This window comes from Notolepis coatsorum (assembly GCF_963971535.1).
Source record: "Notolepis coatsorum genome assembly, chromosome: 15".
In the NCBI taxonomy this organism is placed as follows: domain Eukaryota; kingdom Metazoa; phylum Chordata; class Actinopteri; order Aulopiformes; family Paralepididae; genus Notolepis; species Notolepis coatsorum.
In genome coordinates this window covers 82,358,279-82,430,367 of record NC_140179.1, presented here as the reverse complement: position 1 = coordinate 82,430,367, position 72,089 = coordinate 82,358,279, and the positions used below count along the sequence as shown (strand labels likewise).

The following is a 72,089-nucleotide window of genomic DNA, read 5'->3' as shown; positions in this document are numbered from 1 at the left end:
GCACAATTCTGATGTATTTTAAACACAGCTCACAGGAATTGAGTGACCTCAGTTCCTTTGGTTCGTTACCTGTGAAATGTCTGGTCTTTGTGAAACCGGTCTTATTTGACATGCCCCGAGTAGGAGTGGAACCCCGGTCTCCCGCGCTGCGGGCGACATCGCAGACCACTAGGGGTGGAACGGTTCACAAAATCGACGGTTCGGTTTGTATCACGGTTTTAGGCTAGCGGTTTTCGGTTCGGTTCGATATACGTTGTTTTTTTATTTATTTTTTAACACTTTAACACTTTAACTGCCGAAGGTTAAATTCATGATATACCATCCCTTGCCAGCTCTATTTGTCTATGGAGAAGTTCCCCTTCTTTGCAGGGCTATAACTTTTTAAATTCTATTGCTAGATTGCCATTATTAGGGCCCATTCAATGTCCTATATGTATTGTTCAGGGTGTATGAACGTTAAACTTTTTCATTCACATATTCATACTAAAATATGATCTAAAGTATAAGTATGTTTTCATCTCTTTCTGCAGCTTTCTCCAGAACGTGATTTATAGCCCCAAATGCATTATATTGATGATCAAATACAGTTTGGTAGCGATCGGTGCCAGATGAAAAATTTCAAATGGACGTGCTTCTAGAAGTTTCTACGTATCATCTGATGATGACCGGATGGGCGGGGGATCGTTTATAATTCCGTGGGCAACGTTATACCATTCATCTAATGTGGGTCAAATGTTCATCATAGCAGTTAGTGTCGAACACGGTAATACTACACGCTAAAACTCACCCCAGTCTCCGCGGGCCGTTGGGCGATCAGCGTGGGGTAGACAGTTTTCCATTATGGGATGTCGAAATACCCGGTCCATTTCCAGGTTGTATAATAGTATATAAGTCCAAATAACGTTGTTTATTACATGGCGTTTTCACATTCGCCGAAATGCTTGCTTGTGATTGGTCAATAGCGCTCCGTTACCCCTAGCAGCGGTCAATTATCACACAATAATGACCGCTGTGCGCAGCTGTTCGCAATCAAGCCCACAATAATGACCGCTGTGCGCAGCTGTTCGCAATCAAGCCCACTGACATCAGTGCTGCCGGCGATGACAGGGGGCGGAGCGACGAGCGGAGCCAGAAGCCCAGAACCAGTGTTGCGAGTCGATGTAAAATGAATTAGGTATATTGTTAGTAAGTTAGCCATGTAATAAGCGGGATAATGTATAGCTATACTCGATCATTGTCGCAAAATAATTGACCTTCACTGACGTTTAAAACACCTCGGCGAGGCGCCTCGGTATTTTAAACTCTGTGTCGGTCAATTATTTTGCGACAATGACCTCGTAGCTATACATTATCCCTTACTTATTGAGTTAGGGCGAGCAATCTATTATCGAGTGTTTCAAGATGGAGTCGCGGGAGCTATAGAGAGTGGCCGGAAGTAATATGGGTGATCAGCACTTCATCCACATGACTTCCTGTTTGGCGCTTCTGCCGATCGGCCACCAGATGGCGCTCTTGAACCGCTAGAGGGTTGAGAGGAGGCCAGCACTGTGTCTCAGGGCTGCGGAGGAAAAATATGATTTCGATCACAGATTTTTGAAATATTGATATTAAAGACGAGTTAGGGCGTCCTCTGCAACTTTAGCATGGCTAGGAAAGACGCCTAAACACGTTTTCGGCACTTAAAGTGTTAATCGCCATGGGTTAAATTCATAATTTACCATCCCTCGCCAGCTCTATTTGTCTATGGAGAAGTTCCCCTTCTTTGCAGGGCTATAACTTTTTAAATTCTATTGCTAAATTGCCATTATTATGGCCCATTCAATGTCCTATATGTATTGTTCAGGGTGTAGCAACGTTAAACGTTTTCATTCACATATTCATACTAAAATATGGTCTAAAGTATAAGTATGTTTTTATTGTTTTCTGCAGCTTTCTTCAGAACGTGATTTATAGCCCTAAATGCATTATATTGATGATCAAATACAGTTTGGTAGGAATCTGTGCGAGATAAAAAATTTCAACTGGATGTGCTTCTAGAAGTTTCTACGTATCATCTGATAATGACCGGATGGGCGAGGGATTGTTTATAATTCCGTGGGCAGAATTAGAATATAACGCGAGTTAAGACGTCATTCCTAGCCATGCTCATTCTGCCGAAGACGCCGTAACTCGTCTTTGATGTCAATATTTCAAAAATCTGTGATCGAAATCATATTTCCCCTCCGGAGCCCTGAGACACACTGCAAAGCTCCACTCAACTCTCTAGCGGTTCAAAAGCGCCATCTGGTGGCCGATCGGCAGATCGCCAACCGGAAATGAGCCTTTGAACCGGTAGTGCTCATCCATATGTGGTCCGGGCACTCGCTATCGTTAGAGAGACTCTGTCTTGATACAGTGAACATCGATCGGTGCAAATAACTCGAAAAAACAACATGATTTGGACGTATATACTATTATACAACCTGGAAATGGATCGGGCATTTCTCCACCCCATAATAGAAAAAATTCTGTTCCACGCTCATCTGCCAGCGGCGCGAGGAAGCCACGGTTATATTCTAACGTGTTCCATATAAACTGCTATGATGAACATATGACCCACTCTGGATGAATCATCTAACGCTGCCCACGGAATTATAAACGATCCCCCGCCCATCCGGTCATCATCAGATGATATGTAGTAACTTCTAGAACCACGTCCAGTTGAAATTTTTTATCTCGCACAGATTCCTACCAAACTGTATTTGATCATCAATATAATGCATTTAGGGCTATAAATCACGTTCTGAAGAAAGCTGCAGAAAACGATAAAAACACTTATTTATACTTTAGACCATATTTTAGTATGAATATGTGAATGAAAAAGTTTAACGTTGCTACACCCTGAACAGTACATATAGGACATTGAATGGGCCATAATAATGGCAATTTAGCAATAGAATTAAAAAAGTTATAGCCCTGCAAAGAAGGGGAACTTCTACATAGACAAATAGAGATGGCGAGGGATGGTAAATTATGAATTTAACCCATGGCGATCAAAGTGTTAATGGAAAGATTAGTTTTCCGCTTGAAATTAAAGTGCAGTATTTGAAATACAATGAAAGGAATATGGCTGGATTTCTTATCAAAAGGAAAAGTGTCACTGTTATTTAAAATAAATAAATAAACTAACACACACACACTGTACTGTTTCAAAACAACACTGGTCTGTTCATTCTATTTAAAAAATATGTACATTATCTGTCTACATATATTTAGACTAACATTATTTAAATATTGAGTGCAACTGTGGTGGATTAACGTAATTCGGTGAGTTGGAACTATCTATGGGTTGGGGGACCGCACAGACATTTTAGCTTCACGGACCTTCTCGACTCTAACATTACCGGAGTTGAATCAAGTTGATAACATGCAGTGGAAAAGCGGCAATAGTCCCGGTTGGAGTTAGTAAACACAGTTGTATGTTAGCCCTCTTGGATGTTGAATAAACGCCTATCATTGTCTTTCAACACCCCGCCTCTCAGATTCCATTTTTTCTCCTCTGCTAGCTAGTAGCTAGTAGCTACGGTAACATTTCATTCAGCTGTATTAGGGCTGGCGGGCTACCATAGTTAAAGTGCGTTGTACAAACCGTGCTAAGTGCTAACGTTATGGCATGATGTGTGTAGGCCTATGTAATGTTAATGGCTATTTTTTAAAGTCGTAATGAAGATTGATTTATAATATATTGCGCTTGCAATTTCCACACTAGCACCTGCTGTTGCTGCCAGCTGAGCAGCCAGCGCGTCGCCTCTCCCGGCTCCGTGCCAAATAAAGATTTTTTTTTGCTCATCTCATGAACCGAACAATACACACACGCCCCGAACGGTTCGAATACGTACCGTTCCACCCCTACAGACCACTATACCAAGAGGTGAATTCACTTCTTGGTAATGTGTCTGTATGGCTTTTAACACATTGACGACCACGGCTTGCAGTGTAATATATGGCTGGAGGACAACGCTTTGTCAACAAACCGATGTACTTTCTAACAGCTATATATATACTTTATAGTATTGCTATCTGTCCATTCTCATTGTCACTTGAGTGCATAAACCGTGCTTTAATAATGGCTTAAAGAAAATAAAAATCCACTTGTCATTTTATAGCGCCGTGAATATAAGGTTTATCGCAGTTTTCGCCTAGTCTTTTTTCTGGGGAGCTAGATAATAGGCTAAAGGCTAGTCACGTTATATCAAACGCCATTTCTGCTGTATATATACGAATGAAACAAAACAAACTGCGTAGCATCCGGACTATTACAGAGCATCTATGGATGAAATGGGGGCGGCGGGGGACGCCGATTACTATTATTGATTAGCAATACAGTGTGCGTTCAAGTAGCTATTTTCACTGATCGATCACGTTGCGTTTTAAAACAATGTCCAATCCAGCTGTAATTTGGGGGAATAGTATCCTACCGTCAGCCCATGTGATCGCCGGCAGCATTTCGTCATTAGTCATCGGAATCTGGTAGATCGATATGTCCATTGGTTGATCATAAATCCCATTATTCCAGGCTGAAATCTGCGTTCGGTAACGGGATCAAAGATGGAGAATGTTCGGCTGGGATCGAGGCTCATATGAAACGCCCACAGACAGTAAACATTTTTTTTTTCAATCGCCCTCAATAATACTGCAGTGGAGCGATGGCTCCCCTAAGCGGATCTGGCCGGTATTGCATGTTTCGAAAATCAAATATGCGGGTAGGTCCTGCAAGTCGATCGGGGACGTTAATAGCATTATTAATATGGAATAAAACAATAACAACTTGCCACGAGTTAACTCGTGGCTCTGGTCCACAACGCATGGCACCGAAACACGAGTTAACTCGTGGCTGGTCCCTATTAAGGGGGAGTGAGTTTACTTGCAGTACCGCTACGTGCCACAGTCACTTCACAACACTTGAAGTCCATCGTGACTGTGGATATACTCACGGACCTCCGTTACATTTGGACCTCCGTTACATTTGGTTCCTGTAGAACCTTACCTGTGAAAAACTTGGCACTGGAAGGAACTCCTCCAGTCTGGAGAGGAACTCCCACACGAGGATTTGTAATGTTGTGTCAAAACAGGCACCATACTGGACTGGGAACACATCCTTCATAGAAAAAAAACAAAACATATACTGTATATTATTATTAACAATAATAATGATTACTGTACTTATTATTATTATTATTATTATTATTATTATTATGATAATATAGTTTGTCTTCTTCTGGGGCAACAGTGGCTCAGGAGGTAGAGCGGCCGTCTGGTAGAAGATTCCCTGTTCGATTCCCGCTCCTCCCAGGCAGCGTGTCAAAGTGTCCTTGAGCAGGACACTTAACCCTTAACTGGTCCTGATGAGCAGGTTGGCACCTTGCATGGTTGCCTCTGTCATCGGTGTGTGAATGTGTGAGTGAATGGGTGAATGTGAGTAACAATTTTTTTTAAAGCGCTATATAAATGCACCATTTACCATTTGACCCAGAATATACAATCGTGGATAGTGGGAATACTTTGGAGTAAATCTTACCTCAAAAAAGTGCTTCCTCTCAGACGAGTCAGAAAGCAGTGTTTGGACCAAATCCAGAAACTTCATCTTAGAAACTTCAACATCCTCTCCACCCTAGTAACGACACAGAAGAACATTCATATTTTTTTTTATCCACTTTTTCTCCTCCTTTTTCTATTTTTCTCCCATCCCAATTTAGCCGTGCCAATTCTCCCCTCCCCTGTCTTGATCGTTGCTCGCATGTGCCCCCCACTGCCCGGTTGTAGGGAGGATAGAAGCCCATTACATGTCCCCTCCGATACATGTGGAGGCAGCCAGTCACATCTTTTCACCTGCCAGCGAGGACTCTCATTGGCGAGGAGTAACGTGTAGGAGGCTCACACTGCCCCCGCCATTTTCCTGACTTTGCTGTGCAGGCGCCCCAACCGACCTGTAGGAGTCGCTGTTCACAACGACCAGACTACCACCCATCGACTTCCCTCCCGCTAACTCTGCCAATTGAGTCAGTATGGCGGCCGGCCCAAGCCGGAGGCAACGCTGACAGCCGGATTCGATACCGGTGTCTCTTGCGTTGGTGACGAGCGCAATGTCCGCTGCGTATCCCAGCCGCCTAGAAGAACATTCATATTGAAACCTCCACCTCTTCCTCTCCACCCTGATGACACAGAAAAACATTACTATCATGCACTTTGCCACTAAATAATCTTCCCTGCCTATATTACTACCTACTATGCTAATTATGTCTTCACTACTATGCACTCAAGACTGTAGCACCAAAGTTTCAACACTGTTTGATAAACATCGTTACTCAGCTGAAAGAGTTGTACCCTTCCTGCTGACCTGACCTGTGTACATAACTTGTAAGTCTGGAGTAAAGCATCAGCTAAATGACAAAATGTAAATGTAAATGAAAAAAACAACAGAAGATTCTCTTGTTTCCAAAATAGAAAAAAGTGGGGAAAAGTTAAATATGTACGATATTTCATATCTACATTTTGCTACATTTAGTACAATTTATACAGGCTGTCCAACAGATATAGAATGTATGAATGAATGGCAGCAAGACAGACAGACGCTGTAATCTACAGATGTTAAACTACCTCTTCTTGCATGCAGTTTGTTGTCCACTGACGGAGAGTGTTTATGTTGTCCTGGATGGCCTGAGGGTCAAATGTCTCCACTCTCTGCAACAACTCCAGGGTGAGCTGAGGAACACAAACCATTAGATGAACCATTCGCTTTTGGCTAGTTATTATCCTTCACTGAACACTTATCACAATGTGTGTGTGGGTGTGGGTGTGTGTGTGTTGGGGAGTAGATTTAGTTAAACTACGATCCAACTACTGCAAGTATTGCAACATGGCAGCAGCTAGTAAGGGAGTAAACATCCCTATAATATCATGGAACTACACGTATATAACCAATATACACCCCTAGTCTAAAACCAGGTGGGTCTAAAGTTCAGACGTTTAGACGCCAAACGTCCCCTCTGTTGTCTTACCCGTGCTCTCAGTCCCAGGATGAGCTGAGCTCTCTGCCTGAAACTCAGAAGCTCTGGAACCATCTCTGTCACCAAACTGATGAACTCTGCCAGTTTTCCATACTGGTCTACACAGCGCTGCCAGGCCACCTGCCACATATATGCAGACTTCAGGCGTACTGGTGCAACCAGGAGACGCATGGACGACAGCAGGAGATTAAGGTCTGCAAATAAACAGAGACTGCAGTCAAAATCAATCCAAAGACTAATTAAACTGGAATAGTAGACTGTGGTTCAAGAATGAGATTTGTAGCTAAGTGATCTCATGTCCAGACCGGACGACTTTAATCTAACAGAGATGACTAGGAGGGCTCAGGGGTGGAATCAACTGCACTTGAACACACATATAGTAGACGTTGTGGCTGTCCTGGGCTCCAGTTTCACCATAGAAGAAATTAATCAAGCTATACAATCATTCCCAAGTGGAAAGACCTCCTGTGAAACACCATGACATCAAATAGGCATCTTGGTTCATGTATAGTCTGTGTAACTGAGGGGTACAATTCCCTGACTGTATTGATAAGTATGGTATCATTAAACCACTACCGCTTTATGTACTTTAATTACTGGCCATACAGTACACGATATATGAATATGATGAACACTTCCCACAATGAAATCGGTTCCACACAAAGGTATAATCAAGTATTTAATGGAGCAAAAGGTACATAATATACTTTACATTATTCTTTGAATGCACTTGTAAGGCAAAGGAATGTGCGTAGGCAAATCAACAATGAATGTCCATTCTCTGGTTACGCAGGAGGTAATTATACAACCTGAATCTTAGGGAATTATATCTATGGTACACTAGTAATATAGCGGGAGATACTGGAAGGGTCCCCCTGGTTGTAAGCCAGCAGGGGTAGAAGATCTGTCGGTAGTAGAGAGTCTGGTCAACGATGACTAAGGAGACTCCAGGTACAGGAGCCGGTGCAATAGCCTCTTGATCCACAGACGAATACAGCTGTTCTCCGTAGACTGTAGCTCCACAGTGAAGAAAGCTAGTCGGCCTCAGGCTCTCTGAGGCGCCGACTCGACTTGACTCCTCGCGGGGTAAATCCAACACGTGCAGGCGTCGGCGATTATCCGCTCCATAAATCACAGGACCAAAGCAAATATATTCCAGCCGCAAAGGGCTATGTAGTCGTCGGGTAGATTAATCCAGTGTACATGTCCATACGGTTCTCGTCTAGGTCTCCTCGGGTGAAAGCGCCATGTGGTCAGCCCAGCCTGGATAAGAACTCTAGCTAATACGAGGAAGCGTTGGAGATGCTGGTCACTGTAGAACTTTAACCGCACGATACACTATACACAAATAGACTATTATTGACTTAATAGAAATATGTCGCACTCGACGGTATAGCGCCAAACTCTGACAATTCAGTTATTAATTCGCACGCGGTCTCAATGCTCTATTCTGGGGCCAAACAGGCCATACTTCACCGCACGTTGTATCGTGGGTGAGGCTTCAACTTATTGGGTAACATACTAAGGGGCTAAGGGGCTTCTGTATTCACCTGCGCCGTATTTATACGCACGGTGAACAAACTAGTGCCAATCTCATTTCTGTCGCGTATCCCTGGGCAAGGCCGGGCATGTCCAGACACGTCTTGACGGTGACTTTGAACCTGACTCCGGAGGCCGGTCCCTGGCGCCGGTGGACCGCTGTCCAATAGGAGAATGAAATATTATGGTCTGGGCTAAAGGGATATTCCGTGTATATGTACAAGGAATATACAAGGGATATCAAACGATATACAAATACTATGCAATATATATCAATAAATAAATATATATATTCGGTTTAATCTGATCCTTTGTAACAGCCGCCCCCTAATTAGTCCCACCTAGGCCTGCCACGATAACACATTTTGCTGGGCGATTAATTGCCCCCGAAAATATCGCGATAAGCGATATTATTGCGACCGGTTAGAGAATTTTTTTTTTGGAGAAATTTATTTCCCAAAACTTTTATTTTGAAGCCCACCGCTCCGTCTTTTCCGGTGTTTTAGACTTTTATTTTGAAGCCCACCGACCGGACCGGAAGTATTGTTGTGATTATCAGGTACTTTGGGTACCAGAAAAGTCACGTGAAACACTGCAGACCACTGATTGGTCAGAATAGAGACGCGTCTCTAGGATTTCATAATCATTATGTTTGCAGCAGGCACAAGTGCAATAAACAAAGGATACAGTCACTGTGTATTCTGCCTCATTTATTGATTAAACAAAACCGACATCAACACAATTTGCCACCGAGCGGAGAGTTTAGTCTCGCAAAAAGATCGCTGACTTGTTAAGGCTTGTTGTTAGGTTAGGTGCTAATGTTGTGCTAGCGTTTTAGCATGGCTATCGTACATAGCGTGATCAATATAACTCGCTGTTGATTGTTTGTATGAGTAACGTTAATGCTAGTAGAATAGACACAACGTGAGGTAATCACCATCCATTTTAAACCGGTTATTACCTAATGCTAACGTTAGCAAATAGACGCGACTGGTAACGTTACAGCTTGTTAGCCTAATGCTAACGTTAACGTTAGCATAGACAGCCTAGCTAACGTTAACGCTTGTAGAATACACAATGAGAGGTAACGTTAGCGTTAGCAGAATAGACACAACGAGGGTCTCGTTAATGTTGTTATTGATTGATTGATTGAAAACTGTGTTTACTCTGTTTGTATGAGTAACGTTAATGCTAGTAGAATAGACACAATGAGGGGTAACGTTAGCCCCACGGAGCTCCTGTGCTGTGCTCTGTAGTAAAGCCAGCGGCCCGCCTCCCAACACGGACAGTGACTGACAAGGGGCACTGGGTCCGCCTCATTAAAACAAACGCGCAAATAGCAATTAATCGCGCCCGTCAAAATCATTGCATTCATTTTAATTATCGCGGCAATTAATCGATTTATTGCTTATCGCGGCAGGCCTAGTCCCACCTAATTAGCTAAGCAGAGACAGATTAACCGCACTGTCCACTACTCAATGTCTGTTGTGAGGGGTCGGTCAGTTCACAAAGTCATGGGGTCATGGTCGTCATCGATAGTATCGGGGAGCCTTGGCAGTTCTATTAGCCTCGCCACGGGTCGGGTGTAGATCCGCCCTTGGACGAGCACTTCGGCTGCTCGGACCTTTCCGTCGGCACCGGTGATCACTTTGCTTACGCGGCCAGCCGGCCACATAGCTCGGGGTAGTGACTGGTCGATAATCATGACGACTGTTCCTTCTGTCAAATTGTCTCTCTCTCTTTCACCCATTTCTGGCGGGTCTGTAGAGACGGTAGATAGTGGAGTAGGAAGCTGTTCCAAAACTTGTCAGCCAATACTTGACTGTACCTCCACATTCTTCGGCCGTTCGCTTCTTCAGGCCTGTACATTGTCTGTGGTAGCGCGGGGTCCAGCCGCACCATCAAGAGGGTGTTGGGGGTGACTGGGTCGACATCTGCTACATCACTTGAGACGTAACCGAGGGGCTTTGAGTTCAATACTCCCTCGATCTCCGTGAGGACTGTCATTAGGACTTCTTCCGCCACGGTCTGGGCCCCAAGCACGGCGTACAGGGCTGTCTTTATTGAACGTACTTCTCGTTCCCAAGTTCCACCGAAGTGAGGTGCGTTCGGGGGATTAAACTGGAAGTCAATCTGGTATGGAGCGAGGTGGGTCTTAAGTTCTGGGCCCATAGCTTGGAAGCTCTCTCTCCGCTCTCTTTCTCCGCCTTTGAAGTTTGTCCCGTGATCAGACAATAATATAGACGGTTTGCCTTTCCGCGATGTGAATCTTCGGAAGGCCATAAGGAATGAGTCTGTGCTCATGGTTGGAAGGAGTTCTATATGCATCGCTCGGGTGGTCATGCATTTGAATACAATACCCCACCGCTTCTCGGTTCCTCCTCCTTTCCTTACACACAGCGGGCCGAAACAGTCCATACCGGTGGAGTGAAAAGGCTTGTCGCCGAGTCGGAGGCGACAGGGAGGTAGGTCAGCCATCCGGGGTATACTGGGCTGCGCTCGCCACTTACGACAGTCTAGACAGGTTCGCTGGAAGCGCCGCACTGCTTCTCTCCCTTGCAGTATCCAATAACGACGTCTGATCTCCGCGAAGACTCTCTCTGCCCCGGCGTGATGCACATCCTCGTCGTATTTCTTTATGATCAGCTCTGTGACCTTGTGTCGGCTGTTTAAGACTATCGGGTACTTGACGTCATCCGGTAAGTCTGGAGCTCTCCGCAGACGACCACCCACTCTGATGAGACCATGGGCGTCGCTCTCGGGGGCTAGGTGGAGCAGTCTGCTGTCTGATGGGACGGGCTTTGCTCCCTGTAGACAGTCTAGCTCATTGGGGAACGAGTCTCTCTGGGCTCGTTGTAGTAGAAGAAGTTCTGCTTCTTCGTAGTCAGCTGCAGTAATGTCAGTAGTGAGCTGAACCTCTGGGTGGTGCCACAGGAATGTCTTTAGCTGCGCACTCTCTAGGGTGAGGCAATCGTCTATGTCGGGGTCTGTGGAGACGAGTGTGTTCAATCCACAGAACATAGATTTCTTGTTTTCTGCCTCCTCTTTACTCGCTTCCCGTGGGGTGGGTGTAGGCCACTCTCCTTCCGGGAGCTTGAGGAACTCTGGCCCGTCACTGTATAGGTTGTGACGGGTGAGGTCATCCAGAGACATTCCCCGGGTGATGACGTCGGCTGGGTTGTGTTTTGTGTCCACATACCTCCAGCTTGCTACTTCTGTTAAATCTTGAATCTCTGTGACTCTGACTCCCACGAAGACCTTGTATCTGCACGAATCAGACCGGATCCATGTGAGTACTGTCGTGGAGTCTGACCACAAGATTGTTCTTTGCACCGGAATGGTGAGTTCACGTTGGATTAACGTGGCGAGTTGCGCTCCTGCTAGGGCTGCGCAGAGCTCTAGACGCGGGATAGATTGTTGCTTTCGTGGGGCTATTCTTGAGCGGGCCAGGATGAAAGCAGTATGTATTTCTCCTCCCTCCTCTCGGGCACGCAAGTAGGCCACCGAACCGTAGGCTACTTCGGAGGCGTCGCTGAAGACGTGCAGGTCCATCTGGCACGTCTCCGGCCTCACTGTGGGTGGGAAGTAGCTGCGGCGTATGTTGACACCTGGGAGTGAGCTGAGTTCCGTCTCCCACTCTCTCCATGTGGATGCAAGGTGTTCGGGTATGGGGTCGTCCCAGCCCTGGTCCTTGTCCCATAACGCTCTTACAATCATCTTTGCCCTGGTGGTGTAAGGTAGAATACATCCCAACGGGTCATATTGTCTGGCGAGTGTTCTGTATACACTCCGTCTGGTGGTCGGTAGTGCAGTCGACCTTCCCTGCTCCTTGGTCAGGGGTGTGTGTTTATAATGGAGCGAGTCTGTTTTGAAGCGCCAGACTAGTCCTAATGTCATTTCTTGGGCTTCTCCTGGGATGGTCGCCATCCAGGTCTCGCTGCTTGCTGCCTTGTCCTCGGGGGAGAGGCTGCGCAATACTTGCGGGTCGCTGCTGGCCCACTGCCTGAGATCAAAGCCGCCTTTGATCAGGGAGGCGCGGAGCTTGAGTAGAAGGGCCTCGGCTTCTTCTGGCGTCGAGACGCTTTGCAGACAGTTGTCCACGTAGAAACTATTTCCTACACTTTGTCGGACCTCTTCATCAGCTGCTGGGTCCTCTGCGACGTGTTTTTGCAGTGCAAACGTAGCACAGCATGGGCTGCATGTGGTTCCGAAAGGGAGGACTTCCCATTGATAGATGGCTGGTTGCTCATCCCCGATCCTCTCTCTCCATAGGAACCGCAGCAGGGGCTTGTCCTCTGGGGGGAGGCTGCGCAATACTGGGGGGGTCGCTGCTGGCCCGCTGCCGGAGATCAAAGCCGTCTTTGATCAGGGAGGCGCGGAGCAGCGCACGACGTCGCCAGTCAATTTTCTTTATGTGTCCCGCTGTGATTCGCTTGTTAATCTCAGCGCGGTACACAGTCTCTTGAGCGGGGTCTCTGGCTAGGCGCCGCTCTGTGTTCAATAGATACCGCTCCGTCGCTTCTTTTGGGGCGTGGAAGGTATGCATACCCTCTCGCCTCAGGAGTGGAGTTGCGTATCTCATCACTCCGTTGACTTTGACTCTCTTTGTCCCTTGCTCGAGGAGGGCTATAGCGTAAATGTCCTCCTTGGAACGAATGTCTTTCTTTTCGTTCTTAAAGGGCATTGTCTCTAGTGTCCATAGCCTCTCGACATGCTGTAGGAGGGTGGTGTCTTCTTCTGTCACTCTGGAGTGGAGGCAGCTAGTGGCTGCTGTTCGGTTAAGAGACTTAGCGAGGGGGCCTTGTAATGTCCATCCTAGGCGGGTCTCGACTGCTGCAGGACAGCCTCTGGGCCCTGTGTGGACCCGGTCTATCGGGACTATGAGGTCTGCATGGTCGGAGCCTATCAGCAGGGTCGGGGTGGCACCGTCTATGAGCGGGATAGGTAGTTGACGCAGGTGCACATATTTATCCATCAGCTTGGCGATGGGGTAGGTGTACTGCGACAGGCCTATTTCTTGGCTGGTGAAAGCATTAGTAATCCTATACCGTCTCTCTGGCTGCCCGCTTGCTGCGATAGTGAAGGAGACATTCTCGCCCTTTATCGTCTTTAGATCTCTTCTTATTGTCCGAATCGTCATCTGGTTTTCGCTCCCCCGCAGCCCCAGCTGGGCCGCAGCGGACGCGAGGAGAAGGGTCTTCTCTGACCCGTCGTCAAGGACGGCGTAAGTGTCCATGACCTTGTCTTGGTAACTCAGTGTTACGCGGACCACCTTTAAGAGCACTCGGGCGCCCCCGCTGCTGGCGGGTCAATGTACATAACACTTGCCTTTGTGCTGCTTGAGGGTGCAGGCTTTCTTCTGTTACTGTCGTGTAGGACATCTAGGTGGGCTCCGTCACACCGACTACACCTCTTCTTTAAGCGGCAATCGGCTGCCATGTGACTGCGCGCACATCGGTAACAGCATCGGTTGGACTTTATCCATTGACTCACCTCGTCGGCGGTCATCTTCTTGAACGTGTCACATTGTGACAACCAGTGTTCCTTTTCGCAGTACGGGCACACCATCTTCCACTTCTCTTTCATCGAGGGGGTACTGTGGTTCTTGCTGCTCGGTACTGATTCTGATTGGTGCATGACGGTCACCAATCTTCGGCCATCGTTTACTCTCCTAGGTCCCTCTCTGGAGCTTGGGGTGCTCCGCATGAACGTATCCAACCGTAGGCTGTTGACTTCTCTCGCCAGGAAGTCGGCTAGGTCTAGGAGGGATGGCTCGGGACCGTTAGGATCACGGTGGTCTCTTTGCCGCCTGAAGCGCTCTTGTCGGGCGGGCGGAAGCTTCTCTAAAATCCTCTCGACATTAGAGTTTGCGTACAGTTCGTGCATACCCTTTTCTCTTTGCGCCCCCAGCATCCCTACCAGGGATTGTACCTTGATAGACAGGTCATCTAGTGAGCGATTGTCTGTGGCTGGGGGTAGGCGGTCAATATGCCTTATCTCTTGTATTACGTAGTCCCATATGCGTCCATATCTTTGGTCGAGTGCTGCTAGAGCCGCTGTGTATGGGGTAGTAGAGGTGGCATAGGCCAGCGCTATATTGTGCGCTCGGGACACCTTGAGGTGCTTCAGTAGGATAGCATACTTGTACGGTTCATCAGCTACATCGGACATCATTGTCTCTAAGCACATTCGTAGCTCCGTGTACTGTGCTCTGTTCTCGTGGGTGAAGTCCGGAAACGTCGGTGTGCCAATGTATGATGCCATGGATGGCTGGCACATCGGTGAGCGTTGGAAGAGAGGCCTCCTAGGCGAGTCTCCTCTTACGCCTCTTGGTGGGCTGGTACCTGCTGGGTACCATGGCCCGCGTATCCAGGTGCTATTCCTCTGGGCTGGTCGTGCGTCAAGCTCACCCGTGAATTGAGTCGGGGGTCTGTAGCGCAGAGCCGCGGGGGTAGAGCCTGGGCTGTACTGGACCTCCTGGTCCTGTGGAGTACTGTGCTGCTGTCGGGCTTGACTCTCCTCCTCTCCCTCTTCTTCTTCCTCTGGCAGGTCCTCTAGATCCTGTAGTCGTCTATTTAGCCTCTCCGCGGTGTAGACCGTTTCTTCCTTGTAGCTAGTCCTCGCGTGGACCGGTCGGGGAAGGAGTTCGGAGGGGGGTATAGGCTCTCTCTGGTGGTCGGGCTCAGGGTCGCTTGATCGGGTAGGGGAGGGTGCCCTTGACCCTTGTCTTGACGAGGCCCTGGAACCCCGTGCGGAGGGAGGGGATGTTGCCCTGGCGATCAGCTGCTCCATTATCTGCGCTTGTAATCGGTCGCGCTCGGCTTCGCGCTTGGTGAGAGCGAGGTCGCGCTCCGCTTCTCTTTGGGCACCGGCAGCGGCGCGCTGGGCTTCGGCGGCGGCGCGCTCTGCTTCGGCCCGGTCTCTTACCATATTCTCTTCCGTCTGAAGGCGTCTAATCTCTAGACGTATACGATCTTCGTCGCTCCGTTGCTGCGCTTGAAGGCGTTCTCTTTCCATGGAAGAATGTTCGCGCTCACTAAGCGTCTGTGCTTGGAGTCGATCGCGCTCTGTTGAGGCTGCTAGGCTGGCGAGGAATGCCTGTGCCAGCATCTTGTCCGCCTCGCTGGGGGAAGACGCTGGTTGAGGTGATCCGCTCCTGGCAGTACTCGTTGGAGATCTGTTCTCCTGTGGCGAGTCCTGGAGATCCATCTCCGGGGTGCTCTCCTCTTCTTGTAGCGGGTAGAGTTCCATCCCTGGAGAGCTGTCTTTATCCTGGAGCTCTCCGGGGACTACTTCTTCGGTCTTGGCGGGGGGTAAAGTCGTGTCAGGTCCCTCCTGGTCCCTACCGTGAGCTTGGTCAGTTACGTTAGAACCCACTAGGGCCTCTATTGGCGGGGTAGCCTGGGCGATAGGGTCGGACATAATTTTACTATCTACTTTTTCCGCGTTTACCGTCTGTAGAAGGCTAGGTAGTATATTGGCAACGTAATCCTCTAAGTACTGAGGTGTCTGCCGTCTACGCTGCGGGCGATCTACTTTAGGAGAACCGTTTTGTGGAGTGTTCATCATAGGCCATGTCAATATTAATACCACTATATTAATATTACACTAGTTACCCTCCGGCTCGATGGACCAATTGTAACTGAGGGGTACAATTCCCTGACTGTATTGATAAGTATGGTATCATTAAACCACTACCGCTTTATGTACTTTAATTACTGGCCATACAGTACACGATATATGAATATGATGAACACTTCCCACAATGAAATCGGTTCCACACAAAGGTATAATCAAGTATTTAATGGAGCAAAAGGTACATAATATACTTTACATTATTCTTTGAATGCACTTGGTTGTAAGGCAAAGGAATGTGCGTAGGCAAATCAACAATGAATGTCCATTCTCTGGTTACGCAGGAGGTAATTATACAACCTGAATCTTAGGGAATTATATCTATGGTACACTAGTAATATAGCGGGAGATACTGGAAGGGTCCCCCTGGTTGTAAGCCAGCAGGGGTAGAAGATCTGTCGGTAGTAGAGAGTCTGGTCAACGATGACTAAGGAGACTCCAGGTACAGGAGCCGGTGCAATAGCCTCTTGATCCACAGACGAATACAGCTGTTCTCCGTAGACTGTAGCTCCACAGTGAAGAAAGCTAGTTGGCCTCAGGCTCTCTGAGGCGCCGACTCGACTTGACTCCTCGCGGGGTAAATCCAACACGTGCAGGCGTCGGCGATTATCCGCTCCATAAATCACAGGACCAAAGCAAATATATTCCAGCCGCAAAGGGCTATGTAGTCGTCGGGTAGATTAATCCAGTGTACATGTCCATACGGTTCTCGTCTAGGTCTCCTCGGGTGAAAGCGCCATGTGGTCAGCCCAGCCTGGATAAGAACTCTAGCTAATAAGAGGAAGCGTTGGAGATGCTGGTCACTGTAGAACTTTAACCGCACGATACACTATACACAAATAGACTATTATTGACTTAATAGAAATATGTCGCACTCGACGGTATAGCGCCAAACTCTGACAATTCAGTTATTAATTCGCACGCGGTCTCAATGCTCTATTCTGGGGCCAAACAGGCCATACTTCACCGCACGTTGTATCGTGGGTGAGGCTTCAACTTATTGGGTAACATACTAAGGGGCTAAGGGGCTTCTGTATTCACCTGCGCCGTATTTATACGCACGGTGAACAAACTAGTGCCAATCTCATTTCTGTCGCGTATCCCTGGGCAAGGCCGGGCATGTCCAGACACGTCTTGACGGTGACTTTGAACCTGACTCCGGAGGCCGGTCCCTGGCGCCGGTGGACCGCTCTCCAATAGGAGAATGAAATATTATGGTCTGGGCTAAAGGGATATTCCGTGTATATGTACAAGGAATATACAAGGGATATCAAACGATATACAAATACTATGCAATATATATCAATAAATAAATATATATATTCGGTTTAATCTGATCCTTTGTAACAGTCTGACTGAATGTTGCATGATTTAGTTTTCTTTTGTTATTTGAATTACATCGTGTCTTTTCCTTTATTTTTGTTTTTCTTTTGACACATGTCCATAGAGTACAGACACTTATGTTGTGCTCTTTTATGTAATTCTAATTATTCTAATTACTAGTTTTCCAGTACTTTAATTGACTGAATTGTTGAGAATAACTAGTTTCAAAATGATGAGGGATTCTTATTATTAATATTATTACAGTTAGCTATTATTATTATTGTTGTTGTTGTTGTTGTTGCTATAAGCCATTTCTTATGCTGATGTTGGCTAATATTTGGAGAAGTAAATTTTTTTTTTTTTATAAAGTGATTTTGTCCTGGATAACCATGGCAGTGACTGAAGCTTGGAAGTATTCTGGTCAGTCCTACATGTCTGTTTGGGTCTTCCCTGGCTTGTACGACTGTTCTGCCCCTTGGGTGACTGCTCTGGAAGGACGGCTACACAAAGATTAAATATCCGCCAATAAACTGGCCGATGATAAATGTCATTATTCAACCAAATTAGTCGCCTTGAGTTCATTTAGTTGAGAACAGGGGAGGGGGGTCTGTTATATTTGAAATAAAGAGGTTAGATACTTACAGTCTACATATCCTAATAGACCTGTCTCGAAGGAGGGGAGAGGGAGGGGAAAATATGGGGGGAAAAACTCTGTTAATTGAAAACTGTTGTAAAACTAACAAATGCAAATAAAAATATATTGGAATAATTTTTTTAGTTGAGAACAGTTTAATTTTTTTTGCCTGTATCCCATCACCCATGTTACATTTCTGCCCTTTGCATTTACATTTACATACTGTCTGTAATAGTAATATAGCTGACAATTTTATCCAAAGTGACTAACAAATTGTGTACAACAAGTACACAACTTTGGCATTCTACATCAAGAGGTTTAGACCGCCTGCTGTACAGTATATTAGCTATTATTCTCCAACAATACCCTTGGCCTGTGCATTTAGGGCTCCATGATGTAAAACCGTTTGGTGGCATCTGCTATATTAACATGTAATTAATGCCTCCATTGAGCCAGACTGGCAGTGGCAAGTGATTGATTTTTGACATTTGTGACATACAAGATATGTAAATAATATACAGTATAGTAAATATACATACTAGGGGGAGGGAAATGTACATTAAGAGGGGGTGGGATGGTGCCTGATGATGACGTCACAAGTTTGTGTAGCTCTCTAATTTTGAATGGCTTTGAGAGAGAAGCCTGTGTTTACAAATGTGTATAATAGGTCATTGTAAATAACAAACATTATCATAGTGTCCTCCTAGGCCATGGTAACATTTATGCGTATTTGAGTGGTGTTCCCCACAACCCAGGCAGGCACACGCCGCGCGTCACAGACCCCCTCTCTACTGTACAGACAGCGTTTGTATTTGTTGTTGTTATTACTCACCGTTCCTCATCGTGACAGAAAACACATTACAGTCAAAAGCAACACGCCAATCTGCCGTCAGGCATCCAGCTTTTTAGCTCAACTGAAACTCTGCTCTGGATCCTCTAATGTTGTTAAATGTCCCTGTTATTAACTAACAGCAACTTGATCAAATCTAGCAACAATAACTGTAACAATGGCCCGTATCATTTCCCCATGTTGCGTAGCACAATCACTTCCGGATCGTCTTTACAAAATAAAAGTCGCTGTATGCATAAAGTAATACATGATGTGCATACACTGCTATTAGAACAATAATTATAACTGATACCTGACACAAATATCAAGAATGAAATCAATGTCTAGATGAGTTCCCACGTGAAGAACAAGATTAAATAAGCAGCTTTCTCTTGCTATCTTCCTTCTTGGCGCCAAACAATGGTGTCCTTTGAGTTTGATTGATTGATTGATTGAAAAGTTTATTAACAGATTGCAGAATGGGTACAGTACAGTACAGCTCAATACATACAATTGTTAAGGGGATGCAGACCAGAGAAAGACTTTCGTCTTGTTTACATCAGGGTCCCCCATTTTCAATTCATCATAACATATATGACATACATGACATACAGATAGACAGTAGGCTACTGCTACATCTATACATTTATGACATATCAGATTTGCAAATACAGTACTGTTTGTGATACAAAAGTGTCCAGAAAAAGAGTGTATATACATTTGACGTAGAAACTGTACATTGGAGGAGGTTGGGTGGGTGGGTGGGGGCTGTACATTGGAGGTGGGGGGGGGGGGGGGGTTGGGCAGGGGGGACACACATTGTACACTGTACATTGGAATACTGACAAAGCCATACTTGGTCATTTACTGTACAACTAGGTTAGGACATTTGTAGGGGCCAGTTTCGAATTGCAGTCTCCCGTAGGTGTTTTTTGAGTGTTTTTGAAAGTGGGTAGTGATTCACATTCCTTTACAGCTTTGGGTAGGGCGTTCCACATTGATGTGGCATAATTGCGAAACGTGTTTAGTCCCTTGTTTGAGCCGAATCTGGGTTTAACATGATTTGTGGAGCTCCCTCTGGTGTTGTGATCGTGGTATTCACTGACCTTTGGGAAGTATTTTGACATGTACATGGGTACCTTGGTCGCGTAGTGTATCTTGTAGACCAGGCCCATTGCAAGTTGCTGTACTCTGTCGTCTACTCTAAGCCATCCTAGGTTGTCAAAGTGGGCAGGGGTGAGGTGGGTTCTAGGAGTCAGGTCAGGCAGTAGTCTGACTAGCTTGTTTTGAGATGTTTGTAATTTGTTTTTTAGTGCCTTTGAGGTGCTTTGGTACCATGAGGTGCAAGCATAGTCGTAGTACCCTTGAATGAGTGCTCCTGCTAGAGTCTTCAGGGTATTCTTGTTTACCAGAGAGGAGATCCGGTACAAGAATCGAGTTCGTTGGTTGACTTTTTTTATTACATTGGATGCCATTTTGTCACAGGAAAGATTAGCCTCTAGGATGGAACCCAGGTAGGTAATTTCATCTTTCCTTGTGACAATATTGTCACCCACTGTAACCGAGAAGCCGTCGGTCTTGCTGAGTTTGTTATTTGAACCGAAGAGAATGGACTCCGTTTTGCCCATGTGTAATGATAGTTTGTTGTCGGCGAGCCATATGCAGATTTTGCCTAGTTCCGAGCTGAGGGCTTTTCAACCTGTAACTTGTTCTTGTCAGAGACCAGCAGGGACAAGTTGCAGTCACAAGCTGACGACATGTAATTTGCATAAATTAGGAATAGTAGCGGTCCTAGTATGCTTCCTTGTGGAACACCACAGCTCACTAAAAGCAATTGGTTTTGATAGTCTATCAGTGAGCTGGATGCAATCCTACCTTGAGGGGAGGGAACAGATGGTGGAGGTAAACGGTACCCTATCCCCCCCCCTCACAGTGAGCTGTGGTGTTCCACAAGGAAGCATACTAGGACTGCTACTGTTCCTAATTTATGCAAATGACATGTCGTCAGCTTGTGACTGCAACTTGTTCCTGTTTGCGGACGACTCAGCCCTGCTGGTCTCTGACAAGAACAAGTTACAGGTTGAAAAAACCCTCAGCTCGGAACTAGGCAGAATCTGCATATGGCTCGCTGATAACAAACTATCATTACACATGGGCAAAACAGAGTCCATTCTCTTCGGTTCAAATAACAAACTCAGCAAGACCGACGGCTTCTCAGTTACAGTGGGTGACAATATTGTCACAAGGAAAGATGAAATTACCTACCTGGGTTCCATCCTAGAGGCTAATCTCTCCTGTGACAAAATGGCATCCAATGTAATAAAAAAAAGTCAACCAACGAACTCGATTCTTGTACCGGATCTCCTCTCTGGTAAACAAGAATACCCTGAAGACTCTGGCAGGAGCACTCATTCAGGGGTACTACGACTATGCTTGCACCTCATGGTACCAAAGCACCTCAAAGGCGCTAAAAACAAAATTACAAACATCTCAAAACAAACTGGTCAGACTACTGCTTGACCTTACTCCTAGAACCCACCTCACCCCTGCCCACTTTGACAACCTAGGATGGCTTAGAGTAGACGACAGAGTACAGCAACTTGCAATGGGCCTGGTCTACAAGATACACTACACGACCAAGGTACCCATGTACATGTCAAAATACTTCCCAAAGGTCAGTGAATACCACGATCACAACACCAGAGGGAGCTCTACAAATCATGTTAAACCCATATTCGGCTCAAATAAGGGACTAAACACGTTTCGCAATTATGCCACATCAATGTGGAACGCCCTACCCAAAGCTGTAAAGGAATGTGGATCACTACCCACTTTCAAAACCTCTCTCAAGGGACACCTACGGGAGACTGCAATTCAACACTGGCCCCTGTAAATATCCTAACCCAACCCCCTCCAATGTACAGTCATTTACCTAGTATGGTTTTGTCAATAGTCCAATGTACAATTTTGTTTGTTTGTACAGTGTCTCCCCCCCCCCCCCCCTCAATGTACAGTTTTGCTTGTATATACAGTGTGCCCCCCCCCCCCCCCCCCCCCCAACCACCTCCAATGTAGATTACCCAGTATGGTTGTCAATATCCCAGTGTACCCAACCCCCCCCACCCAACCTCCTCCAATGTACAGTTTCTACGTCAAATGTATATACTCCCTTTTCCTGACTCCTTCTGTATCACAAACAGTACTGTATTTGCAAATCTGGTATGTCATAAATGTATAGATGTAGCAGTACTGACTATCTGTATGTCATGTATGTCATATATGTCCTGATGAATTGAAAATGGGGGACCCTGATGTAAACAAGACGAAAGTCTTTCTCTGGTCTGCATCCCCTTAACAATTGTGTGTATTGAGCTGTACTGTATTGTACCCATTCTGCAATCTGTTAATACAGTTTTCAATCAATCAATCAATCAATCACTGTGAGGCGGGGGATAGGGTACCGTTTACCTCCACCATCTGTTCTCTCCCCTCCAGGTAGGATTGTATCCAGCTCACTGATAGACTATCAAAACCAATTGCTTTTAGCTTGTCAATCAGAATGGTGTGATTGACAGTGTCGAAGGCCTTTTGTAGGTCCAGCATGACCATGCCGCAGTATTTGCCAGCGTCCACCTCTTGTTTGATGTGGTCGTTCAAATAGATGTAGCACCCTGAATATTCGACTATTATTCAGAAGTGCTGACTTGCCTTTTATCTCCCCTTTGTGCACAAAGACATACCAGTTTCCCTTGATATTCTCCTGAACAATGACGCGAGTTTCTCCTTCTCTCACCGGCTGGAATATGGATTATAAACACTAAACTGAATCATATTCAATTCACCCAGTTCTTCCTGTGGGGCTAGTTGGCGGTGCCAGCAGGGGGCGGCGGTGGCAGGCGGAGCGCACGAGAGAGGCATGGAGGAGAAGCAAGTCAACTGAAACGGAAGTGGAGAGAACCAGCCTCTTCGACGTTGGACGTGAACCTGAATGGTCGTGTCGTTGGAAGAGCCCCGTAGTGGAACACGCGGGTGAACGTATTGAACTTGAGTATATTACGGGTTATAGTAGAAATATAAGCGTAGTAGCGTGTTGAATATCCCCACGGAATAACCCTAGTGATACAGCGAGTTATCCTAGAAGAAAGCGGTATATCCAAGTGGCTTATGTTAACGTTATCCCCTCCAGCGAGGTGCCCGGCCAGCGTGGCTTGAAGAGAACTGGTGGTTAGAGGCACCGTGCGTTGTTGCATGTTTCGGCTAGCAGGAGGGCTGTCTAGGACCCACAGAGTAGCTTCAGTTAAGGTAGCCCCCAGATTATTAAAGCGCGTCAACCCAGCACCGGCAGCCAGCAGCCTGTCAGCGCCGGCAGTCAACATCTTCTCAGCACCGGCAGTCGGCAGCCTAGCACGGGAGTTCGTCCAGTCCAGCAGAGGTCACCATCACCCAGCACGTGCCTCCAGCCCGCTACTGCCCCCCTGCCTAACACAGCTTGCTAGCTCCTGGGACGAGAGCGTTCGACGCCATCTTACCACCCGGACTAGTGGTGGTGCGGCGAGGCCGCCATCTTGGTTGAGTACACTGGCACTTCGGTGACCAAGATCCTATCGCACAGTACACAGTGTGTCGCGGCCTACGGGCGAAGCTAATGGTTGCTAATTACCGTTCATAGGGGTACCCCATAAACATTACATGCCGGCATTAGTATAGGACTTTTGTTTGGTAAAGTGGGCCCACCTTTTTCATTTTCTTTGAGTGTGATAACGTGTATGTTCTTTAATATTACTTTCCCATCTACTTAACCATTTCCCTCTTGGAGGTAACCGTAATGTTACTATAAAAGTAAAGCCTTAGAGAGGTATTATCACTACTATATAAGTAAAGCCTGAGAGAGGTATTATCACTGGTACTAACTCAGTTAGTTGCTCTTCCTACTGGACAAATGGCGGAGCAAGGCACGTAGACCCGATAAATGTACCCGCTGAGGTCCCCTTCACGACCACCAGAAAGATGGGGAGGGTCCTGGCCCTCACACTCGCCCTAATGAAGAGCGGAGGGATAGAACACAGACTATGCGGAAAAAAGGTGCAGTACCCAAAAAAACGCACAAAGTGAGTAGACAGCGTGAAAAAACCCACGTCTACCTCACCACGCATCCCGCCCGTTACCTAGCAACGGGATGAAGGGGAGGTTCCAGCCCCATGGACCGCACGAGAAACAGGGCTCTCTGTCGGGTCCATGAGCTAGAACCTGACCAAAGGGACCTGGGGGATTCCATAGTGCTCCATCAGGTGCCACAGACTGTTCCTATCTAGACTGTCAAAGGCCTGTTCGAAATCGATGAAGTTGATGTATAAGGAGCTGTTCCATTCCAGGGACTGTTCGATGATGATCCTCAGTGTGGCGATCTGGTCTATGCATGACCTTTCTTTCCGGAATCCTGCTTGATGGTAATGTAAGATTGACCAGAGCTTCTGATCATATAATCTATTTTGCTGCGTTGTGTTTCTATCGCTCTAAGTCATATTACCAACACTGTGTAGTACGGCGGAGAAAAGGAATCAAATGAGAGGTTTCTATTTCCCAGATCTCGTTTATTTTCAAAGTACAAGAATGATCTGGTTCAATCAATGAAAAATGCAATGATATTAATGTAACAAAGCACTATGCCGCCAGTCATTAATATCAGTCTAATAAAAAGTAGTTTAAGAATAACAATCTTCAAGGTCGCACCAGTTGTGGAGTCTCGTTGTCAGGGCGACAACAGTTTCCTTGTTACTCGTGGCAAAAACGTCTTCAGGCAGTCCTCTCTCCGTCCGGCTGGTGCATCCCAGGTTCACGAGCTGCTGCTTTTTGTCTCATTCGATGCAGCCGGTTTTTAAAGGCTAAATCCCGCCCCTGAGCGAACGTCGACCTGATTCGTCAGGGGGCGGGTCTCTAAATTCTGATTGGCTAAAGCTCATAGCGGCCATTTTGAATTGGGGTCGGCGGCCATCTTAGAAGTTACACAACGCCCTATATGGAATAATTTTGAACCTAGAGGCAGTACCTCTCTATTTTTAAGGACAAAGTACTGTTCTGGAGTTTTAGCGTTTAAAGTATACAGTATTTGATTTTACTAACTGAAGAATAAAAGATTAGCTATTAATTGACTAAGACAGTTAGTTCAAGTCCTTTCCTGATTTCTATAGCCTTCCAGGTATCAAATTAGCCCTATTTTCTAGTTTTAACAAGAACAAAGGAATCTATCTTTCTATTTTTCAAGTAAAAGGTTATTTTACTATTCTCTTATGTTTAGTTTATTTCCACCGTTCAGTCTTTACTCCCATTAGGTTATTTGATCTAACATATACTTTAAAGGGTCTAAAATCAGCCTACGTTGTTTTCAACTGACCAGAATTAAAACATCTCTACTTTATTGTTATTTTCCTGTATAGTTCAAATGTCTAATACCATTATAACTACGTTTTAAACCAGAACTAATTTCCTGTCTTTAGCCAGACCAAGAGGAGCCATTTTACAAACGTTTTGCTCTGTGTTTTCAGCCACCAGTAGCTCTTTGAAGCAATGGAGCAGATGGTCTCCTTGGAATGTGTTATCTGCAGTTGGGGGAAGTTACCACTCTAATGTTAGGAGTCTGTGACAGCCCTATTGTTCAACTAACCAAAGGGCCAGAGAATTTCTATAGCTTTGACTGTTAAAAGAGAGCGGGGGAGAGGAGTCAATCAATAGTCTACTGTTTTTACTGTGTACCTTACAAGCCCTTTTCAGGTCCTGCTTAAAGTAAACAAAGCCATCTATTGAAATGTTAACTTTTAGTAGGCTAGATTGGACCCAAGCTCCTATAGGTTTAAATACAGTATCTGGTCTTTTGTGTCTTGCAGACCCGAGTCCTGTTGTATTTACATAGTGTGCCCTCTGGTAACCTCTATCGTTCCCAGAGAAACACCTTTTAGATTTTAGTTCATTCAACTAACTGACTATACCTCATTACCAATAGAATTCCGACCTGTAGCTGAAAATGCTTTTGGGGAATTACATGTTGATTCAGAAATATACCACAATGGTGCATGTGGTATAAATATACCACAGGAGCATGTCAACGGCAGTCTTCATCCTATCTAGAATTATCCGGTTGAAGACTTTGCTGGCGGTTGAAAGTAGCATGATCCCCCGGTAGTTCTTGCATAGTGCAAGGTCCCCTTTCTTTGGTATCTTCACTATGTAGCCTTCTTTCCAATCTTTAGGTATTTTTTCTTCTTGCCAAATTTTCCTCATGAGGGGATGGAGTGCTTTGATGTGATGTCGGTCTTGAATTCTTCACTCGGAATGGTGTCTGGTCCTGCTGCTTTCCCATCACTCAATTGTGATATTGCTTTCCTAGTTTCTTCTTTTGTTGGGGGGGTCATTTTCAGTGGGAGTGTGTCTGTTGCTGCTTGTATATCTGCTGGGATGCTCGCTGGTGCTCTGTTGAGCAGCTCTGTGAAATGTTCTACCCATCTCCTTGTTTGTTCTTCCTTTGTGGATAGTGTGTTTCCTGCCTTGTCTTTTATGGGCTTCTCTGATCTCATCCTTCTCCCCGAGAGCTTCCTGGTGATGTTGTATACCTCTCTCATGTTTCTCTGTCCCGCTGCTTCTTCTGCTTGTGTAGCAAGCTCTTCATAGTAGCATCTCTTGTCCGCCCTGCCCTTTTTCTTTATTTCTTTATGTATCCTGTTGTATTCCTTTGTGTGCTTCTCCTTGGCTGCTCTCGTCCTGGCATTGTTGAGGTGGTCCTTTGCCTTTTTCCTCTCCTCCATGCTGTCCAATGTTCTTTGGGTGATCCACATTTTGTTTTCTTTCTTTCTTGTTCCCAGACTTTCCTCGCAGGTTGTTTGCCACACGTTTTTGATCTTCTCCCAGCTTTCGTCGATTTCTTCTTCCCCACTGCCCATTTCAGCCAGGGCCTGGAACTTGTTCCTCAGTGTGATCTGGAAGTGCTTCTGGTGTAGTTTTTCTTCCAGTTTCTTGGTGTCATACTTTGTTATTCTGTTTCCTGGGGTCCCCCTTTTCAGCTTCAGTTGTACCTTTGCTATGACTAAGTGGTGGTCTGATCCCACATCTGCACCTCTCTTTGTTCGCACATCGAACAGAGATCGTCTGAACTGCTGCCTGATGCATATGTGATCGATTTGGTTGCATGTTTTCTGATCAGGGGACACCCATGTGGTCTTGTGAGTTTCTTTATGTGGGAAAAAGGTTCCGCCAATTACCAGGCTGTTGTCTGCACAGAAGTCACATCTGCCCATTTTCGTTTCTGCAGCCCACTCCTTGCTGTCCCATGACTGGTACGTATCCGTTGTTTTCTTTTCCCACTTTGGCGTTCATGTCGCCCATAAGTAAAACCACCTCCCTTTCCGTTGCTTTGAGTATTGTGTTCTGTAGTTTTCCATAGAACTCCTTCTTTGACTCTTCTGTGGCATCGTTGGTTGGTGCGTATGCCACAATGATCCTGAGTGTGATTCTTGGATGAGACGTTCTGAACTTTGCTGTGATGAGTCTAGAGGAGACTGGTTCCCATCCAATGAGAGCCTTCTCCGCCTGTGTTGAGAGCATGATGCCTACCCCCTGCATGTGGGGCGCCTTCTTCTTCATGTCCAGAGTACAGTGTCTGTTTTCCGGATGCTACTCTGCTCTCTCCTAAACCTATCCATCTTGTTTCATTTAAACCTAGTATGTGTAAGCCGTAACTTTGCATCTCCTTTGCGATGTTGTCAGCTTTCCCTGCTTCGTACATGGTGCGCACATTCCATGTTCCTATCGTTGTAGGTTTCCTGGTTGGGAGGACATTCGATCTCCTAGCTTCCCAGATGCTTTGGCTAGCAGACATAATATTTTCCATTTCGGATCCACCACCGGGAGACCTTGCGCTCAAGTTATCTGTCAGTGTTTTCGTAATCAAAAGGTAACCTCTAAGCGGGGGATTGGCCTACCCAGAGGTGCTTTTTTGTCAGGGTAGTGCTCCCTTAGCCCTTTGCCCTCTCAGGCCCACCGGGCAGTGGTTGAACCATTCTTCGTCTGTTCCCTCACCTGAGACCAGTTTGCCATGGGTGACCCTACCAGGAGCACCAGGCTCCAGACAACATAGCTCTCAGGATCCTAAGGACACGCAAACCTCTCCACCGCGATAAGGTGATGGTTCCAGGAGAAGGTACACCGAAGTACATCAACATCATCAGAGGATCATATGACGGGATGACAAGTAGGGTACTGCACAGAGGGGAGCCCTCAAACCCGTTCGAGATAAAGACCGGAGTGAGACAAGGCTGCCTGCTGTCCCCCTTCTTGTTCCTGCTGGCCATTGATTGGACCATGAAGAAGACAACAGAAGGAGCCAGAAACGGCATCCAGTGGACACTGATGCACCAGCTTGAAGACCTCGATTTTGCAGATGACCTAGCTCTCTTATCACACAGTCACCAGCAAATGCAACAAAAGAACAACAAACTAAAGGAAACAGCCTCAACTCTAGGAATGAAGATCAATAGGGTAAAAACCAAGATTATGAAGATCAACACAAAGTGCCAGCAAAACATTGAACTAGAGGGAGAGGCCATCGAAGAATCTAACTCCTTTACCTACCTTGGGAGCGTAGTAGATACAGCAGGTGGCACAGAAGAAGACATCAGAGTGCGAATCGGAAAAGCAAGAACGGCATACAACCTACTTGGTCGAGTATGGAGGTCTCGCGAAATAAAAACCAACACAAAGCTGAGGATCTTTAACTCCAATGTTAAATCAGTCCTCCTGTATGGCTCGGAGACCTGGAAGACAACCGTAGGGCTGAAGCAGAAAGTACAGTCCTTCATAAATTCCTGCCTCCGCCGCATTCTAAGAGTGAGATGGCCAAATGTCATAAAAAATCTGGACCTGTGGGAGCGCACAAAACAACTACCCCCGCCAGAAGAAATAAAGAAGAGAAAGTGGATGTGGATAGGCCATACCCTGAGAAAGGAAGACACAAACATCACCCGGCAAGCCCTACGATGGAACCCACCTGGAAAGAGGAAACGCGGCAGGCCTCGAAACACCTGGCGCCGTTCTTGGGAAGGGGAAATGAAAGAGGCTGGACTGGGATGGCACAACATCGTTTGGGAGGCCAAAAAACGCGCAACATGGAAAGAAATCGTCAGTGGCCTATGCTCCGCAGGGAGTGCAAAGGCTTAAGTCAAAGTAAGTCAAAGGGACCTGGTGAGGACAACGAAGCCGCGGCATACGTGTCCTCCCCAGGTGTTGTTTATGACACCACCTCCCCTTCGTCAGGACCACCGAGTTCCATATTGCAAGGAATCGTTGACTGGAAGGTGGGGGTTTAGGATGAGTCCCGAGTCTCTGACGCAGCCGCACCTCCATAACGGGTGTACTAGGCGGAGGGGGGGGGTTTGTCCGGTACGCCATGTGACCACTGGCATACCGGGGAGACATTCACGCCTTGCAGAGGATTGCTCCTTTAACCCGGGCTGACAGGTACCTTAACGAGAGCAGGGTTCAACCGTGCCTGGAGGAGACATACTGCTCCTTAGACCATGAGCCACACAAGGGGCACTTAGAGGGGCTGACTGCTTAAAAACAGTACCTCAATGGCCCCCCTGCTGGTTGGGGGGGGGGGGTGAGGTCAGGCCTGCCCTGTTATTTCCTCCCGGAAAAGCACAGGGCCTTCAGGCTGACAGGTTCCTTAGTAAGAGCAGAGCTCGACCGTCGCCTGGCGGTCACAGGGCTAGACTGATCCGGTCCGGCGTGACCAGAATGAGTCCTGGGTCCCCAACGCTGCCGCTCCGCTTTTAAAACCGGTATACCAGGCGGGGGGGTGCACGTTTGACCATAAACCACAGGGGGCGCTACCGGGACTGACTGCTCAAAAGCAGCTCCGCGGTGGCCCACCCCCGGGTGGGAAAGCCCCCTCTGACGTTGGATCTGCCCCGTAATTTCCACCCGGAAATGTAGGGGGCCCTCAAGCTGGCAGATTCCTTAGCAAGAGCAGAGCTCGACTGCCGCCTGGCGGAGACGTACTCCCTCCTGTCTGACCACATAAACGATGTTATGCTGTTCGGACGAGTAGGGTATATCTGCAGAGCCGCAAGCCCAACGTCTGGGCGGGGCTTCGGGGCTTGTACTCTGTTTGAGGTGGGACTTCGGGGCTTGTACTCTGTTTGACTGTGCGTGGGCGGGGCATCGGGGCTTGTACCTTGTCTTGTTTCCTGTAAAACCCGGAAGTAGTCAGTTTGTGCTGTCTATTTTTAACCTTAATACAATTTTCAAACAACCAATCAAACAAAACTGGGAGAGGCAAGCAGTATTATTTCCACATTGACTGCGACGTGAGCACGCCAAGCGGAACATAATACAGGCTGTCCGGTGCTCATGCCTACCGAATTTACGGTGCGATGGGCGACAGACAGTCACAGCCTCAAATGCCGCGTGCCACAGTGCCCGGCCTCACCGCGCGTTGTCACTCTTCAGCAGGAAACACGTGTTGATAATCTCACAACATAATAGAAAATATGGTTAAAATTAAAAGTAGGTTTGTAGAATAGAATAGAATAGAATAGAAATACTTTTATTATCCCGTGGGAAATTTGACACTGCAAATCGCTCAATATTTAAACATTTAGACAGAACAGGTCACGAATAAGAATAATAAAACAAATCAAATCAAGTTGCCTAAGATAAGAGTAGAGTAAAATAGAATACAAATGGAATAAAATATACAGTAAATAAATACAGTAAAAATATACTGAGGTCTACAGTAAGTGTAATATTGCACAGTGCTGTTTCAAAAGTAAGAGTCCAGGAAGATGGTAACTGTCACTCTGTGCTCAGTGATGCAGTGAGGCACAGTGATGCATTGTATAGTCTGATGGCTGTTGGAATGAAGGACTTCCTGTGCCGTTCAGTGCTGCATTTAGGTAGTGTGAGCCTGGCACTGAACCTGCTCCTCCTGTCCGCCAAGTCTGTGTGTAGTGGGTGGGAGGGGTTTTCCCTGATGGCCTGGAGCTTAGCAAGGCTCCTCCTCTCCGCCACCCTCGCTAGGGAGTCCAGCTCCACCCCAACCACGCTACTGGCCTTCCTGACCAGCTTATCCAGCCTGTTTGTGTCCCCTGCTCTCAGTCCGCTGCCCCAGCAGGTCACAGCGTACAAGAAGGCGCCCGCCACCACCGACTCATAGAACATCCTCAACATCCTTGTACAGACATTGAAGGATCTCAGCCTTCTGAGGAAGTAGAGTCGGCTCTGGCCCTTCTTGTACAGTGCCTCTGCATGTTTTGACCTGTTCAGTTTGTTGTCGATGTGCACACCGAGGTATTTGTACTCCTCAACCATGTCCACATCGACTCCCCTGATGGAAACAGGGGTCACAGGTGCACTCCTCCTCCTCCCCAGCTCCACAACCAGTTCCTTGGTCTTCGCCACATTTAGCTGCAGGTGGTTACCAGTTCCCGGTATTCCCTCTCGTCACCGTCCTTTATACATCCCACTATCGCAGAGTCATCAGAAAACTTCTGAAGGTGGCAGGACTCTGACCGATAGTGGAAGTCGTTGGTGTAGAGACGGTGAAGAGGAAGGGAGAGAGGACTGTCCCCTGCGGGGCCCCGGTGTTGCTGACCAGTCTGTCTGACACACAGCTCCGTAGGCGCACGTACTGTGATCTGCCGTCAGATAGTCAACAACCCAGGACACCAGGGGGGCCTCTATCTGCATCGCCTCCAACTTCTCACCCAGCAGCCCAGGCCGTATGGTATCAAAAGCACTGGAGAAGTCAAAGAACATGACTCTCACAGTGCTCGCAGGCTTGTCTAGGTGAGTGTAGGCTCGGTTCAGCAGGTAGATGACAGCATCCTCTACCCCCAGTCGGGGCTGGTAGGCGAACTGGAGTGGGTCTAGGTGGGGTTTGATCACCGGGCGGAGTTGCTTCAGGACTAACCTCTCCATGGTCTTCATTATGTGAGAGGTTAGAGCCACCTAGTCCTTGGACGTGCTGGGACGCAGGCACTTAGGGACAGGGACCACACAGGAGGTTTTCCACAGTGTCGGGACTCTCTGCAGCCTCAGGCTCATATTGAATATGAGCTGGAGCACATCACACAGCTGATAGGCATGACAGGCAGTGATGCAGAGGGCCCCTTTAAATATCCAAATTCATATTTGGCAACAGCAACATAAAATAACTTACTAAATGCTTAGCCCAAATGTATATGTATATATGTATTTAAGGGGCACTTTAAAAACAATGATTATTTATTTTTTGGACATTCATTTAGTTTGACAGTGAATGCGAGTAAAGGAGTTTGAATATGACCACCAGTGATGTCATCGCGGACATTGAATTATTGTGTTGTGTTAATTACAGTTCCATGAAATGATAAGGTAGTACTAGTCCCTATAAGACAAGGTATTGCTACTCTTTCATCTACATAATTTCATGGACCTGTAATCAACACAAGACAAGAATTCAACGTCCTCAATGACATCACTGGTGATTGGTAGAAAATTGGCGAGGCATGGTTATAGGTTATTATTATGGTTATATAAGGCATGGGTACTGTAGTAGTTACCATGGAAACAAGTGTTGAGAGAAAAATACTGTTAGGATGTGGCGACGGGGTGGACAAATTGAGTCTGAGGCAGGTTGTCATCACAAGGTGGTTTGTTTTTATGTTCTCGTTTCTTTTGTTCCCCAGTGTATATCTACAAGGAACCAAGTGTGAGCACAGAGACAAAACAGGGTATTTGCTAAACATGTTATTATTCAACAGAATTGATTGATTGATTGATTGAAAACTTTATTAACAGATTGCAGAATGGGTACAATACAGTACAGCTCAATACACACAATTGTTAAGGGGATGCAGACCAGAGAAAGACTTTCGTCTTGTTTACATCAGGGTCCCCCATTTTCAATTCATCAGGACATATATGACATACATGACATACAGATAGACAGTACTGCTACATCTATACATTTATGACATACCAGATTTGCAAATACAGTACTGTTTGTGATACAAAAGGAGTCAAGAAAAGGGAGTATATACATTTGACGTAGAAACTGTACATTGGAGGAGGTTGGGTGGGGGGGGGGGGTTGGGTACATTGGGATATTGACAACCATACTGGGTAATTTACATTGGAGGTGGTTGGGGGGGGGGGGGGGGGGCACACTGTATAAACAAGCAAAACTGTACATTGAGGGGGGGGGGGGGAGGAGACACTGTACAAACAAACAAAATTGTACATTGGACTATTGACAAAACCATACTAGGTAAATGACTACATTGGAGGGGGTTGGGTTAGGATATTTACAGGGGCCAGTGTTGAATTGCAGTCTCCCGTAGGTGTCCCTTGAGAGAGGTTTTGAAAGTGGGTAGTGATCCACATTCCTTTACAGCTTTGGGTAGGGCGTTCCACATTGATGTGGCATAATTGCGAAACGTGTTTAGTTCCTTATTTGAGCCGAATCTGGGTTTAACATGATTTGTGGAGCTCCCTCTGGTGTTGTGATCGTGGTATTCACTGACCTTTGGGAAGTATTTTGACATGTACATGGGTACCTTGGTCGTGTAGTGTATCTTGTAGACCAGGCCCATTGCAATGGCAAGAATGTGTTTGTCTTCTGTGCATGGGTTTTACCGGCATACACGTACGATAGAAAATGATATGCAGGCAAGATGTTATTATAAATAAAAGAGTGGTGTGTATGTATGGCCAATGTGCATCCTACTTATTATAGCACATGGGATAGCCACATGACAAATAAGTTGGGAAGGACAACAGTGCAAGAAGCGCCAACATCAGAGCTCAACACATTTGGGTATATTTATATCCTCTATGATAACAAAGTAGTTATAATAACCACAATAATCCAATATCTACACAAATACTACCAATAATAATTTTTACTAATGGCAAGTAATACTAGTAGTACTCATGTCGGCTTTTATTCTGAAAAGAAAAAAGTAATACGGAAGTAAACCTGTCACCACTATTCGTCTGGGAGGTTGTTGTGATGATGGCTGCAGCTCCCTTCGTCGGATCACACCGTGTGGACGCTGTTGAATATTGAATTAATAATAATACTTATGAAGAAGTGAAGGTTTGGTTATATATAACGGATCCGTGGTTTTGTGTTTGTTATTATGTTAAAACGCGACGGAGATCCGGACGGTTGAGTGTCGAAGAAGAGCTTCATTCTGACAGAGAGCCGTCAAACTACTTCGTTTAACCGCTGGATCTTCTCACAGAATGATGGATGGTACATTTGATTAATATTCTGGAAAGATAAAAAAAAAAAATGTCTCACGCCACACACCGTAACAACAACATGGCAAGATGTGCAGTAATATGGACAAAATGGGCCTGTGACGCTAGAGAGGGCCTGGTTTATCATAATAAACATGTACACGATATTAGATGGTTAGCTATACTTTGATTTTTACTGTCATCTGTATTTTGATTATAGTACGTTTCAAACTCCAAACGTTAAGAAATGGGTCCACGTTGGTTTACTTGTCGCAGGGTTTGCTTAAAATAGCCGACAGGAAATAAAGTTGGACCACAGCCGTTCCCTAGCAACGCAATCCCATTGAAATTAGTCTGAAGAATTGCGTTGCTAGGGCAACAGCTTGGGCCCAACGTATTTCCTGTCACTCAGGAAATAAAATTAGGAGCCCATTTAGAATGTTTCTGTTGTTATGTTTGACAAGGTCTCTTTTTTTGGATTGATAGATACTGCCCTATAAAACGAGTGTAGACTATTTTCACTTGAATACATTGATTTGGACATTATTCTATTGCTCTAATTATGATTATGTATTGCTCAGATATGATTCTGTATAGAACGGTGTGTTTACAAGAGTGGACAGAGTTATGTCTATCAGTATATTGATGCCATATAAATGATGCCAAGTTCTTGTAAATAACAAAATATTCTAAACGGTGCCCTAAACTGCACACCATGAAGGTTGCTAGTGACTCTGTGTTTGCCAGTGACTTGAACAGTTTTTACTGTAGATTTGACACTGTTGATTATGCACAACACGGCATGCTGAGGCACTTGATGAAGTCACAAGTTTGCCAGTTAGTTGACATCAGGATCACCCAGGATGAGGCTAAGGCAAGTTTTTACTTGTTAACAACACTGGCAAATCTCAGGGTCCGGATGGCATCAGCTATAAGGTCTTGCGATTGTGCTGATTCACTTGCATCTCCTTTCCAAAGGCTGTTGCAGCGCTCACTGGACAGTGGACAGGGGCTGATCCCTGACCAGAGGAAACACACTCTGATTGTACCCATGCTCAAAAATAGTAGGCCCAAAGAAATGATTGGCCCTTAACTCGGCACCTATGAGTCGTGCTTTGAGAAGATGGTGTTAACACATCTCCCCGTTGAAGTCTCACTGTTCTTGGATCAGTTTGCTTACCAGTCATAGTGCAGGGGGTTGAGGACACACACTGCTGACAATGACCAACATTATATACAGTATATTGAACACTGTGAACAACCTCACAGTCTTGTGAAGATTGTGTTTGTTGATCTTAGCAGTGCGTTTAACACCCTCCAACCAACCCCACCCACTGGTGGGCAAACTGATGGATCTTGGGGATAATCCAAGGCTCATTCTATTTTCCTGAATCGTACCCAGCAGGTCAGATTCAACACAGCTATTTCCTCCCCTACATCTATAAATACACATGGCTGTGTTTCGTTTCCCATAACTATATACGCTCCGAGTTCCTACAGCCTGACAACTCATCCTGGGGTGGTTTTGAGGAAGATCGAGATGGTGAGTGCCTGAGTTGTGTCATTGGGTGTGACCAGATGTCAGCTCCTCAGTGTAAAGACTGAGTGCATCCTTACTCCTTAGTGACTCTGCTCACCCTCTACACAACAGAGTGCATCCTCAACTACCTTACTCACCCTCTACACAACAACGTCAACGTGCATCCTCAACTACCTTACTCACCCTCTACACAACAACGTGCATCCTCAACTACCTTACCCACCCTCTACACCAGTGGTGCCCAACCAGTCGATCACGATCGACAGGTAGATCGCGGACTGGTTTCAAGTAGATCTCGATTAATAAAATTAGATACAAAAAAAAATGTTTTTTTTTTTTTTTTTTTTGCAAAATCAACTCTGCCTCTCCTTGTTAACTACAACAAGCAATGCCGTTTGTTATTTAAGATGAGGTCGGACTCGGCACTGACAGATTTGTGTTCATTATGCTGCTTTTATAAAGCCTCAAATGACGGCTTACAATATACAATTTTGGCTGGTAGCTCTCGGCTAGGTGGTAAATTAAAAAGTAGATCTCGATTCAAAAAAGGTTGGGGACCCCTGCTCTACACAACAACGTGCATCCTCAACTACCTTACTCACCCTCTACACAACAACGTGCATCCTCAACTACCTTACCCACCCTCTACACAACAACGTGCATCCTCAACTACCTTACTCACCCTCTACACAACAACGTGCATCCTCAACTACCTTACCCACCCTCTACACAACAACGTGCATCCTCAACTACCTTACCCACCCTCTACACAACAACGTGCATCCTCAACTACCTTACCCACCCTCTACACAACAACGTGCATCCTCAACTACCTTACCCACCCTCTACACAACAACGTGCATCCTCAACTACCTTACTCACCCTCTACACAACAACGTGCATCCTCAACTACCTTACTCACCCTCTACACAACAACGTGCATCCTCAACTACCTTACTCACCCTCTACACAACAACGTGCATCCTCAACTACCTTACTCACCCTCTACACAACAACGTGCATCCTCAACTACCTTACCCACCCTCTACACAACAACGTGCATCCTCAACTACCTTACTCACCCTCTACACAACAACGTGCATCCTCAACTACCTTACTCACCCTCTACACAACAGGTTCCAACTAAGCCATCGGGGCAAAGGAAGGACTCTGCAAAGGAAAATAAGAAGGGGCAGGTTTAACCCCTTCTGAACCACCGTCTTCTATCCTTGTGCTCCAGAGTGCAGTTTGATCATTTGTCATCGAGTTGATTTCAACTGCAGTCTGTGTTTATCTGTAGGTCTTAATCTCCCGCTGTCGTCCATGCGTCTCCTGGTGCCGCAAGTACGCCTGATGTCTGCATATATGTGGCAGGTGGCCCAGCAGCGCTGTGTAGACCAGTATGGAAAACTGGCAGAGTTCATCAGTTTGGTGACACAGATGGTTCCAGAGCTTCTGAGTTTCAGGCAGAGAGCTCAGCTCATCCTGGGACTGAGAGCACGGGTAAGACAACAGAGGGGACGGGGTAAGACAACAGAGGGGACGGGGTAAGACAACAGAGGGAACGTTTAGAGCCACCTGGTTTGAGACTGGATACGTGTTTTATTATATTCCACCTCATGCAAACTGATGCTTTTAGCAACTTTTACAATATGCCATAAGCAAATATAAATTGTTGATTGATTGATTGATTGAAAACTTTATTAACAGATTGCAGAATGGGTACACTAAAGTACGGCTCAATACACACAATTGTTAAGGGAATGCAGACCAGAGAAAGACTTTCATCTTGTTTACATCAGGGTCCCCAATTTTCAATTCATCATGACATTTATGACATACGCGACATACAGTACTGTTACATCCCATTTATGACATACAAGATATACAAATATACAGTACTGTTTAAGAGACCGAGATCCTAAAAGAAAATATATACATTTGAGGGGGAAGAAACTGTACATTGGAGGGGTGGGGGGGCGTTTGGATATTTAACCCATTCTCTGCCACCACTTTGATCATCTATGGAGATGTTCACCTTCTTTGCAGGGCTATAACCTTTTAAATTGTAATGCTAAATTGACATTACTATGGCCCATTCAACATCAATTATCTATCGTTCAGGATGTAGGAACGTTTTACTTTATCATTCACACATTCATACTAAAATACCGTCTAGAGTATAAATATGTTTTTATCGTTTTCTGCAGTATTTCATAGAACGTGAGATATAGGCATAAATGCATATATTAGATTATCAAATGCAGTTTGATACCGATCAACGTTATATTAAAAATGTCAACTGTACATGGTCCTAAACGTTATGACTTATCATCTGCGGGTGAACGGAGGGGGGGGGGGGTCGTTTATAATTCAATGACCGACGTTAAATGATTTATGTAGTATGGGTGATATATTGATCAGAGCAGTTTGTATCGAAAATGATAAAGAAAAACGCTGAAACTCACCCCAGTCTCCTCGTAGCGTTGGGCGATGAGAGTGGAGCAAACGGATCCCAATTATGGGATGTTGATCGATGCGATCCATTTCCGGTTTGTATATTACTAATACACGTCCAAATCATGTTGATTATTGAGTTATGGCAAAGATCCATATCGACGGTGTCTGTATTGAGCCCCGGGATGATAAGCGAGTGGCCGGACGAAAATAGGGGACGGACCGAGCTCCAATGGGCACTTCCGGTTTGGCAACTCGCCGATCGGCCACCCGGTGGCGGTATTGAAGCGTTGCAGAGTTGTGATGGCTCAGACAGCATCAGCCAAGACTCCGTGGGTGAAATATGAATACCATGACGAAAATATGAAATATTGATCTCAAAAACGCCTTACGGAGTTATTGGCAGACAACGCATGGCGGAGAAACCCGCCTTAACACGTGATTGGCGGAGAATGGGTTAATGGGGCCAGTTTCGAATTGCAGCCACCCGTAGGTGATCTTTGAGGGCGGTTTTGAAGGTGGGTAGAGATTCACATTATTTTACGGCTGTGGGTAGGGCATTCCACATTGTTGTGGCATATTTGCGAAATGTGTTTAGTCCCTTGTTTGAGCCGAATCTGGGTTGCACATGATTTGTGGAACTCCCTCTGGTGTTGTGGTCCTGGAATTCACTGACCTTTGGGAAGTATTTCGACATGTACATGGGTATCTTAGTGGTGTAGTGTATCTTGTAGACCAGGCCCATTGCATGTTGCTGTACTCTGTCGTCTAGACTAAGCCATCCTAGGTTGTCAAAGTGGGCAGGGGTGAGGTGGGTTTTAGGAGTCAGGTCAAGCAGTAGTCTGACCAGTTTGTTTTGTGATGTTTGTAGTCTTGTTTTTAGGGCTTTTGAGGTGCTTTGGTACCATGAGGTGCAAGCATAGTCGTAGTACCCTTGAATGAGTGCTCCTGTTAGAGTCTTCAGGGTATTCTTGTTTACCAGAGTGGAGATCCGGTACAAGAATCTTGTTCGTTGGTTGACTTTTTTTATTACATTGGTTGCCATTTTGTCACCGGAAAGATTCTCCTCTAGGATGGAACCCAGGTAGGTAATTTCATCTTTCCTTGTGACTGTTATGGTTTGACACCGACCCCAAACGCACGACACAAGAGAGTAGGAATTCAGAGTTGCCAAAAACAAGGGCTTGTTTATTGAGACTAATTAATGAGCACAGAATAGGCAAGTCAAACAAGACAGGTACACAAGCAAGGGGGAAAATGTTCTGCTGCTCTGCAGCTTCTCCCGTGGTGGTAGTAGGGGGTAGCAGATGCTGACGTCTGAGCCGCTCTGCAGACTTCTCTCGGCAGAATCTCCGAAGTGTTGCGGGACCGAGAGAGAGAGAGAGGGAGCGAGTCAACAAGGGTGCAGGTGGAACGAGCAGGAGAACAGGAGAGGTGACTTGAACCCAAATACAAAAGTTATCCAAGTGAACAAATCTTCGTGTAAATACACACAGTGAGCAAAGTTCCAAAACACAATCCCAAGTGAATATCTTCGTGTAAATACACACAGTGAGCACTGTTCCAAAACACAATCCCAAGTGAATATCTTCGGTGCAAAAATAGACACAGAGTGAAGTCCAAAAAACAATCCAATGTGAATAATATCTTCGGTGTGAAACAACACACAGTGGGAGATGTAAAGTCCCAAAATATTATCCCAGTGAGAACAACAAAAAGGCGATCGCTGGGTGAGTGACTGTCTGATAAAAAAGGTGGTAATCTTCAGTGTTATAGAAACACACGAAAACGGAATTTGATCAAGACAGTCAGTAAAAAACTCACCCAGGCGTAGTGCGTAATGGTGCTGGAACAGCAGCGGAGCGAGCGCGTCGCCATGGGGAAAAGGTGTCCAAGAGGAAGGCTTCTTGGAATATCCTGGAGGTAAAGCACAGAGAGCAAACAGCAGCAGCAGCAGGAACGGAGAATGCAAACAGAGAAATATCAAAACGATCCAACGAACTTGAGTGGGGAAACGGGGTATAAATAATACGGGGTTGATTGATTGACAAGCAGTGACAGCTGGGGGATGTGATTGAAAAGCGTGTGGACAGAAGAGAACCAATCAACGACGTCTCTGGGAAGAAGCGTGTGAATAGGGGAATGAAATGATTAACAGAAAACTTAAAAGGACAGAGCGAGTGGGAGAGCAGCGGACCAATCATCACAGTACTTCAAGAAGCCTGTGGTGGGGAAAGAGCCAAACCTTACAGTGACAATATTGTCACCCACTGTAACAGAGAAGCTTGTTGGCCTTGCTGAGTTTGTTATTTGATCCAAAGAGAATGGACTCTGTTTTACCCAGGTGTAATGATAGTTTGTTATCAGCGAGCCAGGTGCAGATTCTGCCGTGTTCAGAGCTGAGGGCTTTTTCAACCTGCAACTTGTCCCTGTCAGAGACCAGCAGGGCTGAGTCGTCCGCGAACAGGAACAAGTTGCAGTCACAAGCTGATGACATGTAATTTGCATAAATTAGGAACAGTAACGGACCTAGTATGCTTCCTTGTGGAACACCACAGCTCACTGGGAGGGGGGGGGGGGAATAGTGTACCGTTTACCTCCACCATCTGTTCTCTCCCCTCCAGGTAGGATTGCATCCAGCTCACTGTTGAACTATCAAAACTAGGGATGTCTGATATTATTGGCCTACTGATATTATTGGCCGATATTGGCATTAAAATGTAATATCGGAAATGATCGGTATCTGTTTAAAAAAAAGAAAAAAGTATTATTATTATTTTTTTTTTACATTTATTTAACCTTTATTTACCCAGGCAAGCAAGTAAGAACAAATTCTTATTTAATTTATTGTCAAAAGTATGCATAATGTTGTGTTAATTCCACCACAAGAGATATGTAATGTTAATTACCTGAAATGATAAATTTTTTGGGGGGGGAAACCCTGCATATAGGTATCGGTTGATATCGGTATCGGAAATTAAGAGTTGGACAATATCGGTATATTGGTAAAAAAAACAATATCGAACACCCCTAATCAAAACCAATTGCTTTTAGCTTGTCAATCAGAATGGAGTGATTGACAGTGTCGAAAGCCTTTTGGAGGTCCAGCATGACCATGCCGCAGTATTTGCCCGCGTCCACCTCTTGTTTGATGTGGTCGTTCAAATAGAGAAGGCATGTGTCAGTGGAGTGGGATGTTCTGAAGCCAGATTGGAATTCGTAGATTAGCTTTTTTCCGCAAAGTACTTTTCGACCTGTTCGTAGAATTTTTTTTCCATGACTTTCGAGATGGAGGTAAGAATAGAAACAGGGCGGTAGTTGCCGGAGTCTAATTTGTGGCCTTTTTTGTGCAATTTAGAAGTCTTTGGGGACATGTTTTATGGAGAGGTTTATTATGTGTGTGATGTCTGGGGTGATGGCGGCTGCTGAGTCTCTGAGGAATTTGGAGGGGATATTGTCATGGCCAGTGGCCTTGTTAGGTTGGAGGGCGCTCAGTTTTTTGAGCACCTCATCTGTTACCATTTCGAATTTGAAGTCGTCTTTGCGGACCCCTAGGTTTTTGTAGAAGGCTAGGATGTGTTCTACCCAAAATGCCCTGAGTGGGAGGGTAGTTTGTTTACCAGTGTTGTGGCTATGTTTGTAAAGAAAATGTTTAAGTAATTGGCCACATCCAGCTTGTCTGTGATGATAGTGTTTTCTTCATGTTGATGTTCGTAAATCTAGTTTTTAGTTTTTTACTGCAGCCTAGTTGGTTGTTTCCAAAGTTCACAGGGTTTGTTTTTGTTTTCCTCAGTTTTGTCATTGATGTGCAGATTTTATCATGGTGTTTACATCGTTTCTTAGTCTGTTTCTTTGTTGTTTGAGTTTAACCACGTGGGCTTGGAGATCACTGTTCAAGCTTTTGTGATTCATCAAGGATAATTGGCCATCATAGCCCAAATGTAGTGGTGTTTGTGGTGGTGGCATAGCCTGGAAAGCTAAACCAGGGTATCTGCGGGTTTCAACAAGTTAAATTTAAGACTTTTTAAGACCTTTTTAATACCACTTAGAAATCTGTTGAAACCTACAGATATCCTGTTTTAGCTTTCAATAAAGGAATATCCTATTTTGTGTGTGTGTGTGTGTGTGTGTGTGTGTGTGTGTGTGTGTGTGTGTGTGTGTGTGTGTGTGTGTGTGTGTGTGTGTGTGTGTGTGTGTGTGTGTGTGTGTGTGTGTGTGTTCCTCAGCTCACCTTGGAGTTGTTGCAGAGTGTGGAGATATTTGACCCTCAGGCCATGCAGGACACCTTGAGGACCGTCGGTCAGTGGACAACAAACTGCATGCAAGAAGAGGTAGGACAACAAACTGCATGCAAGAAGAGGTAGGACAACAAACTGCATGCAAGAAGAGGTAGGACAACAAACTGCATGCAAGAAGAGGTAGGACAACAAACTGCATGCAAGAAGAGGTAGTTTAACATATGTAGAATACAGCATTTGTATGTAGAATTCTGTCACAAATGTAGAAATAAATGGAGATCTTGTTTTCTTTTGGAAACCCTTTTTTTCATGCAATATGAATGTTTTCAGGGTGGAGAGGAAGAGCTGGAGGTTTCAATATGAATGTTCTTCTGTGTCGTTAGGGTGGAGAGGAAGAGGTGGAGGTTTCAATATGAATGTTCTTCTGTGTCGTTAGGGTGGAGAGGAAGAGGTGGAGGTTTCAATATGAATGTTCTTCTGTGTCGTTAGGGTCAAGAGGAAGAGGTTGAAGTTTCAAAGATGAACTTTCTGGACTTGGTCCAAACACTGCTTTCTGACTCGTCTGAGAGGAAGCACTTTTTTGAGGTAAGATTTACTCCATACTCCATTTAATTACTACTATCCACGATTGTATTCATTTTATATAAACCAGAATGCAAACTTTATTATTTATTTATTTGTTTTTTTCTATGAAGGATGTGTTCCCAGTCCAGTATGGCGCCTGTTTTGACACAACATTACAAATCCTGGTGTGGGAGTTCCTCTCCAGACTAGAGGAGTTCCTGCCAGTGCCAAGTTTTTCACAGGTAACGTTATGCAGGAACCAAAGACCAGATGTTTCACAGGTAACGTTCTACAGGAACCAAAGACCAGATGTTTCACAGGTAACGTTATGCAGGAACTGAAGACTAGACGTTTCACAGGTAACGTTATGCAGGAACTGAAGACCAGATGTTTCACAGGTAACGTTATGCAGGAACTGAAGACCAGAAGTTCACAGGTAACGTTCTACAGGAACCAAAGACCAGATGTTTCACAGGTAACGTTCTACAGGAACCAAAGACCAGATGTTTCACAGGTAACGTTATGCAGGAACTGAAGACTAGACGTTTCACAGGTAACGTTATGCAGGAACTGAAGACCAGATGTTTCACAGGTAACGTTATGCAGGAACTGAAGACCAGATGTTTCACAGGTAACGTTATGCAGGAACCAAAGACCAGATGTTTCACAGGTAACGTTCTACAGGAACTAAAGACTAGACGTTTCACAGGTAACCTTATGCAGGAACTGAAGATCAGACATTTCCAATCTCCAATCTCAAATTGAGGTCAGTCAAAATGGCGCTATATAAATGCACCATTTACTTTTTTATTTTTTTACCATTTTAAAATACCTTCCTGTTAGCAGGAAGAGAAAATAAGCCTCATTTGAGTATGATAACTCAAAGGAACATTATGACTCCACAGACTCTGGACCACATGCATCGTCTATGAAGCATCCACAGGTTTCACATCGAGGTGACATCACAAACTTGAGGGTGTCTCTCTCTTATCTCTAGCTTTAGAAGAGAGTGGTATGTCATCATAAATATAAACTTTACTGTCCTAGGGGCATAAGAATAACATGAATGACATTCCCCCATCTTGCTGGCATATAGTTGTGGATTGTGTATGGTTAATGGGTTCTCTGAGTTGCCTGACAGTCTTAATTGGTTTAGCTCTGGTCCCAGACTCCCCACATGTGGTCATACTACCCAACATTTAGCTTAGGCCTTTGGCATTGTTTGTATATTGTATTTAAGCATTACATCACACGCAGGAGTGGTTTGTGACCAATAAACCATGCCTAGGGGTGGTTGTTAGGCCCGAGGCGCAGCCGAGGGTCGTTAGACCCCCCTAGGCATGGTTTATTGGTCACAAACCACGACTGCACGTGGTGTAAAGCTTTTATACAACTGCCAGATTCATCCAACCTTATTTCTATACAATAAACACACATTAATCGAAGATTTATTGAAAAAACCATCCGCCAGAAAAAGTAGTTCCCACAACTCCATGTGGAAGCAGCTTGAAGTGCATCCAACCAAACTAACACATCCAACTGTGTATTATTGGAATGATTGAGAGAAGTTGCCTCATGTGGAAGCAGCTTGAAGTGCATCCAACCAACTAACACATCCAACTGTGTATTATTGGAATGATTGATTGAAAATTTATTAAAACGTTTTCTTTGCCCTATAGGAAAAAAACGTTTTCTTCGCCCTATTTTTTTATTTATTTCTTTTAGCCTAAACTTAACCAGTTGGAAACCAGGGGTACAGTAATAAAATTAGCAATCAACCAATCAATCAATTCAATAGACCATGCTCACTTAAAACAGCGCTGCTTCTCTCTCAGTCTGACTCCCCCGCTGTTGCAGACAGGAGTGTGTGTGTGTGTGTGTGCGTGTGTGTGTGTGTGTGTGTGTGTGTGTGTGTGTCACAGTGTGTGTGTGCGTGTGTGTGTGTGTGTGTGTGTGTGTGTGTGTGTGTGTGTGTGTATGTGTGTGTTTGTGGGTACGCCAGCGTCGGACAGTGTGAGAGAGAACGCTGCAGTCGGAAAGTAGGAAGGAAGAAATTTAAATCAATCAATTAATCTATCAATCAATCCGCGATTTTTCTTTTGTTCTAGATTGAGTCAAGACCCATCAATTACATCATCCAACATTGTTTAAAATACTAACACATTCCCCTTGACAGAATCGCTTCATATTTAGTCGTTATGGTGCTTTCAACATAACCATTTGTTCTCCGCGATCCTGTTTTCTCCCGGAGTGAGCCGGGGAGGGTTATGTGATTTGGTTGTGGGCGGGTCCTGAGCCCAGGACCGTGGATTGTTACCAATAAAGACGTGTGAATGGCCAATCAGAATCGAGAAATTTGCATGCCGTTGTATAAGTAGGTATATTAGTCAAACCCATGCCCAAGACAAAAACATTCTGTTAAATGATAACATGTGTATATTTATTTAAATTATCAAATACCCTGTTTGTCTGTGCTCACACTTGGTTCCTGGAAGAATCTCTGGCTGCCCAACCAGAACTGGGAGAGGCCAAAGCCTTTTCTGGAGGGGAGATTTGGAAGGTACCAAGTGTGGTAGAGTACAGGGGGGGGGGGTTCTTCAGAATAGAAGGGAATAGACTTATACAGTGCCCTAAACACTGATTAGTGTTTCATAATGGTAGGTCAGTATGGAGTGCTGTAACCATGTGGTACAGAATTATTTAATCTGTAAAATAATGTCTGTATTGTTTAATTGATTGTTTGTCATTTTGGTTTGTCTCTGTGGGAGGAGCTTCCAGGATAAAGCCTGGGTAGAAGCTCCTCGGGGAAAACAGTGGAAGGAGAGACACAATTGTGCTAAGGCCTCGTTGTTGGGCCAATATTTTGTTTGTAGGAGAAGTTTAGTCGTTTTGTGTTCTTGTTTAATTATGTTAAATACGTTTTTGCCTGTTTTTTTTCCACTGGGGAACGAAATAAACCAGAAAATAAAAACCAACCACCGGATGATGACAACCTGTCTCAGAATATATTTTTCCACCGCTTGGCCACATCCTCACACACATATATATAAATATACATTTATATACGTTAAGTTGTTAGTATTACATCACATGTCTGTTATGTTGTTAGTATTCCATCACATGTCTGTTATGATGTTAGTATTCCATCACATGTCTGTTATGTTGTTAGTATTCCATCACATGTCTGTTATGTTGTTAGTATTCCATCAAATGTCTGTTATGTTGTTAGTATTCCATCAAATGTCTTATGATGTTAGTATTCCATCACATGTCTGTTATGATGTTAGTATTCCATCAAATGTCTGTTATGTTGTTAGTATTCCATCAAATGTCTGTTATGATGTTAGTATTCCATCACATGTCTGTTATGATGTTAGTATTCCATCAAATGTCTGTTATGTTGTTAGTATTCCATCAACTTTAATAATGTACATTCTCATAACTTTCATCCAATAACATATGTGCTCCCATACAGTAGTGACATCATTCCATCTCTTTCAGATAGCGTCCAGTTCCTCCCCTGCTCTCCTGGACTCAGAGGAGGTGGAGCAGTTCTTCTCAGACCCTGAAGATCTGAAGACCCTTCTGCAGCACCACAGACATCACAGGAAGCTGAAGAAAAGTGAAAACACATTTCCCTGCAATACAGTACTGAACAATATAGACAAATACGTATTATTTTAGCAGATATTATAATCGCAAATGTCATAATATCTAAGTTTAGAATCTAGTCATAGATTTAAAACCCTTTCATGGTTTAATTGTAACACGGTAGCATTTCTCTGCTGTCACCTTTTCCCCCAAATCAATTTCAAATGAATTGATATGGAATTTGTTTGAATTATATTAAACCTTTAGGTAATCAGAGTCCTCTATTGGTGTTGAGATGATCCAGGCAGCGTAAGAACACCACGTGTTGGATACAAGGCAAACTGCTTTAAACATGATTCTGGGACTCTGGAAAGCAGATTACTAAGTTGTTAATGTGGCAAGTGTTATCTGCAGTGCTCCATTTTTTTTGCAAACACTGCAATAAGGAGTACATTTGGACACATTTTGAATGTTTAGTTTGAAGTTTGAAATGGTATATTGGATATTATATGAATTAATTATATTAGTTATATGAACCACATAGTGTGTGGTTGTGTGAGTGAAGAACATCTGCCAGAATCCTCTCAATCTCACTTTCTTTTCTTTAGATTTTAAAAATATTTTAAAATGTCCATGTTGTCCTCTTTGTGATTGTGACATGGATATTGTATTCTTTGTTATTGTGGTATCAATATGAATTAAAATGTGCAACCCTTATTCAATTAATCTTTAGTGTCTTTGATACAGAACAAATGCCACAAGTCATAGCTCTCTTAAAGGGAATTATATTACTAACGACAGTCTCTATTCATCAGATCAAGTATCCTTCGAGTCATACACCATCCTGTCAACACTTGCATCTAAATACAATTCAGAGGTGTGCAAAGAGCAAGATCAACACACAATGAAGAATACAAGAGGTATGATATTGTGATATTCTTTGTCTAAATTAATTATAACATCAAATATAAATTTATTACAGAAGAAAATGAGATCTGAACTATTTTAAGGTATATGATTTGAAGAGTTTTGGCCAATGCCATGAATGTCAATTTGAAGAATTGATTTGTAGCCTAATTATAAACCGATTAGTACAAATCATTATATGTACAGTATAAATCAATACTGTAAGTAGGTATTTTGACAGTGTATCAATGTGTCTATGGGGGGAGGGGGGTCCTTATGATTAGTGACATCTATTTCTACCATATCCCTCAGTCCTTGTGGAAAACCAGCAAAAATCTGAGGGATCATTGCAAAGACGGAGAGAGAAGGAAGAGAGAAAGACGTGGCAGGAAGAAAACAAGCCGTCTGAGAGAGATACCCATGAAGAAGAGGAGGAGGGGACTGATGAAGGGTCTAATGAGGCTGTGGGATCAAACTTCCAGCAACAGCAGGAGGAAGAACCGTCTCCACTGAGGGCACCTCTGTCTTCTCCAGAAACGGACACTGGTGAGAATAACACATTTATTATTATTATTATTATTATTATTATTATTATTATTATTATTATTATTATTATTATTATTATTATTATTATTATTATTATTATTATTATTATTATTATTATTATTATTATTAATAATAATAATAATAATAATAATAATAATAATAATAATAATAATAATAATAATAATAATAATATTATTATTATTATTATTATTATTATTATAATACACCATAACACGGTTTATTATTAATCATAATATATACACAACACATTTATTATTATTATAATACACCATAACACGGTTTATTATTAATCATAATATATACACAACACATTTATTATTATTATAATACACAATAACAAATGTATTATTGATAATAACAAAATATACAGAACATATTTATAATAATAATACACAATAACACATGTATTATCATAATAATACAGAATACCACATTTAATCATTATAATAATACAGAATAACATACAATTATACCACATGTAATCATAATACACAATACAATTTTTTATTATAATAATAAATCATACCACATTTAATCATTATAATACACAATACCATATTTAATCATTATAATACAAAATACAATATTTCGGGTGGCTGGGTGGCACAGCGGACTAAGCGCTCGTCACCAACGCGAGAGACACTGGTATCGAATCCGGCTGTCAGCGTTGCCTCCGGCTTGGCCGGCCGTCATACTGGCTCAATTGGCAGAGTCAGCGGGAGGGAAGCCGGTGGGGTGGTATTCTGGTTGTTGTAAACAGCAACTCCTACAGGTCAGTCAGGGCGCCTGCACAGCGAGGGAGGGAGATGGTATAGTGTGACCTCCCACACGTTACACCTCACCAATGAGAGTCCACGCTGGCAGGTGAAAAGATGCTTCTATGTCTCGGAGGAAGCATCTGATAGACTTCAGGGCTCCCTAGAACGACCAGTAGGAGGCACATGCGAGCAACGACCAGGAAGGGGAGGGGGGAATTGGCATAACGACAAAAAATTGGGATGGGAGAAAAACACAGAAAAACAAAAGAAAAAAAAATAATACAATATTTATTGATTATAATAATATCATAATGAAATTGTAATAATAAAACGGTATTGTACGAAATCATTGGGTTTTATAGTTAAGATGTGTGATGTTATTATACCAGTAATAAATACATTGAAATAACAGTGAAATGATCATAATCAAGAAATAAAAGATAATCAGCAATACATAATAAAATATAAACCGCACATATACAAGTTCGATTACTTAATTGGCAATGTTTCTCAATGTTGCTAATGTACAATGTTAACACAATACTTTTTTATTTATTTTTTTAGTCTTGGTATATCATATCTGCTAAATTGTTTATTAAATAATCCAATTGAAGTTAATCACATTAAATTGCATATTAATTGAACAAGTAAGATAAAGCCAATGGACCAGAGAATTTGATGCAGCGTGGATATCTTGAAGAGTGAAATTCAAGTCAAAGTGAATTTCTCTCTGACATGCCAAGAGTTTTATAAATATCCTCTTCATCAGAAGGTTTTAACACATTGAGTGCCACGCCCCTTCCGGGAAGTGACCTGGCCTTGCCGTCCATTAACCCCATGTAAACGTAGTTGTAGTTTGTAGAACTAAACCTATATTTTTATAGTATAGCTATGGGTCTAATAACGCCGTCGAGTGTCAGTGAGTTGCTTCCAGTCAACGTGCAAAAAACAGATAATTCTTTCATCCGTACATTTCCGTTTTATACCGTTTTGAATATGAATATAGTTTGGGTGCTTCTGAGTAATTCCAGGGAAAAGACGTGAAAACAGCGTTTTTGTGTAATTCAATAAACATGTTGTCATTTTTTGCCTGATTATCGAATCATCCTGAAATCAATGCTAGATCATCCTTATTATCCTTCCTCGTGCAAGCATGCAATGTGGTTTAGACTGGCACGCCCCCACCCCCCCCTCCTGCACCCAACGGCACACAGCCACACACATAAAACACAGATAGCTTCAATCGCGGTAGAAAGAAATATCAGATCAACGCAAGCTTTCATATAGTGTCCTTACCTGGTATCTGATGTAATGCAAAAAAAAGAATCCATTGAACCTGTCTCAAAACCCTGCCCTCTTTTCTTGATCCTCCAATCACAGCTGTCGCTTACCTCTGACTTCCTCGTACAAACAAAGTTTGTACGAGGAAGTCAGAGGTAAGCGACAGCTGTGATTGGAGGATCAAGAAAAGGGGCAGGGTTTGAGACAGGTCTGATTGCCATTCCAGTTATCCACAGCGATCCTGTCTCCGACGTTGTTGGGCATTGCACATCAACGGGCGGGCGGGGTCAGTTGTCCAAACCATCCCTACAAGCGTGTGTTTTGCCGGAGTGTTTAGGACCCGCCCCCGTTTCTAATGGGGTGAAATAATGGCCGAAGGCATTAGAGGGCGTTATAAGATCGTCTGCCAGCTCAGACAAACTCAGAACAGTATGCACAAGGTGCCCCGCTGAATTATGAATGGCAATAGCGATTAAAAGAAATACAGTTAAAAAAAACGTAGATCTACGTTTCCGGCACTCAACGGTTGGGTGACAGAAACGTAGTTCTACGTTTTCGGCAACCATAGTGTTAATAGGCCGTAAGGTGAAGGCCAGCTCGGCGGACTACGCAATTTTCACTCTGGGTGAAAGATATATTGGTGTAGATTTAGGAATAAAAGGTTCTCCATTTAGAATCTACCCGGTTTTGCGCAATCATAATTTTTAAGTCGGGACTAGATCTTTCCTCGCGAACGGATACTTGGTCACTGCATAGTTTTATTTGATGTATTGGTGCGAGTTCTGTCACGTATCTTGCGCTCGACCAATAGCAGCTCTCTTTTGTTGCCAAGTTACAGACCACAATACATTTGTGTAAACAGTAACGTTATCACGGTTGTGTTTGGAACCCAATGTGCAGGCAAGGAGACACGGTAGGCAGAACTGAGCAAAACCCAATATGGGTATATTTAATAGGGTGGTCGAATGTACAGGCATGGGTCGGTACACAGGGGAAATTCTCGTAGTATCCAGGATATACACGGGGGCATGAATGTCATACAGACGGGGTGAAAAGCAGGAGCAGTTGTCGTCAGCCGGGCGTAGGTCAGAGCAGTACTTTGTGAACCAGGCCAGTGTCTCCAGGTCTTAGCCGGCAGGTCAGTGTCTCCAGGCTTTACCATGCAGGCTAGGATAGATGATGAGAATAGAGATTAGAACAAGGTTGTGAGCAAGGCCAGTGTCTCCAGGTCTTCACCAGCAGGTCAGTGTCTCCGGGTCCTAACCAGCAGGCCAGCATCTCCAGGTCTTCACCGTACAGGCTAGGAGAGAGGATGAGAATAGTGATTAGGTCAAGGTCGATGAACAAGGTGATCCAGGCGAACAGAGTAGATAACAAGAACATAGTAACGATCTGACAGCTTCTCTACGTTTGGGGCGGGTTCATATACCCAGATGCACTCTGCCTCCAGACCGTAGATCAGTCTCGTGACACACCACCTGTGACTAGTTAATGATAATGAGAGCAGTAGAGTGGGGACGAGAACAGAGAGAGGCAGGAGCACTGACATGGTACAACCATGACAAACGTGACGTTAGCATGTCATCCACGGAGTACATCTCGACGAAAATGGACAAAAAACATTCTAACGTTCACAAAATAGGTTTCTAAACAATGTTATATGCATATACGCTACTTGCTATAGGCAAGCGATTGGATACAGCTGAGACATCTTGAATCTATTTTTGTACCTGCATTCTATTTTGTTTTTAAATTGAAAATAAAAAGGTTAATGAGTAACTTATTGATTTGTCATTTTTTTTTACATTATTCCAAATTAATTAATTCATTGACCGCCGGGGATTAGACGGGGCCCCGTTCTAGCACTGCCACGCTTTAAAAGATAGGAGTGCGTCACCTTGTTTGTAGAGCTATAACTATATTCTATATTATAGCTATGGATACAATACTATGGCCAATTTGACATCACCTATCTATCGTTCAATATGTGAAAAAGAATAAATTTTTCCATCCATACGTTCCCGTGTTATACCGTGGTGAATATAAGTATCGTTATAGTGTGGTCTGGGGTAATTCCCGAAAGGCTGAGTAATAGGCTTATACGTCAATTCTACTATAAACGTTGCCGTTTCTTGCCTGTACACGCTATTCCCAAATCAAATCTTATCATAGGTATTATGTTTCATCATGAATGCATGAAAGGGGGGAGGGGGAATTTTTTTATGCTTTGATAGTCACCAACGGCATACGTTGTGGAGTAACGTTACACACATATGTTGCGATCGGGGTGAAGACATGGTTGGATCAACGCAGGATTGATATCATATAGGCCTTACCTTCACTAGGATGTACCCCAAAAAGAATATTCCAATTATCTGATCGCGAGTCCCAGTATTGGTGTCAATCGTGTCACCAACATAATCCATCATGCATCGGGAGCATTTGACACGTCTCAACCCAATCTTAATAACCGCTCCATTCGCCCAACAAAGAAAAGTGAGCCTGGTGACATTTGACCGTTGCACAGGCCAAGATACAAGGTTTCAAAGGGTGCTCGATACCGCCGTCTAGCTGGATGCGGCCGGTATTGCACTTTGGAGATCTCAGACTCATTCCCTATGGTAACACAGAGGTCCCCAGATGGATAATGAATACAAATATCGAAAAAAAGGAAAAAATATCAAATAACGTGGTTGGCGTTCAAAGGATGGCGCCCAATAACATATAAACGTTGTTGGCGGGGAATGAGTTAAGGGGATGGTGTAGTGTTTTGATTGATTAACTATCTTGATCAAAAGTGTGTGGGTCTATTCTTTTTCTCATTATACTATCCACTGAACTGCTTTATGTGTACAACCTCAATCTTTAGAAAATTGTACCAGCATCTTTAATATTGCAGGTTGGGAATCACAGGGTAAAGTGTTTTTGATGCATGCATCACGGATTGTGTGTTTATGGAGGTTTATCGAATAATTTCCCTGACAGGACGTCATGCATCGGTGTGATTTTTGGTGTAGAGAGAAAGGAATAAGATTGTATGGTTAATAACACGTACGTTGTGGCCCTTTTCTCAGGTGTATCCAATCGCTTGCCTATAGCAAGTAGCGTATATGCATATAACATTGTTTAGAAACCTATTTTGCGAAAGTTAGAATGTGTTTTTTGTCCATTTTCGTCGAGATGTACTCCGTGGAGGACATGCTAACGTTATGTTACTGTTTACACAAATGTATTGTGGTCTGTAACTTGGCAACAAAGAGAGCTGCTATTGGTCGAGCGCAAGATACGTGAATACTTTAAGAAAAAAGCACCTGAACCACCATCCTCACCAGTAGAGCACCTGAGATCAATGGACCGCAATGTCTCAAGAACATCACCAGGAGAGAAAGGATGGAAATCAAACTGGGGAACATAATTCATAGGATACACACATTTAACATAATCATTTACAGAAGACCCTATGTACTCGTTTTCAAATATAAAGGCTCACATGTATACATTAATGAGCATCTCACCAAAATAAATGCAGATATTGCCAGGCAAGCAAGGCTTCTTAGAAAGCAGGGAAAGTTACAATCCACCTGGACTGTCAGCTGCAAGGTTTTCATCAAACCAACGGGTGTAGCAGAAAATGCCAAAGGGCTCTGTATCAGGAACATAGCTGGAGAGGTTTGAGAGAGACTAGAAGTCTGTCCCGTGTGCATGGGTATTCTCAGGTACTGCATTTAATTCTGTAGCACTATGCATTCTATATTATGCTATATTATATGTTATACTATACTACTATATATTGCACTAAACAACTTTATGAATGCTGGATTTTGAACAAGATATATAGACCCAGATCACAATTTCTAACACCAACTGCTGCTATTATACAGAGCAACGATTTAATATTTTTTTTTACAGATGAACATGGTATATCTATAATTCACTTCAACAGTAGAAGCTTATATGCAAATTTCCAGAACATAAAGGATTATTTAGGACAATTTAAAAAACCTTTCAACATAGCTGTTTCAGAAACATGGATCAATGCAGAGAGGGGTTCAGATGTTGTTTTACAGGGATATGATTTTCATTGTATTAGTAGAGGGAATCAAAAGGGTGGTGGGGTGGCTCTGTTCGTAGATGAAGGTTTCTCATATAAGGTTGTTGATAGCATGTCAGTAGTTATTGAGGAAATTATGGAATGTATTACTATTGAGATAAGTATGGAAATAATGACAAATTTAATTGTTAGCTGTGTGTACAGAAAACCGGGAGCCAATATTGATACATTCACGGCCAATATGGAAAAGTTGTTTACCACTGCAGAACAAAAGGTGTCTGTGGGGATTTTAACATTGACTTGCTGAATCCAAACAGACAAGAAAACAGAGGAATTCATTGAAACCATGTATAGTATGAGCCTATTTCCAACAATCACAAAATCTAGCAGAATAACAGCCGACTGTGCCTCAAGGAAATAACATACAAGAGAATAAGAACAGAGGAATCTATATCTGCTTTTAGAAATGAGTTATTAAAATGGAATTGGAAAGAGTATATATGAAGAATCAGATGTGGACAAAGCGTATGGGTTATTCCTAGAAACATTTAAAGTTATATATGACAAAAACTGCCCACTAAAGCAATGTAGCAATAAGAATAAATATTCTGAAAATCCGTGGATGTCCAAGGTAGGGATGCCTGATATTGGCTTTTTTACCGATACCGATATACCGATATTGTCCAACTCTTAATTTCCGATACCGATATCAACCGATACCGATATATGCAGGGTTTCCCCCCCAAAAAACGGAATAATTTCAGGTAATTAACATTACATATCTCTTGTTGTGGAATTAACACAACATTATGCATACTTTTGACAATAAATAAAACCAGAATTTGTTCTTACTTGCTTGCCTGGGTAAATAAAGGTTATAGAAATGTAAAAAAGAAAAAAGAAAAAGATTTTTTTTTTAAACCGATACCGATATTTTCCGATATCACATTCTAATGCCAATATCGGCCGATAATATCGGACATCCCTAGTCCAAGGGCATACAAAATGCATGCAAGAAAAAAAACTATACAGGTTATTTATAAAGCATAAAACAAAGGAGGCAGGGGTTAAATATAAGAAATACAAAAACAAACAAATTTGTATTATGAGAATATGTAAGAAGGATTATTATACCAAATTATTAGATAAGAATAAAATGTATTTATTTAAAGCTGGAGATAAACACCTCTTCACCAAATACAGACCGGTATCATTATTATCACAGTTCTCAAAAATACTTGAGAAACTATATGATGAAAGACTGGCCAAATTCATTGAAAAACATCAACTATTAATGGATAGTCAGTATGGTTTCAGAACAGCTAGATCTACTTCCATGGCATTAATGGAGCTAGTAGAGCAAATAACCACATGTATAGAGAGAAAGAAATACGCACTGGGTATATTCATTGACACTGTACATTGGAATATTGACAAAGCCATACTTGGTCATTTACTGTACATTGGAGCGGGTTGGGTTAGGACATTTGCAGGGGCCCAGGGAACAAACTTAACTTTTTGACTTACCAGCCATTTGGCTGGTAGATTTTAAAAACTACCAGCCATCCAGATTTTTTACCAGCCAAAAATTATAAATAGCTTTTTAGTATATCGCCATGTGTTATTATTACTATATAATACTCTTGTATGCTATTTTCAATTAATATCATAAACAACATAAGGAATATTAGCATAATTTTGAGTGGACTGAAGGAATGAGTCAGCGTTAATAGTTTTAAATGCAAATAATTTATTGCGAATTTATTTACAATATGGAAGCAAAAGAATTAAAGAACATATTAAAACAACTTCAAACAAGATAAACAAATCCATACTTGCCACCTACAAGGCAACAAGGGATGTTAGCGGAGTCTGTAATGCATCCAGCCTTGTATGGAATAATAATATAATAATATCATGCATTGTTATGTAAACAATTCCACTGGGTAGGCTTTACAACCATAATTAGCTGAAAGTGAAAGCCGACACACCTATATGAACATGCTGGACTAACGTTATAAAAAAAACACAATAAACGTACTCGCACATCCAGGCGAAATCCCTGTATGGTCTTGATTTTTTCGCTATAGCGTGGGCGTTACGGAATAGTATCCGCATTTTAGCCAGAGTCGACTCTGACAGCTTGGTCAACAGTCGTACAGTCGGAGCAGCCAGGAGCGGAGTAGACTGTGCTTTGTATCTAACAGAGCAGTCCCTGTGACAGCGTGACGTCTCGTGGCTTTTGATGGCTTCCAGTTTCATCACCGACGTCCCGATGACAAATGAATTTCGTTTTCTTTTATCCGTTGCTTTGGCACGACATGGTATACAAAACATTACCCCCCCCTCAAATTTAAGCCATTCTCGTGGTTTCCCGGAATCAGATGTGTACCATTTCTGGCTAAATTTCCTAACTACACCGACGCTAGTAGCAGGTGCAGTGTTATCGGTGGTGCTGGTGGTAGCAACGGACTCGTCAACGTTAATGTTGTCGCCTGTTTTTCTTAATTTTGAGGGGGGACCCGGGGGAGCTACTCCGGGAATATGCCTCCACATATTTGGTCAAATCAAATGCAAAATTAAATATCAGAGCACAATCAAAAACGCGATTGCAGGGTTTTTTTGTAGGCTAAAGAACGGATGAAGACAGACCTCATGTGTGTCTCATGTTACAAACTTGATCTCGTAAGCAGAGCGCATCTCATTTACATTTAAAGGTTCATTGTTTGTAAACATTAGAACGGACACGTGACACACACACACACACACAGTTTCACTTTCGTTTCAACTCACCACGCCCACATCCAATAGGGTCCAGCTGCAGCCCCGGAGATTGTTCCAGATTGGGCAACTTCCGCCCGCTCCCACGACATTTCTCCCGCTCAGCTGGAGGCTACTCCCTGCATCATATTAATGCCGACCCATGCAGTGGATTTTGTTGGCCGCCAGATGGCGCCCAGGCCTTAATTTATGACGGCCAAACATTAAATCTACACGCCTGTGGCGCTGGGCGTGTAACTATTTTGTACCCTGCAGGGGCCAGTTTCGAATTGCAGTCTCCCGTAGGTGTTCTTTGAGTGTTTTTGAAAGTGGGTAGTGATTCACATTCCTTTACAGCTTTGGGTAGGGCGTTCCACATTGATGTGGCATAATTGCGAAACGTGTTTAGTCCCTTGTTTGAGCCGAATCTGGGTTTAACATGATTTGTGGAGCTCCCTCTGGTGTTGTGATCGTGGTATTCACTGACCTTTGGGAAGTATTTTGACATGTACATGGGTACCTTGGTCGTGTAGTGTTTCTTGTAGACCAGGCCCATTGCAAGTTGCTGTACTCTGTCGTCTACTCTAAGCCATCCTAGGTTGTCAAAGTGGGCAGGGGTGAGGTGGGTTCTAGGTGTCAGGTCAAGCAGTAGTCTGACCAGTTTGTTTTGAGATGTTTGTAATTTTGTTTTTAGTGCCTTTGAGGTGCTTTGGTACCATGAGGTGCAAGCATAGTCATAGTACCCTTGAATGAGTGCTCCTGCCAGAGTCTTCAGGGTATTCTTGTTTACCAGAGAGGAGATCCGGTACAAGAATCGAGTTCGTTGGTTGACTTTTTTTATTACATTGGATGCCATTTTGTCACAGGAAAGATTAGCCTCTATGATGGGTGTGTGTGTGACCGCAGCAGCTTGAACAGGCTGTAGTTGGGGTGGTGGGGGTCTTTCATTATTCTGCAGGCTCTGGATTTGCACCTCCTGTTATATAAGTCCTGCAGGGGTGGTAGTGCAATACCCGTAGTACGCTCACCTGAGCGCACCACTCTCTGGAGTGCCTTCCTGTCCTGTGCCGTGCTGTTTCCAAACCAGGCAGTGATGTTTCCAGTCAGAATGCTCTCTACAGCCCCGGAGTAGAAGGAGTGGAGTATCTTCCCCGATACTCTGAACTTCCTTAGCTGTCTCAGGTGATAGAGGCGCTGTTTCACCTTTTTCACCACAGAATCTAGAAGACCATGTCAGGTCCTCTGTGACTCCCAGGTACTTGAAACTGTTCACCCTGTCTGTCCACGATAGCCCTGTTAGTGTTGGGACCCAAATTGTTCATATTATACATTAATGATATCTGTAAAGTGTCTGAAATATTTAAATTTGTTGTCTTTGCAGATGACACAAATATTTTATGTTATGGGGATGATCTGCAGAAGCTTTTAAATGTGGCAAAGAAGGAATTGTACAAATTAAAATGCTGGTTTGATACAAACAAAATAGTTTTTGAAGGAGCGGGCGGATAGGAGACGGCATCGCTGAGGCTAGTTTGGGTTTGTTTTGAGTTTGTTTTGAGGTGGTTTAAAGTCTGTAATCCGAAAATCCGAAAAACCAGTCCAGTCGAGGGTCAAAGCCGGTAAATCACAAGCCAACGAACCAAATCCAAGAATCAGATGTAGTTTGGGTGAGAAAATCAATCAGTAACAAATATTTTGTGTTAAGTCGATCGAACGAGCAGTGTGTTCTCTGAAGCAGAAGCAGAAGTCTATGTATGTACAGACTAGGAAGTAACCCTGTTTCTCTTGTGGTGTTGTCTGTCTTTAGAAATGCCAGTGGACCTGCTCGTCCTGGAGAACAACTGCTCGGAGGTCCCAGTTAATAATGAGAGGAAGGTGAAATGCCACCTCAGGAGAAAGGACAGAAATCCAGGGGCTGAAGACCTCCTACCATCCTGTAGACCCAACAGCTGTTCTACCAAGATAACCAAGAAACACTCCTGTCCTCAGTGTGGGAAGAGTTTCAGAAGACTCTGGGATATGAAACATCATCAAGAAACTGTTCACACATTAGAGAAGCTGTTTGAGTGCAACCTGTGTGAGAAGCGATTCAAAACAGAGGCCTATCTGAAGAATCATCTCCAGATTCATACGGGCCATAAGCCTCATATCTGCTCCTATTGTAGCAGAGCCTTTCGGACTAAAGGAATCCTAAAAGAACATCTGCGCACTCACACTGGAGAGCGTCCATATGCCTGTACATTATGTGAAAAGACGTTTACACAAATGAATGTTCTAAGAGGACACATTAGGATGCATAAAGGAGAGAGGCCATTTATTTGTAGTGACTGTGGGAAGGCCTTCTGTAACTCGGGGGCTTTGGTGGTTCACTCACGCCAGCACGCGGGCTAACAGCCTTATTGTGATTAGGGTTGACAATTGATTTTAGCTACGGTGATTCCTTAATGATTATATTCCTTAAAGGGGAACTACACTCAACCCAAGTAGTGTGTGGGTCTCCCATTCCTCGTCAACAGAGCAGCTCCAGACTTCATACTTGATGACATTTACTTCTCTGGTTTGTTCACAAATACTGATTGAACTTTCCTGGGCCATGGAAATACATATTTGAATTCTGAATTCAGGTGATGTTCCCTTTTAACTGTTCTCTTACCATATACATCATAATGTCGTGATCTGCGGCACATCACAATTTGACAATACTCCACACCCCTTGTTTGGGAGACGAGTACAGTTTCTTCCCATAGAGTTAACAGCAATTTCTTTCTCTTTTTGCCGTTCATGAGTCAATATCTGGTTAAATTTTTTTTTTAAACATTGCTAAATTGTTGGATGCACTTATAATTAGAGGCTAAATCCCTTTTAACTGATCCTGAAACCTCATTCATGAGCTCTGTGGTGCCAAACCATTCTCAAATGTATTTTCTACAGTCTATACGGTGTGACTAACACTTAAGACAATAACATATATACAGTATATATATATTTTTACAATACATAGGCTGTAAATGTCTTTTGTCTTTGGTGTTTTGAGTGTCGAGCTAATACAGAATGTTTACCAGCAGTCAGCTTGACCTGATCACGTCCCGCAATGAGGCTAACACTGCTGAATAATGCAGAGCAAGTGGAGCAATCTGCCCTAACGTTCCCAAGTCTGCCCTAATCTGCTCCAGGGTGGGACCCTATATCAACGGTAGACAATGATGAGAGAATTTCTTTAAATTTGTATCCTTGATGTGTTGAATTGTGCCATGAAATACACATAATATGATGTTTCTCAATTTAAAGGGGGACTTGTCAGCTTGCTAACGTTCATCAAAAAGCTATCGATAATGTTAGCTAACCTGTGAGTCAATCAACTTTCTTGACTTGCAAAATTACGTTTTAAATTGACAAACGTCTTGTGTGCAATTCATGCCACAACTCAAACGGGATCAAAATTTTTTTGGAAATGGGGGGTACCCCTGGTGGTTAGTGGAAGGGGTGGTACTCCAGCAGGGGGGGGGGGGGCATTTCTGTGTGGAGTCTGCATGTTCTCCCTGTGTTTGCATGGATTTCCTCTGGGTACTCCGGTTTCCTCCCACACCCAAAAAGACATGAATGATGCTTATAGGTATATCCTGCCAATGCCCTTGACCAAGGTACTGGCATTACAACTGGAGTCGGTCCCCCGGGCGCCGCACTGTGTGGCCGCCCACTGCGTCGGGATGGATTTCCCCCAAGGGGATTAATAAAAAAAAAAAATCACACATCCAATATTTTAACTCCATAACCACATTAATTTGTATAAGATGTTTTTTTTTTGGGTCCACTTTTTCTCCTTATTTTCTATCTTTCTCCCATCCCAATTTTGCTGTTTCCAATTCTTTCCTCCCCTGTCTTGAACGTTGCTCGCATATGCCCCCCCCCCCCCCCCACTGGTTGGTTGTAGGGAAGATAGAAGCCTTGCATCACGTGTCCCCTCCGGTACACGAGGAGGCAGCCTGGCACATCTTTTCACCTGCCAGCGCGGAGGTGTAACGTGTGGGAGGCTCACACTACCCCCGCCATTTCCTGTCTCTGCTGTGCAGGCGTCCCCCAACCGACCTGTAGGAGTCGCTGTCCACAACGTCCAGATTACCACCCGTCGACTTCCACCCGCTGACTCTGCCAATTGAGCCAGTATGACGGCCGGCCCAAGCCGGAGGCAACGCCGACAGCCGGATTCGAACCCGGTGTCTCTTCCGTTGGTGACGAGCGCAATGTCCACTGCGCCACCCAGCCGATGTATACGATGGTTTTATAGTTTTGGGATACAGTGTGTGTGTGAGATTATGAGCAGAATTAACCAGCTTTATTATTTTTTGCTTTTAAAGAGGAACTATTTGACTATTTCTTTCACTATTTGGGCAATTTTACACAATTCCTGTGAGTTTATGGAACACGTCTATAAGGTTTTTTTCAAAAATAATTCATTGTTTTGTATTTTTAATCAAGTACTCAAAAACAGCATTTTTCTACCTCAACATTTTAAGCCGTTTTGAGGCTGGGCTCCGCGATTTGAGTGACAGACAGAGAGAGCGAGAGAGACATTGACGCGCAGGGGCCAAGCGGTCTCTCTTAATGAGTAATACAGGTGGCTGGCAGTTGGCTACAAGCATAGATGCATAGCTGGCAGTTGGCTACAAGCATAGATGGGGCGGGTGTTATTATGCAGATGAGAAACCTCTGACGTCACAGATACGCAACATTTCAGATGACTCACTTGAGTGAGGGACAATATTGTGAGATGAGAATTGGAAGAATGCGCCAAATTGAGAATTAGAGACATAGATCCTATTAATATAAGTCCACATAGCTAGAAAATAATGCTAAACACTGGAAAAGGCCATTTATAAGATAGTTCCCCTTTAACCCTTTCACTGCCACACGACAGAAGGTTAACCCTTTACTATCACACAACCGACGGCGATGCTCCATCATTAGCATCGCCGTCGGTTGTGTGTGATAGTAAAGGGCTAACCTTCTGTATTGTCACAGTGAAAGGGTTAACTGCCTGTCGTGTGGCAGTGAAAGGGTTCTTGCACTGGTCAAAACGCTGAGTCAGTCATTCACAGGACTGTAGCCTGGCTCTGGTGTTTTATAACCGAAGACCGGTTTTAAGGGGAAGGTCAAAAGCTGGCTGCTGGAAAGGGTACTAGAGTGAGCTAATATTCCATTCCAAGGATGCATTGAAGCATTTGTATTTGGAATGTCAAGATAATGTACCTGGACAAATGATATGGTATCACTCTTTAACTGTGATCTTGAATACTGGGTAGCTGCTTAATATGCTTGTATTTGTATTGAAGATCATGAAATTATGAATTGTATAGTTTTTGCTACTGCAATTGTACAACACTGTTCTTGGTTACTGGCTGTATCTTTAGAACTTCCTATGCTATTTTCTGAGAGGCTTTGAATATTGTGTATATAGCCTGAGAACCTTTGAGAATGTATTGATTGAATGTGTTGTAATATTGCTTCATATATTGTGATTATTTCAATAATACTTTATAGGCTTTATCAGTCCGCGATACCAGGCTAAAATAGGGTGTCTATATCAAAGAATTTAACCGACACTAAAATCCCATAGCAAGACACTTGTGAAACATTCCTGAAAATATCACAGCAAAGTGACTTGATTATTGTCATTTATTACCAATAGTGCAAGTCTATACTGTTCAGTAAGAGGGATGGATTGCATCAGTACTCTGTATATTTGGCTGATACTGAAAGTTTAGGATTTGGAATCAGTATCGGCACTGCGGCAGTGAATTTTTTTTATTATTTTTTTGTGCATCCTTCCCTTCTAGTGTAGTCTCCACGTTTAACACCAAGCACCACAATGGAAATTAGTCTGACCTTCTGCATGAGTCTGACCAGCTCGACGGATTCTTCGTCCACTTCAGACTCTGTGTACCACACGCATCAGAGGCAAAAAGGAAAGTAATCCTGGTCAGAACAACAGGGCAGACTACAATATTTGCATTTGCTAACGATTCTCCTGAATTTAGTGATCTAAACAATCAATCCATGCCAAAGCTACATATGTAAAAGGTGAAAGACTTTACGAAAATTACGTCCAGCCATTTTCGTAAAAATAAATAAAAAAAGTCACTTTTAGTCAGGGGAGTGCCATGGTTTTCTCCATAGAGCTCCATTATGCTTTCATTTAGGGGAGTGTCATGGTTTTTCCATAGAAGGCAACTGTCATGTCACCCAGTGGGTTTACCAATTGACTCGAACACATTGTGTTTACAAACACGAAACCCGTCTATAGGTTACTCTGTTGGTCAGTCAGTTGGTTGGGCCACAGAAAATTTCAACCCTAGGAGGCTGAAATTGGGCATGGATGTCAAGTGTGTGCTCATTATGGTTCAATTGGCTAAAAGGGGGTGTGGGAGTGGCCTATTGCAAAAAGGTTGCAGCTATTAAAAATGTCTGCTTTTTAATAATGCATGTTTATGTGTTTTTAATAATTGTCAAATAAAACTCAACTAAACCCAGAGAGTAGTGGTCCTTTTTCTAGTAGGTTCCCTGATGACAAGAGGGCTAGTATGCTCTATTTAGTCCTATTTAGGTCCTAGACTCAACAAGATGGAGAACTTCTGTTCTAGTCTAGTGTCACGTCCAAAGATATGACCATTCTAGTCTATCGAATGCCTTCATGGCATCTAAAGACAGATAGTGGCCGGAGTTGTATTGTTCTTACTGTTGTCAATTACATGTAACAGATTGATTGATTGAACATTTTATTAACAGATTGCAGAATGGGTACAATACAGTACAGCTCAATACACACAATTGTTAAGGGGCTGCAGACCAGAGAAAGACTTTCGTCTTGTTTACATCAGGGTCCCCCATTTTCAATTCATCATAACATATATGACATACATGACATACAGATAGACAGTCTCCTAAGATTATCTGTGGCTAATCGACCTTGAATAATTAAGCATTACATCATGCGCAGGAGTGTGTTCTACTCATTAGATCACGCCTAGGGGTGGTTGTTAGGCCCGACGCGCAGCGGAGGGTTGTTAGACCCCCCTAGGCGTGATCTAATGAGTATAACACACGACTTCAAGTGATGTAATGCTTTTATACAATGGCCCAATTCACCCAACCGTATTGCTATACAATAAACACAAAGTAATTGAAGCATAATGGAGATTTATTCACAAAACCATCCACAGAGAAAATAAATCCAATAGTAGATCCACTAGTAGACACCAGAGGGAGCTCCACAAACCATGTTAAACCCAGATTCGGCTCAAACAAGGAATGTGAATCACTACCCACTTTCAAAACCACTCTCAAAGAGCACCTACGGGAGACTGCAATTCGAAACTGGCCCCTGTAAATGTCTTAACCCAACCCCCTCCAATGTACAGTAAATGTCCTAACCCAATAATACACGAGACCCTCTTCTTGGGACCAAGTAAGGTTTCGTCGATAATCCAATGTACAGTTACCCCCCCCCCCCACCCAACCACCTCCAATGTACAGTTTCCCCCCCTCCACCCCACCTACCCAACCTCCTCCAATGTACAGTTTCTTCGTCAAATGTATATACTCTCTTTTTTAGACTCTTTTTGTATCACAAACAGTACTGTATTTGTAAATCTGATATGTCATAAATGTATAGATGTAGCAGTACTGTCTATCTGTATGTCATGTATGTCATATATGTTATGATGAATTGAAAATGGGGGACCCTGATGTAAACAAGACGAAAGTCTTTCTTTGGTCTGCATCCCCTTAACAATTGTGTGTATTGAGCCGTACTGTATTGTACCCATTCTGCAATCTGTTAATAAAATGTTCAATCAATCAATCAATCAATCAATCAATCAATCAATCAATCAATCAATCAATCAATCAATGATGAATTGAAAATGGGGGACCCTGATGTAAACAAGACAAAAGTCTTTCTCTGGTCTGCATCCCCTTAACAATTGTGTATATTGAGCCGTACTGTATTGTACCCATTCTGCAATCTGTTAATAAAATATCCAATCAATCAATCAATCAAATCCAATTGTTGTGAAGGGCCAGATTAAACCGAATATATATATTTATTTATATATATATATTTAATTGTATTTGTATATTCTCTAATATTCCCTGATATCCCTTGTATATTCCTTGTACAATATGCATTGAATATCCATTCTAGCCTACTGAACATCCCATAATAGTCTCCATTCTACTATTGGTCGAGACCTTGGTGCCAGGCTGCCATACCCCCCAGACCCAGTTCAAACGTACCGCTCAACATGTACGAACAAGTCCTAGTTCCGCGTAGGAATCTGGCTACCGCACCACTAATGGTACTATTTGTTCATAGTGCGTATATATACTGCGCTACTAAAGTAGGACTTTCTTTTTAGTCCAGTTTCTTACCCTCCAATAGAGTGACAGACGTAAAGCCTCCCCGCGACGCCACGTGTGGGAGTAAGGCCAAGTTCGGCCTACCATCGGTATTGAGACATCGTGTATATTAATATTTGAATAGTCATATTTGGCACTATATCGTCGAGTTAGACGTAGTCTATTAAGCTAATAATAGTCTATTCATATGTAGTGCTTCGTGCGGTGAGAATACTATCGTAGTCAGTACCCCCATCGTTTCGGGTAGAACTGGCTGCTTATCCAGGGTGGCCGACCCCATGTGAGGCTGCACCCGAGGAGCCCCAGAGCCGACGAGCGAGTGGACCTGCATACCGGATTATTCTACCGACGACAGCCCGCCTTCCCAGGCACGGATTATGCTTTGTATACAGTGATTATTCTATGGATAAAGACCAACACTGCCGTGTGTTGGAAACCCCCCCCCGGAGAGGACGACAGGTGAGGAGACGCTCTACACGACGAGGTCGCTTCACGTCTCTCCATCGTGGACCGGAGGAAGCCGGCCCACAGAGAGTCCAACTGCTTTCATCTGTGGATCGAGGATCGCTGAGGCACCGAGCCGCACAACCGTGGGTTCTCCCAGGATACCCTCGGCCAGACGGATACAGCCAGACTCTACCCCCCCCCCCCCTTCTCCAGTTGTCTTACAAGCGACCGGAATTCCCCCCTAGTGTATCCAGTTCTATAATCATTAAAGTATCATTGCTATTATTCCTTAAATATTCCAGGTTGTATATTTACCGCCTGCGCCACCAGAGATTGGACGTTCTCTATTGATATACCAACGAATACTCATTTGCCATAAAAGTGCATCCTATTTCAAATCATAAATGTAATTAAGTGATTGCTCTACATACCTTTTGCTATGTATTAATTATTATTAAACGCAGACTTTCGACTTGGTACATTTGTGTTGGATCGTTTCATCTACGTGGGAGTGTTTACCATAATTATTTATGCCTAGTACTGGGTGGCCAGAGTCTAAAGTACAAGAGGTAGTGGTAGTAAGTATCATATCTAACAATACAGTCAGGGAATTGTACCCCTCAGTTACACCAATGGTTGACAAAAAAAAGAAAAAAAAAAAGATCGACTGCGATTTTTCTTTTGTTTCACAATGGGTCATGACAAACCAATTACATAATCTAACATATGTGTAATGGACTAACATATTCCACTTGACTATCTTTTTTGGAGGATTCGTTCAAAGGTTATTCATACTTCCATTTGTCTATCTATGGCGGATTCATTCAGACAGAAAAAATAAGTAATTCGGTTGTGGGAGGGATCTGGGGTCACATGGATTGTGTTATACGAAATAACGTCTAACTTGACTGTTTCAGCCAATCAGAATCAAGAAATGTCATGAATTAGATTATGTCATGTACTGTAGAGCCTAATTTATATGAAGTTATTTCATGGACACAGATTAAGCTCAGATCAGGACAGAAAATTAGAAATGTCTTTTGGTCCAGTACTAGGTTTAGGCCTAATTTATCTCTGTGAATTTATTTCAAAATGTTCAATTTGACCAATTAGTCTCTCAAGATAACAATCCAAGAAGGGAGATCCTGGCCCGAGTTGGAAAGATGCACCACATGCTGCAAGGACTTTCACTGCACGTTCTGTTACCTATACAATCTGTTACCTACCTCATAATATGGGGTTTAAATATTGAAGGGTTAGGAAAAGTCAAATGTCAACAATAACATGTTGTTTTTATTTGGCTTTCTTGCACCTCTCTCTGTCTGTCTGTCTGTCTGTCTCTCTCTGTCAGTCTCTCTGTCTCACCTGAAAGTGCTGAACTACAGTGGTGGCTGGTGGAAAATATTCCTAGGTATTTCCACTCCCAAACGTGAACAGTATTTGCTCACATATTTAAGTAGTGCATTCTTAGGTGGTACTTGAAAGACACTTTGCTATTCAATTTTTCTTATGTTCAGTGGGTAGTTATTCCAATGATTGATGGCACGATAAACAACAGTCCTCTTTAAAGCATTTGATTTTGGACGTGGTAACATAATCTGTCCATCATCGGCTGACCTAGTAAAATAAGAATGAACCTGACTGCACCTGACAATTTGTTTGTATAAAAAAACAGTTTGAGACGAAAAGACAGTGTTCCTGACAAATGTAACCGTGTTGAAAACCAGCCTATTCTCTACTGTTAACCATGAGAGTTGACGGTGCATACTGATAGTGTTTGTTCTCATGGAACAAGTATAGTATATGTCTGTTTGTCTGTCTGTCAAAGCAATAACTCTGGCAGTTTTAATCCGATTTGGATCACAGTTTTCCGAGTTGGGGGTAGCGTCACGATATTTATTGATGGCTGGCTCTGAATATTGCGGTTTGTGTTCATCATTTTTTTTTTATCTTTGTTAGTTACTTAGGTTCTTGGTTTAACAATGGGCTATAGGTAGGCGTGTGTGGTTCTGCAGAAAACAGTTCCTCTCCAGCTGTGTGGTTCTGCAGAAAACAGTTCCCCTCCAGCTGTGTGGTTCTGCAGAAAACAGTTCCCCGACATTAGACATCCTAAAAAGAAATGATAAGAAAGTTAAATCAATATCTGTTGTTGTAGGCTTTATTTACTAAAACACACATTCAGGTGAGTATATAGGTATATGTGCTTTCTCCTTCACAGGTAGACAATGGTAAATGTATACATATTTCACAATAATAGGCCACAAGGCCCCTACACACACACACACACACACACACACACACACACACACACACACACACACACACACACACACACACACACACACACACACACACACACACACACACACACACACACACACACACACACACACACACACACACACACACACACACACACACACACACACACACACACACACACACACGTCACACACACAGTAGCTGTACTACTACAAACTGCATACTTTTACACAGGTAGACAATGGTAAATGTATACATATTTAATTTCACAGTAATAGGCCACAAGGCCCCTATACACGCACACAGACACACACACACACGCACACAGTAGCTGTACTATTGCAAACTGCAATTTTACAGGTAGGCAATGGTAAATGTATACCGGTACATATTTCGCCCCTACACACACACACACACACACACATACAGCTGTACTACTACAAACATTTGACTAACGTTACATACCCTGGTCCATCTGTCGCTGTTGTTTCTGGTGTTGATGTTGTGTACAGTATATTGCGCCGTCGTCGTCGTCATGAAACATTTGGGGTATTTTTGTTACCCTACTTGACCATCTTGACATCTTACTAATAATCAGCTGCGCAAATAAAATACAAAACTGCTAAAACGCTACTAAACACTTCTCAAACGAAGTCACATCCAGTCATCCACTCGCCAAAAAAAAACGTCCTCAAAAGTACGTTTGAGAACACTACCGTAATGATTGTAATTTTGCCTGAAATAAATGTTGTCTTTTCCCTTTATTTTATTTTCACCTTTTTCACCTCTTATCAGTTTGCAGGTCTGTTATAATTTTATACTCTAGTTACTGAAACTGAGTGAATATGGCACAGCCCCACCAAATTATTTATTTACAATTCAGTCACTACGTGTGGGAGGGTGCTAGAGGAGTAATTGGGGGAAGTGAGAACGTGTTGGGGAGTACTGCTGACAGCCCTGGAAGGGAGAGGAAGACCAGAGTACCGGACCAGGTTTGTAAATCCCGGGCCCCATCCACTCCCACTGCCAGCCTCCAGTTGACGCTCCAGACCCAAAGACGGAGGTGCAGCTAGCCAGAGTTCTACTGTGTCTCGCTACCCAGTGACTGTGCACACCCGTTCCCACGAAGCAGGGATAATCCACCCTGCTACATATAGTAATATTGTTTATTTGCATTGGGAAAGATACAGACACATTAGCTGGTTGAACAACATCTATTGAAAGATAGAGAGAAAACGAGAGAGAAAGAGAGAAAGAAAGGCATAGGGAGAATAAAGAGAGAGAGAAAAAGATAGAGCTGTACTGTATTGTATACCCATTCTGCAATCTGTTAATAAAATATACACATAAGCCTACTGGTTGCTGTTCAATCATAATAATAATAATAATCATAATAATTACCATAATTAGCTGTCAGGAAACAAATAAAACGTTTGTCATAGGTGACAAGGTGGATTGACTTAATGACTGCTATATCCTGCTATTATTATTATTATTATTATTATTATTTTATTATTATTATTATTATTATTATTATTATTATTATTATTATTATTATTATTATTATTATTATTATTATTATTATTATTATTATTATTATTATTATTATTATTGTTATTGTTATTATTATTATTATTATTATTATTATTATTATTATTATTATTATTATTATTATTATTATTATTATTATTATTATTATTATTATTATTATTATTATTATTATTATTATTATTATTATTATTATTATTATTATTATTATTATTATTATTATTATTATTATTATTATTATTATTATTATTATTATTATTATTATTATTATTATTATTATTATTATTATTATTATTATTATTATTATTATTATTATTATTATGCAACATTGTAATAGTTATAGGTATAAACAAACATACAGACATGGGGGGTTGGGCGTTTATTTGCAGATACAGACACAGCTGGTTGAACAACATCTATATCAATGCAGATATTCAATTGTATTTCTGTGACAATGCGCGTGGCGCACGCCTCCCGCGCCGCCCCTCCAACAGCTACCATAGATAGGGTGACCAGGTGTCCCCCTTTTGGTTGTACTGTCCCACCATTTGACCAAATGTCCCACGTCCCTCATATTGAGAGGATGTCCCTCTTTTCGAAGCCAAAAAAAACATGCGTCTAAAAGCCCCTCCCTACAGACAGTAAACGTAGCAACCCGCCTCTTGTCCACACACATTGCTCTGATTGGTTATAGTACTTTAGCGCGCTGCTTGCCTGCTTGTGACGTGACTGAGACTGAGTCGAGACGCTACCTCATATCGCAAATCTGATTGGTCAAAAAAACACAACAACATTACAAGCAAACTAGTTCAAGATGGAAAGCAGTAAAAAGAAACGGACCTGCAGTTACAACCAAGACTGGCAAACGACACATGACTGGGTGAGGCAGATGGCAGGAAATCCGCAGCAGGCTTTCTGTGTTTTGTGTCATAGTTCGTTTTCAATTGCGCATGGAGGAGAATACGACTTGAAGCGCCACAGTGGACGTGAGTCTCACTTGAAAGTGGCTCACCAAAAAGAAACATCCAGATCTATGGATAAGTTTCTTTTTAAACCAAACAATGATAGCCAGACGGACAAGGTCACTGCAGCTGAGATAACAAGTGTCTATCACACAGTACAACACTCCCATTCATACAGGTCAGCCGACTGTGGTAACCTTTAACCTTTGATTTAAATCTATTCGGTGAAGACCATGGCAGTTATTCTAATATAGAAACACAATTTATTTGTATTATTATTTTTGTATTATACTACACTGTTTTCCCTAGTTCTGTGTTAACAGGGAATATCAAACACAAGACATTCCTGTCAAGTGATGACGTTTGAATATTTAAAACAGATGTTAGGTGGTATTTAATTTGTATTTATTTTGATTTAACCTTTAACCTTTGATTTAAATCTATTCAGTGAAGACCATGGCAGTTATTCTAATAAAAAAAAATTACATTATCTATCTGTCCCACTTTGTCCCACCAAAATCTTACTGTTGTCCCACTTTTGGACTTTTTGCATCTGGTCACCCTAACCATAGAACGTAACAGAAAGGCTGACTGGGGCAAGATGGCGGCGGTTCAGCGACGCTGGTGACTCCGCCTTAAGCTATCTAGTGTTCTATATATCTTTGGTCGTGTACGTGTGATTTTCTTCCGTAGCATATGTTTGCGAAGACGCTCTCTGGTTGGCTAGCCGCGTACAGCGAAGACCCTCTCTGATTGGTTTAGCTCCGAAGGGTCTCTTCCGCCTTGTACATATATATTCTCTGCTTCGAAGTGGTTATGCTTTGGCCCTCTTTCGAAGTGGGTTATGCTTAGAGTTTTAGGGTTAAGGTTAGGGTTAGGGAACAACATATCAACTGTTGTTGAATATGCGGAAGAGACCCTTCGGCGCTAAACCAATCAGAGAGGGTCTTCCGCTGTACGCGGCTAGCCAATCAGAGAGCGTCTTCGCAAACATAGGATACGGGGAAGAAATCACGCGTCGTGTAGAGATGAATAACTGGGTGTTATGTTAACCGCTGAGAAGTGACCATGGAAAGGTGAAATTCAGGCTTTGTAATAACGTTAGTATAATATAGTCACCTTAGAGATGAACAGCAACACAGTCGAGTCTTTAATTTGAACTGAAAAGCAGTAGCTTGTCTGTCTGATAACAACACATAACAAGAATAATACATTACAAACACGTCCTCACAGCACGGGGCGGATCGTCTGCTGGCTCCTCTTCCACAATGAGACACAGTGAGTGGAATAGATTCATACTTTTGTGTTTGCTATTGTATTACTATTACAAATATGCTACAGTACTGACGTGTCCAGTCTTCACTGTCCAACGCACACGGCGGGCGATTTTTGCCAGGCGACCGACTTCAGGGTCCCCCATTTTCAATTCATCATAACATGACATACAGATAGACAATACTGCT

At 43.4% G+C, this 72,089-nt stretch overlaps 1 protein-coding gene across 2 annotated transcripts; it reads left to right on the top strand.

Annotated features, from left to right (window-relative positions):
* Positions 1–34,054: 34,054 nt before the first annotated feature.
* Positions 34,055–59,802, top strand: LOC311241297 (uncharacterized protein). 2 transcript variants are annotated; one of them, XM_084330072.1, is made up of 9 exons: positions 34,055–34,292; positions 37,120–37,322; positions 42,503–42,607; positions 43,004–43,099; positions 43,210–43,320; positions 46,580–46,700; positions 47,485–47,589; positions 47,888–48,121; positions 58,800–59,802. In XM_084330072.1, the coding sequence occupies exons 1-9, from the start codon at positions 34,283–34,285 to the stop codon at positions 59,381–59,383; spliced, it is 1,569 nt and encodes a 522-aa protein (XP_084186198.1). In that variant the 5' UTR covers positions 34,055–34,282; the 3' UTR covers positions 59,384–59,802. The 2 variants fall into 2 exon arrangements, with proteins under 2 accessions (XP_084186198.1, XP_084186199.1); XM_084330073.1 differs by lacking the exons at positions 34,055–34,292; positions 37,120–37,322; positions 42,503–42,607 and adding an exon at positions 42,708–42,723.
* The last annotated feature ends 12,287 nt before the right edge of the window (positions 59,803–72,089 follow it).

Bases quoted from the DNA above. Each gene is read 5' to 3' on its own strand.
- LOC311241297 (XM_084330072.1), top strand. The intron at 46,701-47,484 runs GTGAAAACACAT...TCTATTCATCAG, and splicing joins TCACAGGAAGCTGAAGAAAA to ATCAAGTATCCTTCGAGTCA. The intron at 48,122-58,799 runs GTGAGAATAACA...GTCTGTCTTTAG, and splicing joins TTCTCCAGAAACGGACACTG to AAATGCCAGTGGACCTGCTC.